General features: G+C 46.8%; 3 protein-coding genes and 1 pseudogene across 4 annotated transcripts in view; 3 read left to right on the forward strand and 1 right to left on the reverse strand.

Moving 5' to 3' along the window:
* Nucleotides 1-691, forward strand: part of LOC136542151 (endochitinase A-like) — an 8127-nt gene extending 7436 nt beyond the window's left edge. For both annotated transcript variants that reach the window (XM_066534458.1, XM_066534459.1), the window contains exons 8-9: nt 1-49; nt 388-691. The exon at nt 1-49 is cut by the window's left edge and continues 141 nt beyond it. In XM_066534458.1, coding sequence (XP_066390555.1) covers nt 1-49; nt 388-390 — 52 coding nt within the window. In that variant the 3' untranslated portion in view covers nt 391-691. The remainder of the gene's footprint in view (nt 50-387) is intronic.
* A 22047-nt stretch (nt 692-22738) lies between these two features.
* LOC136546598 (uncharacterized) lies at nt 22739-26608 on the forward strand. The gene is made up of 4 exons (XM_066538571.1): nt 22739-23047; nt 23955-24484; nt 24689-25597; nt 25962-26608. Exons 1-4 carry the CDS (start codon nt 22874-22876, stop codon nt 26218-26220), a joined length of 1872 nt encoding a protein of 623 aa, XP_066394668.1. The 5' UTR covers nt 22739-22873; the 3' UTR covers nt 26221-26608.
* Nucleotides 26609-28581: 1973 nt separating this feature from the next.
* On the forward strand, nt 28582-35849 carry LOC136542152 (ATPase family AAA domain-containing protein At1g05910-like; annotated as a pseudogene).
* A 428-nt stretch (nt 35850-36277) lies between these two features.
* On the reverse strand, nt 36278-39610 carry LOC136542153 (proteasome subunit beta type-4-like). Its single transcript, XM_066534460.1, has 6 exons — nt 39294-39610; nt 37432-37508; nt 37228-37357; nt 36935-37106; nt 36664-36849; nt 36278-36559 (listed from the first exon to the last, which is right to left on the reverse strand). Exons 1-6 carry the CDS (start codon nt 39404-39406, stop codon nt 36446-36448), a joined length of 792 nt encoding a protein of 263 aa, XP_066390557.1. The 5' UTR covers nt 39407-39610; the 3' UTR covers nt 36278-36445.
* Nucleotides 39611-72089: the final 32479 nt, after the last annotated feature.

The raw sequence follows: 72089 nt of genomic DNA on the forward strand, positions 1-72089 counted from the left end.
GGTCAAGCCTTCTACACTACCAAGACGATCAGCAAGGCTTCTTCCTAAGGTTTGTGTACATTGTCATTTACTGTAATCACCAATACTATAGTATAAGCTCATGCTATCACTCTCATTGAAAGGATGGTAGACTGATTAAAGAAATCAATGTGTGCTGGATCATGTGCTTATTTTTGCTAATCCCTCCTTCCCAAATTATAGGTTGTTTTGGCTTTTCTAGGTTCATAGGTTTTGCTATGTACTTAGATATATGCTATGTCTAAATACATAGTAAAAATCAAAACGGCATATAATTTGGAATGTTGGGTAGTATGTAGTTTTGATTCCTGTAAATAACATAACATTTTCTGGAGTTTAATCAACATACTTTGTTTTCTTGACATGCAGTAACCGCACTAAATGATACAGATGAGATCCAATGTGAGAATAGCCTCACTACCGGCTTAGTCAGATTCCATGAGGATGGAGGGATAGAAAACAGTTGTTAACAAGCTTAGATTCTAATTGTCTGTTCTTGTTAATTCTTTTTGTTCCAGCAACTGAGTAGACCTTGGTTTCTGAAGCTTAGGCTGCCAGACTTTTTTTCCCCTTGTCTCCATCAGCATCTACAGTTATAGTCGTACTGTCGAGCTTTCATACACCATTGTACAAACGACTCGTTCTTTTACAGCATCTGTGGTTCCTCTGGTCTTGTGTGTTTTATGTCAGTGCAATATAACTATTGGTGCAGGAGTAAGCTTGTTTAAAATGAAGAAAATAACTACTGTTTACAGTATGTTCTAGGCAATGATGTTGTGAGTTGCTTCTCAAGAAACAACGTTTCATAAAATGAAGAAAAGACTTGTTGGAAGATGTCTTGTGTGTTTTGTCAGTGCAATGTAACTATTGGTGCAGGAGCAAGCTTGATAAATGCTGTTTGTGGTGCAGGCAACGATATTTTGAGTTGCATCTCGAGAGACAACGTTTCATAAATATAAAAAATAAAAATAAAAATAAGGAAAAATCATGCCCCCCACTCAAGATCGAACTACGGACCTTCAGTTTACAAGTCTGACGCTCTACCACTGAGCTATAGGAATATTCGCCCTGTTCGTTTGTTGGTTTCGGCCAGTCCAAACCAGCCAGTCAACAGTGTTTTTCTCTCACAATAAACTAGCACCAGCCAGCCCAAACCAGCCCAGAAACTAACCAGCGAACAGGCCGATTGTGTACAAGAGGCTATGAACAGCTATTGATTGGTTGTACGAGTTGTCCCCTACCTCCAGCTCCTTGGTACAATGTTCAAAGAGCTGAAGCTAGATAAACCTTTGAAGTTAATTTTTATAGCTTCATCGGTTTTCAATTCATTTTGCGGACAGAAATTAAAAATCACTCCTCGTTAAAGTGTACAAGATTCCTATAAACTTTCAGAAAAGAACACCCCCCAAACGGGAACTAACTTGTTCTAACTTTGGAGGAAAAATCAAGTAATGCAATCCTACGCATGGATATGTGGCTTCACTTGCCAATGCTTGGAATACATAGTTTTTAAATTTTTACTTGATCGTGTGCCTCCATATAAATCATAGTCAAACTTTCCCTTTTTATCTTGTTTTAAAATCTCAACTCAAGTTTTCTTTCTAAGAAAATTTTAAAACTTGCTAGCAAAACCAAAAACCTTTGAATACTTTTTGGGTTTTGAGCCAACTCCTATTTGAACTAATACCTATTTTGGACTAATAAGATTTTCAAAACTATCTGAGGAATTGTTTTAACCCTATTTTGGAAAGTCATGTCTAAACATATGCTCCATAGAAGAATGAGTAAACAAATATTTTAAAACACTTAAAGTGAATTTGAGCTCCCACTCAAATTCAAACTATATATTTTTATATTATTAAAACATATTTATTTATGAAAGTATGTTTAAAAGATTCTGTAAAAATGAAATCCTTTTAGGAAATCTTTGAATTAAATGCCATTGTCAAATTCAATGTAAGTGTAAGCATATTTTATTTCCCTTAGATAATAAATGTGTTTTCTATATGTATTAGTATGCGTGTTTGAAGTGTTAGAGCGTTGTTTGGTTTTCACTAGATTTTAATTGATTGAAGTGTCAGGCAACAGAAGTTTATGGTGCACTCCAGAGAATATGAAAAAAGGTTCCAAACTTATCGGAGTCACCGGAGAAGCAATAATGGGAAAGACTCCAACGATCAGCAACGGCGGCTAGTTAACGTGGCAAGGCACTGTATTTCTCAGGTGGTGTCACTAGACCTTTCGATGATTTCTGCAAAATACAGATGGCCACCAACAGCTATATTTCAGGGCAGGCCCGTACCTACGATTTGGAAGACCCTGAACGAAACGCGTGATGTGACCCTAAAATTATATAAGAAAATAATATAACAAAAAGCATACTTTTGTTTAATTATAAAGCTTCAAATATACGTTGTTCTTACCGTACTTAGAACATATCAAATCTTAATGATAAAACAATACAAAAACTACTTAGGCAACCAACTGACCTTATGTTGTACTGAAAAGTATCATTCTCTTAGTATTCTTTGAAATGAAGTCTTCAATTATATCTTCAATTATATTTTCATGACCAGAATCAAACCTCCTATTTCTAGAGGATATGATGCAAATCTCGAAATCTCCTCTGGAATCCCTGATTATAATGCAATTTTTAGACTAATTTGCTTTTTAAGATACAAAGGTAAACAATTGGGGATGAAAGCCGTGTGCATACCGAGCTGCCGACGTGTTGACTCTCGGCGGACGACGGCTTGGCGTCTTGGCGATGGTGGCGTAGTCGCCGCGGTGCCGAACTGCCGACGTCGGCGACTCGGCGTGCTGCCGCTCTAGCAGCGGCTGGTTTGCAGCACACCGGCACAGGAAAATAAAACGTCGCCGACCAATCTGTACGTATGGGGAAGCTAAGGAGTCACCCAAGTAGGCTGGTGGGCTGGCATGGCGGATGGCTTTGGGCCTTACGTTGGGCCAGTGCTCCAATTAACAAATTATTGATTGCAGGCCTGGTCGCTAATTGCTACTTAGTACTTAATACTTAGTGTAATGTGTAAATTTATAGTCCCTATAATTTTGGAGGCTCTGAACAGTCGCACACTTTGCACCTGCTAATGTACGGGCCTGTTCAGGGGAGAGTCTATATGTACCTCCTTAGCCGGCCATTTGAGTTGTGTTTGAGCTGAAGAAAGTTGCTAGGAAGTTGAGGCTCGTCTCTATATGCTCTAGTCATCATAAGTGCTTAAAGAAATATGAGGATATTATTGCTTAGGCTAGTTAGACCACACAATTGGCGCTTTGCTATAGGCTTAGGCTTAGTGTTTAGTAAGATTTGCGTACCTTTTGTGTCATGACCCGATTGTGATATGATGGTTTACATCATCATCACAAGCATCATTTGCAGTTTAATTTAGTTTTGGAAAGCTTGCAAATGCACCAAATTGAATTTTCTAGGCTCTCTTATGTCCCCAGGACAATCAGGTGCACTCCCGGACAGCTCACGAGGACATGTCCATAGACTTAGCAATTTTCGTAGACAATGTGTCCCTGCAGGCCGTCCTGTGATCACCTGGACTGTTCGACATATCACTTCATGCACAATAGTGAGTTGTTCGACACTCCCACTCCAGGTCGCCTGTCTCCTTTGCACAGAGTGGAGGTTACCGGCAGACCAACTTCCACTCTCACTCTCTCACACTCTCATCTCCACTCTCTCTCTAGTTCATCCCTCTCACTCTCTCTAGAACCCACCAAGAACACAATGGGGAAGGATCACCCTCGTTATTCTTATCCTCCTTGTCAGGGACCTAATAATAGGGTACCCCAGGAGGTGGAACCAATAACCATCGAACGTTAAAAACTTCTGGACAGCCAAGGGCACCGCTACGTTCCTTGCCGACTAACGGGAGTTTGGTTCCTTCTCGCCCGACGCCTTTAGGCTAGCCCGCCTCGCCCGAGGGCTAAGGGCTAGTCTCCGTCTCGCCCGACGCCTTTAGGCTAGCCCCGCCTTGCTCGAAGGCTAAGGGTGGGTCACCGTTCCGCCTGATGCCATCGGGACAGCTCCACCTCGCCCGAGGGTTAAGGGATAGACTCCGCCCCGCCCGACCCCCGAGGGGTGGGCTCGGTCACGCCCAAGGGATAAGGACTGGACTCTGTCTCGCCCAACGACCGAAGATGAACCTCACCCCGTTCGATGACCAAAGACCGGTTTCATCTTACCTGATAACCTCTCCTTCGTTCCCTCATGATGATTGGTACAGAGCAAGACAAGACGTTCGGGTCAACCGCGGCTTCAAGGACCATACCCTGCGCCTCGGCAGGAAAGGTACTACCAGGGAACGACTGGATGGGTGCTTTATACCCTTTTGGGCGCCATAGAGCCCAAAAGGTATTGCAGGCGCGTGCTCTTCGCCCTGTAGAGTCATAGGCGCCGCCTTCAGCTCTGGGACACGGAACCCGACGAAGATATACGACAACCACTACACTCCAGAAAAGGATTTGTGATCTCCACGAAAGACGGACATGCCGTCACCATGTTATGGACCCAAGGGAGCGGCGCCCGCTTCCCGACCCCTCGGGTCCACCCAATCAAAGGACCTTGCCCACAGCGCTACTCCGGACCCCGACCCCGTGTCCCTCCAACAGAGACTCATAGGAGCCAGAGGGCGTGCGGAGCAAGGCTGGGCAAGGCTCATAAGTCAAAACCACTGTACTGCGGCCTATACCCTACGCAGGGCAGTATTCTGCAAACATCCTGATATTCTACAGGGACATCGATAGTATTGTAGGCGTTTATCATCCTTTCACATCCATCAGAATGGGTAACCGAGCTGGGTAGACATGAGCCACAAGTCTAGGTGGACTACGCATCCTAAGTCCTCACCCTTGTAAAGCCGTCCTCTTCATCTATAAAAGGGGACGCGCTTCCTCCAACAAAGGGGGACCGCACAACAGAACACGCACACACAGTCAAGCTGCTACAAAGCTCTTGGCCTTCTTTCGACCCTTCCATCAGAGACTTGGGACCTGTCCCTCTCTCGATTGTTTGTATCACCTACTATGAACCATTCACGGTGCTAATAACACGAGCAACAACAAACTGGACGTAGGGATATTCAGCCCGAACCAGTATAAATCTTGTGTCCTTTAGCGCACCATCCGAGTCTAACACGCATTACTATAAATTTACTTGCCGGTGCTTGTACGAAACACCGACAGTTGGCGCACCAGGTAGGGGAACTTGCACGTTCCAAATCAGGCCTCGGATGGCCACCCACGCAATCAGCTGAGCCCCGGGCGCACATGTGCGTTTCAGTGACCTAAATTTCATCGTCACATTAGGAGTAGAACTGGCGCTGACCCACACGGCCACCCAGTTTCTCCCTTCCATCAACCTCAGCCGTCTCAGGCTTGAGGGCCCACCGGGCGACTCCCTTGGACCCCAGTTATCCAAGGAGGCCTCACGCAACATCGCTCTGTTTCTGGTAGGCCCCGTATGGAGTGCCCCGTCAGCGTTTCTGTTTGGTCTCTGCAACGCTGCGGCAACCGCTGGCCACCTTCTTGCACTATGTATGGTTCAGCCGCCCACGGACAACGAGTTCGTGGGGATGATTGAGCATGATACGGAGACTCTCTATGGGCTCCTCAATGAGGAGCCAAGATCATTCTCTAGCTCGGACTCCAGTAGGGGGAGCCACCACCCTTCCCAGGAATACTTCATGGCGCAGACCCCCGAGGGGCACGTCGAAAGTGTCTCCAGGGAAGAGGTCACCCCGACAAACAACCCTGACGGTAGATCCGGGGAAGACACGACAGCCCCATCTCGCCTAAGGATGGAGCAGCTGAGGGCCCGCAAGCTGGAGATCGATGAGGCCAGACAAGGGCTCATCCGGGAATACGCGGACATCAATCGCGAGATTGAACGCCGCAAAGACGGGGGGCGCGCGCGCGCCACGGCCCGCACCGTACACCAAAGGATCCTCATCGATGACGGGACCCTTCCTCACTTCGCTTGGGCGAGCCAAAACGTCGCCGCAGCAACCGCCTTGCTGCATGGTCTACCAGAGGCCGTGACGTCCGAGGATCGCCGCGCCCGCCGAGAAATTCACACATTGCTCGAGCGTGCGGCGGCGCAGCAGGCAGAAAGTTCATTGTCTCGACGACGTGAACCCAACACCAGCTAGCGCACGCCCTCATTATGTCCCACCAAGGACGCATCTATTCACCAAACACCGCCAAGCGGCAAGCAGCTCTCCACCATCCCAGTGCATCAACGTCTCGGCCACGACCGCGATGTGCGCAGCACCATCGACGCCCGCAGGCGCGTCCACGGAGACACAGGAGAGGCGGCCCGCTGTGGCTACCATCCTCAACGCGGCGGACTGAAAGCTCTAGTTTGGTTTTGGTGAATTGATAAAACCCTAAGTGCTAACCTAGTTTATCAAGTGATCATGATATAGGTAGCACACTTCAAGTAGAGAAGCTAATGAAGATCATAGCATGACAATGGTGATGGCATGGCGATGATCAAGGGCTTAAACTTGAAATAAAGAAAGAGAAAAACAAAAAGCTCAAGGCAAAGGTATAAACCATAGAAGCTATTTTGTTTTAAGTGATCAAGACACTTAGAGAGTGTGATCACATTTAGGTTTGATAGCCGTACTATTAAGAGGGGTGAAACTCGTATCGGAATGCGGTTATCAAAGTGCCACTAGATGCTCTAACTCATTGCATATGCATTTAGGATCTAGTGGAGTGCTAACACCCTTGAAAATATTTGTGAAAATATGCTAACACATGTGCACAAGGTGTTTGCAGGGTTGAGATGGGTTTGGGAAAAATGAAATGTCTATTTTCTATTGTGCCGGATGCAAAATTCTTGGTGATTGGCACATTTGAGCAAGGGTGAAGAAGTTAGAGTTGAAATGGAGTTGGTCGAAATGATGCTGGCGTCGGTCTACTGACCGGACGCTGGGTCACTCAGCGACCGGACGCTGAAAGGCTGCGTCCGGTCGAGCTGTCAGACGGCACAGTGGGCAGGGTTGAGCACCGGACGCTGGTCTGCGTCCGGTCAAGGTGGACCGGACGCGTCCGGTCGAAAAAACATGCCTCGGGGAGCTTACTGGAAACGACCGGACGCTGGGGCTTCAGCGTCCGGTCAGTTTTGATCGGAGCGTCCGGTCAGTTTCGTAGCCGTTGGAATCTGACGAACAGCGTTTGAAGCTGGTGACGCGTGGCGTCCATCGGGCGACCGGACGCTGAGGGCCAGCGTCCGGTCAGAATGACTGGAGCGTCCGATCAGAGCGCGTTTTGCCCAGTGAAGGGGTATAACGGCTCTATTTGATGGGGGCTCTATTTATAGCCCCATGGCTGGCTCAAGGGAGCACTCTTGCACATTTTCATTGACATAGCAACCTTGTGAGCCTAGCCAAAGGACTCCCACTCATCTACATCATTGATTCATCATCATAGTGAGATTGGGAGTGATCCAAGTGCATTGCTTGAGTGATTGCATCTAGAGGCACTTAGTGATCGTGTTTCGCTGTGGATTTCGCTTGTTACTCTTGGTGGTTGCCGCCACCTAGACGGCTTGGAGCAGTAAGGATCGTCGAGCGGAGGTGGTGATTGTCTCCGGCTCCGATCGTGGTGATTGTGAGGGGTTCTTGACCTTGTCCCCGGCGGAGAGCCAAAAGGTACTTTAGTGAATTGCTCGTGGCTTGTGTGATCCTCATCTTGTGTTGGTTGTGCGGCACCCTATTGAGGGTTTGGCGTGTGAAGCCAATTAGCGCGTGAACCTCCAAGTGAGTGAATCGCCACAACGAGGACTAGCTTGCCGGCAAGCAAGTGAACCTCGGTAAAAATCATTGTGTTCATCCTTTGATTCCGAGGTGATTGGTCTCCATTGTTATTCATCTTTGTGATTGATTGGTACTTCATCTACATGGCGGTATAACTATCCTAATCACTCTCTTTACTTTACCGCAAACTAGTTGACAAGCTCTTTAGTGTAGCTAGTTGTGAGAGCTTGCTTGCTTGGTTGGTGTGGCTCTTTAGTTAGTCTTTGAGAGCACACTAACATAGGATAGTGTCTTTGCTATTGTGTGAATAGACACTATCTAAACTAGAATTGTGGTAGGTGGCTTGCATTTTAAGTAGGCTAGCGCAACACTCGCTTCGCCTCATAATTGTCTAACCACTTTGTTAAGTGTTGTTGTAGAAATTTTATTAGGCTATTCACCCCCCCTCTAGCCATTAGGACCTTTCACGGACGCTACGACAGTGGTGAGGACCAAAGCCCGAGCCCTGGCCTGCCAGGCCCTCAGGCGTTTGGCCAACACATCCTCAACGCTCCGTTCCCGCTAAGGTATCGACCACCTACCAACATCCCTAAATATTTTGGCAAAACAAATCCTGGGCTTTGGCTCGAAGACTATCGGCTTGCATGTCAGGCCGATGGTGCAAGTGATGACGATTTCATTATTCGCAATCTCCCGCTGTTCTTGGCCGATTCGGCGCAAGCATGGCTGGAGCACCTACCGTCCAACGTCATTCAAAGTTGGGCGGATCTAACGGAGATCTTCGTGGGCAACTTCCAGGGCACGTACAAACGCCCTGGAAACCCATGGGACCTCAAGAACTGCCGCTAGAAGGCTGATGAAACCCTTCGCGGGTACATCCGACGCTTCTCTCGACAGTGCAATGAGTTCCCTAACGTCGCCGACGCCGACGTGATAGGAGCCTTCCTATCCGGGACAACCTGCGAATCCCTGGTCCACAAGCTAGGACGTAGGGGCCCGCGGACTACCAAGGAACTCCTAGACATCGCCACCAGTCACGCCTCTGGAGAGGAGGCGGTCGGAGCCATCTTCGACCGCTCCGATGGAAAGACAAGGTGGGATGAGGATGCCAGCGAAGGCACCTCCAACCGTCCCGCCAAGAGAAAAAATAAGAAGCAACGGCGTGACAACTCGCTTGTGGCCGCTGTCGACCGCAAAGGTGGCCGGAAGCTCACGGAGGGCACTCTGAACCACTTCGAGAAAATGCTCGAAGGGCCATGCCCAAACCACGCCTTCCTGGCCAAGCATCTATACAAGGATTGTGGCCTCATACGTAAATACTTGTCCGGGGGCCTTAACAAAGGGGAGCAGGGGAAGGAACCTGTTCCTGCCATAGACGATGCGGAGGAGAAGGACGACGTCTTCCCGACGGCGACCAGCGCCCTCATGATCTTCGGAGGATCAACGACCTACGACTCCAAGAGCCGCCAGAAGGTCGCGCGCTGTGAGGTCTATACAGCCGGACCGGCCATGCTGGGCTTCCTGCAGTGGTCGGAATCTGCCATAACCTTCGACCAGACCGACCATCCGGATGTTGTCCCACACTTGGGAAGGTACCCGCTTGTCGTCAATCCGATCGTTGGTCCAAAACGGCTCATGAAAGTACTGATGGACGGAGGTAGCGGCCTCAACATCATGTACGCCAAGACGCTCGATGAGATGGGTGTTGACCAAACCAACCTCTGCCCCATCCGAGCGCCTTTCCATGGCGTCGTGCCTAGTAGGCGGGCCATGCCACTGGGGCAGATCGATCTGCCTGTCACTTTCGGGGATCGGTCCAATTACTGGACTGAGACCCTCACCTTCGACGTAGTGGGGTTCCTAGGGACTTTCCACGCCATCCTGGGACGACCATGCTACGCGAAGTTCATGGCTGTCCCCAATTATACGTACCTTAAGCTGAAGATGCTGGGCCCCCGCGGGGTCATCACCATCGGCACCTCCTTCCAGCACGCTTACGAGTGCGAAGTCGAATGCTGCGAACACGCATCCGTAGTCATCGCCTCTGAAGAGCTCGTCACCCTTAGGGAGGAGGTTGTTGAAGAGGCACCTGACATGAAGAGGTCATCTAGATCGTTCAAATCGATGGAAGGATCCAAGGAGGTCCTCTTGGACCCCAGCAACTTCGAGGGCAAAAAAGTCCATATCAGGACCACGCTCTCCTCCGAATAGGAAAGTGCACTCGTCGACTTCCTCCACGATAATAAAGACATCTTTGCGTGAAAACCCTCGGATATGTTGGGCATCTCAAGGGAGGTTGCTGAGCGTACCTTAAAAATTCACTCGGGCTCCAAGCCGGTGAAGCAACGCCTGTGCTGCTTCGATGAGGAGAAACACAGGGCCATCGGAGAGGAGATAGCCAAACTGTTGGCCGTAGGATTCATCAAGGAAGTATACCACCCAGAGTGGTTAGCAAATCCCATTCTTGTGCGAAAAAGAGCAGGAAATGGAGAATGTGTGTCGATTACACAGGCCTCAACAAGGCGTGTCCAAAGGATTCGTTTCCTTTGCCACGAATAGACCAAATAGTCGATTCCACCTCAGGGTGTGAAACCCTCTGCTTCCTTGACGCATACTCCGGCTACTACCAAATCGTGATGAAAGAGTCCGACCAGCTCATGACATCTTTTATCACCCCCTTCGGAACATTTTGCTACATTTTAATGCTGTTCGGTCTGAAGAATGCTGGGGCAACTTACCAGCGCTGTATGCTCAATTGCTTCGGAGACCTCATCGGGCGAACCGTTGAGGCCTATGTCAATGACATCGTAGTCAAGTCCAAGCGAGCTGACCACCTTGTCACCGACCTTGAACAAACCTTTGCGAAACTCCGGGAAAACAGCATCAAACTCAATCCCGAAAAATGTGTTTTCGGGGTCCCAAGGGGCATGCTGCTCGGCTTCATTGTCTCTGAGCGTGGCATCGAAGCCAACCCGGAGAAGATATCAGCCATCACAAGGATGGGCCCGATCCAAAACATAAAGGGGGTTCAGCGGATCACAGGGTGCCTTACCGCCCTCAGCCGATTCATTTTGCGCCTCAGCGAACAAGGACTCCCCCTTTATCGACTCCTAAAGAAATCTGACCGCTTCGAGTGGACAGCCGAGGCTCAGGAGGCACTTGACATGGTTAAACGATTTTTAACTAAACCTCTAGTCCTAGTTCCTCCATGCAACGGAGAATCCCTCCTACTGTATATATCGGCCACCACCCAAGTGGTCAGCTCCGCCTTAGTGGTAGAGCGAGAGGAAGAGGGGCACGCCTTTAGGGTGTAGCGCCCTGTATATTTCATTAGCGAGGTGTTGTCCGACTCCAAAGCCCGCTACTCTCAAATCTAGAAACTCCTCTACACCGTCCTCATCACCAAGAGGAAGCTACGCCACTACTTCGAGTCACACCCTGTAACAGTAGTGACATCGTTCCCCCTCGGTGAGGTCATCCGTAGCCATGATGCTACGGGAAGAACCGCAAAGTGGGCGCTCGAGCTGATGGATCAGGGCATTTCTTATGCTCCCCGAACAGCAATCAAATCTCAGGTACTGGCTGACTTCATCGTGGAATGAACCGAGGTCCAGATGCCACCAGCAGTCGTCGATCAAGAGTACTGGATAATGTACTTCGATGGATCACTGATGAAAAAGGGCATTGGAGTAGGGCTAGTTTTTGTATCTCCCCTTAGGGTCCACATGAGGTACATGGTTCGGCTCTATTTCCCCTCATCAAACAATATTGCGGAATACGAAGCGCTCATCAACGGCCTACGAATCGCCATCGAGTTGGGTATCCGACGCCTCGACGTCAGGGGTGACTCCCAGCTGGTCATCAACCAGGTCATGAAGGAGTCATGCTGCCATGACACCAAGATGGAGGCATATTGTCAAGAAGTCCGACGGTTGGAGGACAAATTCGACGGCCTCGAACTCAATCACATCCCAAGGTGCCTCAACGAAGTAGCCGACATGCTCGCAAAAGCAGCATCCGGCCAAGAGCTAGTCCCAGCAGGCGTCTTTGCTAGCGATCAACACAAACCCTCGGTATGCTACGCAGGGTCGGAACAAGCCGACGATGGCCCATCTAGTCCAACCCTAGGGGCCGATCCGCCAACTACTCCGCCCGACCCCGAGGTTATGGAGCTTGAAGAGGACCCAGCAGCGGAGTTCGACCCTCCCGATGACTGGAGAACGCTTTACCTCGACTACCTCCTCCACGACATACTACCAGCAGATAAGACGGAAGCCCGATGGCTCGCACGACTCACCAAGTCCTTCGTTCTTATAGAGGGCAAACTCTACAAACGGAGTCACATCGGGATTCTGCAACTCTGTATCCCTGGCGAACAGGGAAAACTCCTGCTGGGCAATATCCACGGTGGAGTCTGTGGTCATCATGCCGTACCAAGGACCTTGGTTGGGAATGCATTCCGACAAGGATTCTACTGGCCCATCGAGTAGCCGATGCCGAGCAAATTGTACGCACCTACGAAGGGTGTCAGTACTATGCTCGACAAACCCACCTCCTGGCCCAGGCACTCTAGATGATCCCCATCATGTGGCCCTTCACGGTCTGGGGGCTCGACCTAGTTGGGCCACTCAAAAAGGCGCCTAGGGGCTTCACCCACCTGCTTGTCACCATAGACAAGTTTACAAAATGGATTGAGGCTCGACTAATATCCACGATCAAATCTGAGCAAGCTATGATGTTCTTCCTCGACATCATCCATCGCTTTGGAGTACCGAACTCTATCATCACAAACAATGGCACACAGTTCATCGGTAGGAAATTCATTTGATTCTACGATGAACAACACATCCGGATTGATTGGGTAGCCGTCGCACACCCCCGGACGAACGGGCAGGTCGAGCGCACAAATGGCATGCTCCTGCAAGGCCTTAAGTCGAGAATTTTCAACCGGTTGAACAAATTCGGCACGCGCTGGCTCGCTGAGCTTCCGGCCATACTCTGGAGCCAGAGGACAACTCCTAGCCAAGCCACTGGCTACACACCCTTCTTCATGGTCTACAGTTCTGAGGCCGTTCTCCCAATAGACCTTGACTATGGAGCACTAAGAATCAGAGCATACGACGAACAGGGGGCCGAGGCATCCCACCAAGATGCCATGGACCAGCTAGATGAAGCCTACGACATTGCCCTCCTCCGTTCGGCTAAGTACCAGCAGGCGTTGCGATGGTACCACAGCTGATGGGTGCGGGGTCGAGCCTTCAACATCGGAGACCTCGTCCTCTGCCTTGTGCAGAGCAACAAGGATCGCCACAAACTCTCCCCACCCTGGGAAGGGCCCTACGTAGTCACGGAAGTACTTCGCCCGGGCGCCTACAGGTTGAAAACCATCAACGGCGAGGTCTTTACCAATGCCTGGAACATTGAGCAGCTACGTCATTTTTACCCTTAAAATAAGCGTATACTCTTCCTTATCAGTTTTTGCCATTACAAAACCTCGATCCTTAGTGACTTCCGACCCCTGCAAATCGCGAGGGGTCAGACCTCACTTAGGGGCTGACATGAGTAATACAAGTAGTACGCTTGCAAAAACCTCCTGTATTATATTTGCAAACATTCTCTAAGTTTTCCATTCTTCTCATAAACAAGTCCTAAGGGCTAAGATTTCAGGAACAAATTCTAAATACAACTGGTAGGACTATGGGAGACCCACGCCCCAGCAACTGCAACCTCTTTGCTCACCAGTGCAATCAGAATTAGTTCTCCCATGTTCCTAGTTTCTTACGACTTAGACCGTGAGAAGGGTCGGAGGGCACTAAAACCGCTTCTACAAAACAGAGAGAAAGTTAAAAAACTGCTTGCCATAGGCAAAAGATGAAAATTTGTTCATTTTTTGCACAAATTCGCCACTTACAAAGTAATTTCATTACAAAAAGGACTAATATACTTGTAAATTCATAGGACTGTTTACTTGGGGGCTTTCCCATAAAATTATTCAATTACAGTCTCTACTTAGCTTTACTACAAGTACTACTGCGGTCACCGCGCCACGCTCTCCATCGACAACGCCCGGGGCATGTTCACAGGCCAGTTCGTCTATTGCGGCCGCCGTGCCACGCTCTCCATCAGCAAAGCTCGAGGCATGTTCACGGGCCAGTTCGTCTGCTACGGCCGCCATGCCACGCTCTCCATCGGCGACACCTGGGGCATGTACACGGGCTAGCTCATCTACTGTGGCCACCGCGCCACACTCTCCATCGGTGACATCCCGCTGCTTCACGAGATCCTCGAAGGCGCCGTCATCTGCAACGCCGAGCACCACACTGCTGACGGTGGCGCCCCTCCACTAGGGACTACGCCATCGTCGCCAGCCGCAACCCCGACAGCGACGCCTCCGCCAGGGCATCTAGGGAATACGCCATCGTCGTCAGCCGCAACCCTGACAATGGTGTCAGGGCAGGAAACGCCTCCCGCCCAAGGAGGAACACAGCAAACGACGGCAAAGTCGATGACGTACGGCGCCCACCAGCGCTCCTTCTCCTTCGGCAACAGCGACTCCTTAGCAAGGGCGGCTTGCACCTTCTCATCTATGTTGGATGACCTCTGGCTCGACATCATGCTCTGGTTTCACAAGTGGATTTGTGAGTTTTCTCTCTCTCTGGCATTACCCTTCCTCACTCAGGAACCGCCACAACACATGCACGCATTCGGCGGAAAGGAAGAAGAAGGAAAGGTAGCGGCTCAGAGGCAGAATAAGAGGTGGGATGAGAAACCCCCTCCCCCTCCCTATTTAAAGAGGAGGCACTGCAGCTAAGAAAAGGCGAAAGGTTGGACAAAAAACTCTCTCCCTTCCCCTCCTTAAATGCGAAATCAATGCTGATAGACACCTGAGGGGATGCGCTGGAACTGACGGGACGTGCCTCGGTCGATGAGGCGTACTCCCAGTCAAATGGGACACTGCCAGGGCATGGCCCACCACTGACCCACTCCGAATGCAGCAATTAAGGCGCCCACATGGGCAGACGACCCTTCGCCTCCCCATGCAGGAACATGGAATGATCCGATGATAGGACCTCTGTAAAGGGGAGCCCAACGGATCTCCTAGGTCAACCATGCAGCCCAAGAGAGATGACGAACAAACATCCAAAGAAAGATAAGCATCTCTGCCTTCTTACTTTACGTGTTAAAATTCATTACCAAGCTTCCGACCTCGTCAAACGGCGAGGACATGAACATCACTCAGGGGCTGCCGAGGATGTGTACCAGTCTATTCCTCCTCACCCGACCCCTCTATACGCTTGAAACTAGGGGCACGAAATACGGGCATAAAACTTTGAGTAAAACTGGATGAACTAGCAGACCCTACGCCTCGATAGCTACGGTGTTTCTGTTCACTAGAAAAATCATACTCAACGCCCCCCGCATCTCCAGCTTCGACGTCTGCCTTCTCAAGAAGGGTTTGGAGGGGTCTGCCTACAGAATCTCACCCAAAGGAGAAGCTGTCAGGTTGCCCAAGTCAATTGAACGGCTTGGACCGCCACCGAGATATGAAAAACAAAGAATAGCGATTCTTATGCAGGTTACTCCAACCTCGTCGCAAACATCAGGGCCCGAACCCATCTGGTAGGAGTTTTTCTGTCACTCAGGCCACCAAGGTAACGTTACCGACCCTACCTTTATTTCGATTAAATTATGCATTCAAACATTACATATGCAAAATGTTGCATCCCAACGCTTCGTGTCGCATCACGAAATGGCTGTCGCCTCATTCGATATAGGTGGCAGCAGGCCAAGGTTCGAAGGCCGGCCCATGAAGGGCTCGAGGCCGCCTCATGCTAAACAGAGCCAGGGAGAAATAACTGAGACGAGCCCCAGCGGCCCTGCTCAACCCCGCTCAAAAGCGGACAGGGACGTCTCAACCTTTTCTCGTTCGATTCTAACCCCGAGCTAAACCCATAGAATCTCCATCACGGAGAGGCCGTCGGGCCGCCTGAGCCTATCAAACAGCTCGGGCATCTGTCGAGAAGTGGGTTAAGAAGTTGTGGAGTGCCACTAGAGGGCTCTACCAACCCCATTAGCAAATGATGGACTCAGATTCCACATGAACATACCCATTAGCGAGCTCATTGAGCGCGATACTTGAGCCGTCGAGGCAAGTGTTGCTTACTCAGCCCCTTCGATTGCGAAAATCGAGGATGGGGTAACACGCAAATTACGGCCGACCCCTATCAGACCCTAACAAGGCCCGGGGGCTTGAGCCGCTCAATACAGGGACACAAGTTCGAAGGCTCTCCCTTACCGAGCCCATAGAGTCTCTATTTGGGGATTTCTGTTGGAAGATAGGTCGGGGAATATTGCAACGCCATCCAAGGACTTCGTCGACCCTGTCACAAAAAGAGACCACAGAATGGGATTCCATCTGAACGTTCCGGTCTCCAGTAACACCCGACCCTAGCAAATGCAGGGGGTCAGACCTTACTCGGGGGCTGGTTAAGGTACGGCTACCTCCTTTCTTCTTTTCGAAAATAATCATTACATCAGGTTCCCTCCTCATGTCAAGACCAGCGGCAAGATTTGGGGGAACAGATTGGTAAGATCGCAAAAACCAAACGACCAGACAACTACGGGAAGAAGGTGAAATCAAACAAAATGAAATTACGAAGCAAAATCATGAAACTACGTCCAGACTTGAAAATACCGATACTTGTTCACATATTACATATAAGTTGTGCTCAAAATTATTCGACTAACTACTCCCATGAAGGGAGAACCATTTCTTTCAGATTATTCGCCAGGTTTTTTGCAAGGGGAGCCACCACCTTCTCAATTACCTCTAGCTCATCATCCTCGTAGGTAGGCGGGAAACCTTCACTCATCACCTTCAGGTTGATCTCCTTCCCGTAATGAGCATGGGCAACGGTGAAGGCCTGGGTGATCTCAGCGTGAAAAGCACTCTGCTGGCCGACCCGAGCCATGATACTAGCGGCACGGGTCGCAGGCGAGCTGGTCCCCTCCTCTTGTGCCACCTGTAGGTTATCGTAGACCGATAGAATGGCGAGGGACAAGCGATCATATTCATCACCTTCAGCTTGAAGAAGCCGCCGCGCCTCAGCAAGATCGATGCGCAAACCGGTAGAAACTTCCTCAGCATCCAACCGCCAGGTCACCTCGACTCCAAGATCCGTCTAGCGTGCCTTGGCCTCCTGACGCGCTTCATCGTGCTCTTGGGTCATCCACTCGATCACTGTGGCATCCTGGTTCACCTTTTCCTACAACATCATGGACCTCTCCTCAGCCATCAGCTTGAGGTCCTGCTCTATCTATAGCTCCGCTAGGAGCTCGCTGGCTTTCTCACCAGCCACGGCATTCTTCTGCAGCAGCTCATCTCACTCCTTTCGGATCCTGGCGATCTCCTCCTCATCCAGCTTTGTCCTCGCCGACAAGTCCTCAAACATCCTATGGGCATCCTTCGTGTCCTGACGCGCCTAGACCTCCCATTGCTGGGCGGCAGCAAGCTACGCACCCACATCTCCTCGCAGCCAGGCCTCCTTGATGAGGTGATCCCACTCCGCCTTCTGCTCATAGAGGAATCGGGATTTATTCTGACTACGAGCAACGAGAATCTAAAGAAGACCGATATCAGAAATACGAAAACACAAAAACATGCGAAGAAAGAAGAAAACCAAGCGAATACCTAGGTAGTAGGGATAACGATCTCACGCAGAGCTCCTCTGGCCTAGTCCAGGGCATCCAGCATGGTCGAGATCCTGACGTCAAGACCCTCCGCTCCATACTCTCGGCATGATCATCGAGCGAGAAAAGAGCCGACATCGGATCCTGGGTGGCCATCCACTGGAGTGGCGGCTCCCCCCGCATGGGGGAGCGGCTGCCTCCTGACAAAGGGGCCGGGGTGGCTCCCTCTTGATCCTATGTGGCACCACCACCACGCTCGATGACCCTCCAGCCATGTCCACCTCCATCTGGCCCGCCTCGTCCACCACGGCCTGGGCCACCGATGGCATCAACTGCGCCACCCCCTCGGACGCCATCACGGCAACATCCAGCCCCGCTGGGCTTGGTATGACCGTGGCCACTTCCACCAGGGTCTCCAGAGGCACGGACTGCACTGCGCCCCTAGGCACCACCTTTGTCGGCGATACCTGACCCTCGACCGGCTGTATCACACCCGCCACGGAAGATGCCGCCTGCTCAGCAACAACTGAGGGCATGGGCGCCACCACAGGCGCCATCGGATCGGCCAACATGGCTCCAACATCGGCACCACTCCTGCCCGAAATAGGGGCAACGTCGGGCAGCGCCATCCGTCCCACCTGAATGCCGAGGCTCTTCTTGGGCGCCTGCCCCAGGGAGTGGCCCGTCCGCAAGAGCCTACACAAAGGTAAAAGCCATTAGGTCAAAATAGAAAGGGAAAAAGGATGAAAACAAGGGAATCAATGGCTTACACTAACACCTTCGCCCAGCGGAAGCGTTTTGGGGATGGATCCCCAGATCCCTGCCCCGACTTGTCTGGGTGGGATTGTTTCGAGCCTGCCCCCTGCTCTAAAACAGGGGGGCTCATCTCCACCATCTCATGGGGCACGGCACCAGAGCCACTCCCTTCCACCGTCTCATGGGGTGCAGCACCAGAGCCACTCTCCTCCACCATCACCTCAGGGTCAGCGACGGCAGGCCCACCTTCCCCATCCACCGATCCTTGGCCAGCACGCCGTGCGAAGCAGCGGACTCTCCGACCTCCACCGACCTCACCAACTCACTTCCCTCCGCGTGGAACGGGAAGGGTCCCTACACGAACGGGTGGGCACTTGTCAGCGTGTCCTCATCCTCTAGGACACCCCAATCCACATCAACGGCTACCTCGTCATCATCGTCATCATCGTTGTCATCATCATCACTGCTCACGTCCTCTCCCCGATCCTGTGCCTCCTGCTTCAGTCGTTTCTTCTTCTTCATCTGCTCCCTTGCATTCTTGTCTCGCTCGGCCGCGAGTCGATTTGCCGCCGCCATGGCCTTGTCCTTTGGCAGCAGAACCGGACTGTCTTTGAAGACTAGCCCCCCTGGCTAGTCCCAATGTCGCAAAAGCAAGTATCAAAAAATGGAGATTCAGGAAAAAGAAAGAGCATAGGAGAAGAAGGCTTATGAATTCAAAGAACCCAGGTTCTAGCCGCATTGGGGGATGTCCGGGCACCGAATACACAATGTCAAGGATGCTGCCTTTGGAATCCTTCGTCGGCTCCGTCGCCTCCTTAATGCGTTGCGCCACTTCCAAAAAAGGGAGCGCCTCATCAACAAGCACCGTCCCCTTGAACGACATCCTAGGCATCATCCGATGCAGGGGAAGCGTGCGCACCATCAGCGGCGCCACCCTCCTCGCATGATAGGCACCGATAATCCCCGCCCCCTTTATGCCCCGTTACTTCAGGACTTGGAGGGCAGAAAGAAGGTCGAAAAGGTGTTTCTTGTCTTTGAATTGGACGCCCCAAGCCCACGACTCTGGAGCCTCTTCGATAAGGCGCCCGGTGTACCTTGGCAGGGTGGCACCCACATCATCCCTGACGTAAAACCACTGCGAGTGCCATCCCTTATTAGAAGTTGCCAGACGCATGAACGGGTAACCCCTCGACCGGGTATGGCGCAGATGAACACTGGCGCATCCCATCGGCACGCTCACATCCTTCCCCCCAATCTTCCTCTTCGACAAACTGACGGTAAAGAAATACTGCCACAGATCAAAATGGGGATCGATCCCTAGGAAACCCTCACACAAGGCAACAAATGCCACCATATGTTGAACCCCGTTGGGAGTAAGATGCTGCAGCTCCACCTCATAATAATCTAGCAGCCCCTGAAGGAATCTATGCGCGGGTACCACAAATCCCCGCTCATGGAAGATGGCGAAAGATACGACATACCCTTCGAGCGATGCCGGCTCACCCTCGTCACCAGGTATCAGCCACTCCTAGACGGTGGATAATGGACGGAGAAGGCCACGGCGGACGAGGCCCTCCAAACGCCGAGAGGTGATGTTAGATCTGCCCCACAACTCCATTACGATTGGGGAGAAGGTGGGCGCAAGCTCGACGGTGGCTACAGGACAGGCGTAAGCTTGACGGCAGCTGCAACATGGACACAAGCCGGTCGACGGTGGCGGTGCGAGCGCAGGAGGCAGGGGCGATTAGCGGTGGATGTCTTAGATGCAAAGGCAAGGGAGTAAAATACGGAACCTTGGGGGCGAACCCCGTGGTTTTATAGGGGCGACGGACGCGAGAAGGGCAACCGTCCGCCTCAATCTCCGGGCCTGCCACGCGCACCGCCGCGTTACGTCGCGGGACACGCGCCCACAGTCCCTATCCTCTCCCACCAAAAATCATGGTGGACGGTTCACCTTCCCCAGGCGAATCTAGACTCTCTACCCATCTGGGAAACATAGGTCATGAAGACTTTTTTCTTCTTGGCCCACCTAGGGCCCAGAAGCTCGGCGGCCGGCCCAACTGAGGACGGATCCGCGAACGATCCGAAATCAAGGGCGCAAGCATTACTAGGATCTCGATCCATGGTCAAGCCCCAGTTAGGTCAGCTCTGAATGAGATCCCCACGAACGGAATACTACGATCCCCTCGAAAAAAATATCCAGTTGGTGAAAAACTAAGCCCTTCAGCCTTACCCGCAAAGGGTCCAATACAACCCTCCGGGCGACCCTACTCGAATCACCCGGGGGCTCAGGGGCTACACCCATCGGGTGCGCTCACGCGCACCCTATGGCAAAGTAACTCCGATGAAATCGAGAACACCCTCAGGCGATTCTATCCAAATCACCCGGAGGCTCGGGGGCTACTATTAGCGACCTAATAATAGGGTACCTTAGGAGGTGGAACCAATAATCATCGAACATTAAAAACTTCTGGACGGACAAGGACGTCGCTACGTTCCTTGCCCAACTAACGGGAGTTTGGTTCCATCTTGCCCGATGCCTTTAGGCTAGCCCGCCTCGCCCGAGGGCTAAGGGCTAGTCTCCATCTCGCCCGATGCCTTTAGGCTAGCCCTGCCTCGCCCGAAGGCTAAGGGCGGGTCACCGTTCCGCCTGATGCCATCGGGACAACTCCGCCTCGCCCGAGGGTTAAGAGATAGACTCCGCCCCGCCCGACCCCCGAGGGGTGGGCTCGGTCACGCCCAAGGGATAAGGACTGGACTCTGTCTCGCCCGACGACCGAAGACGAACCTCGCCCCATTCGATGTCCAAAGACTGGTTTCATCTTACTTGATAACCTCTCCTTCGTTCCCTCATGATGATGGGTACAGAGCAAGATAAGACGTTCGGGTCAACCACGGCTTCAAGGACCATACCCTGCGCCCCGGTAGGAAAGGTACTACCAAGAAACGACTGTATGGGTGCTTTAGACCCTTTCGGGCGCCGCAGAGCCCAAAAGGTATTGCAGGCGTGTGCTCTTCGCCCTGTAGAGTTGTAGGTGTCGCCTTCAGCTCTGGGACACAGAACCCGACGAAGATATACGACAACCACTACACTCTAGAAAAGGATTTGTGATCTCCATGAAGGACGGACATGCCGTCACCACGTTATGGACCCAAGGGAGCGGCGCCCGCTTCCCGACCCCTTGGGTCCACCCAATCAAAGGACCTTGCCCACAGCGCTACTCCGGACCCCGACCCCGCGTTCCTCCGACAGAGACTCATAGGAGCCAGAGGGCGTGCGGAGCAAGACTGGGCAAGGCTCATAAGTCAAAACTACTGTACTGCGGCTCATACCCTGTGCAGGGCAGTATTCTGCAAACATCCTGACATTCTACAGAGACATCGACAGTATTGTAGGCGCTTATTATCCTTTCACATCCATCAGAATGAGTAACCGAGCTGGGTAGACGTGAGCCACAAGGCTAGGTGGAGTACGCATACTAAGTCTTCACCCTTGTAAAGTCGTCCCCTTCATCTATAAAAGGGGACGCGCTTCCTCCAACAAAGGGGGACCGCACAATAGAACACGCACACACAGTCAAGCTGCTACAAAGCTCTTGGTCTCCTTTCGACCCTTCCATCAGAGACTTGGGACCTGTCCCTCTCTCGATCGTTTGTATCACCTATTACGAACCATTCACAGTGCTAATAACACGAGCAACAACAAACTGGACATAGGGATATTCAGCCCGAACTAGTATAAATCTTGTGTCCTTTAGCGCACCATCCGAGCCTAACGTGTATTATTATAAATTTACTTGCCGGTGCTGGTACGAAACACCGACACTCCTTGTTAACTTAAATGACGTAGAGTATCTACAAGAGTTTTTTCTTAAATCCATTATCTAAATCATTATTTAAAAGATATTTGAATAAAATTCGCTCTTTATATTATTCTACTATTCCAATATTTTTTTAATATTTTGTGAATTATTCTTGTTCTTTATCTTTGGTTAGCGAGAATCCAAATAGAAGATGATAGGCCCCGTTGGGATAGCTCCGCTCGATGATTCTTCGGACTCTGATCGAGTGATTCCATTGGATTCATAGGAGGAAGCAGCGTGGGGAGCTGATGAGAATTGATTTTCTGCTAATCCCCACCGGAATATAACAGGGAACAGGGTGAAGTAGATTTTTTTAGTTCTCAGCTCGTAGTGTAAATGGAGAAGTGATTCTCTGCTGATGCCCACCTGAATCAGTTGGTATTTTGAGCATTTGGCTGGTTGAGAGTGATTCTCTTCAGAGAAGCTGAAGTTGGAGCTCTCCCAAACGCCCTTAAAAAAATTGTTTGAGGAATTTTTTCATCAAAATTTCTATTCTCATCGATAAAGAAAATATATAAAGACTTGTGAATTTGCTGTTACAAATTGCTTAAAAAAAACAAGCTCTCTTCGTTTGGGCCATCAATATCCAAATTCCGAAGTCGTCCACGCTCGCCCCCCTCCGATAAACGAGACAGTTAGCCCCCTTGGGTCCGGAAAACGCAAAACTCTCCTCGGCAATCTCCATCTCAAAATTCTCTCGCCTGACCACCCAAGCTCAAGTCCAAACCCTAACCCGCGTCCCAGCTCGCCGTCGGCATGTCCGCCAGGTTGCTCCGGCGAGTTCTCCAGGAGCGTGAGGCCGCCCCGCAGGACACTGACGTCGCCGACGACGACCAGCCGGCGGAGGAGGAGGCCTCTCCTCCACGCTCCTCCGCGCGGAACCTCTTCGATCTCCTCTACGACGGCAACGGCGACGAAGAAGATAAAGAGGTGCGTGCCTCCCGGTCCCTGATGATCATCTCGTTAAGGTTTATAGTTGTTAGGTTGTAGTAGGAGCACTTTTTGTAATCGCCCCCAATGTGCTGAGCTCGTAGCTTCCGAGAGATATCGTACGTCAATGGTAAAACTGTTAGGTGCAAACAGAGAAGGTCCTCGGTCCTCCTATGGGAATTTCACGATTTTGATTTCAGTTTTGGGGAAGGAGGAAAAGGAAACAAGTTTCAATTATGCGTATATTGTTGATTAGAGGATGTATATACTTAATATAACTCCAGAAAAGGATCAGGAAAGGCTCAAGGCTGCACAGTGATGATGACTTTTTCGGTCTCATTGGAGCTGCTACTTGTCCACCTTTTATCATCGAGTGGGTTGTTGAATGGGATCTGAGGTTTGTTTTATTTCTTAAGAGTTGGGTTAAGTGTCGTGCTGTTCTACAAATGAGGAGATGGCTAAGTATACATAAAAAATACATACCTAGTTAAGCTGGCATCCCCAGCCCTTCCTGTGAACTGTCTATGCTTTCTATAGAAGCTGGAGGTAAACATGTCTATGGAAAAGATATACGTAGAAAGAAGTTTCCTATTAAAGTATGGATTTTGTACTTCATACTTAACAAATTTTATTTGGCTTGCTCGGATTCATTCAATGTGTCAGGGCATTTGTTTTCATTTATTTATTGCAGGTTATGGTGTGTATTTTTCTTGTAATTATGATCTTAAAGGTGTAAGAAACAAAAATAACAATGGTTATGAAATCTTGGACCCAGTTTTCATGATGTAATCTTGCCTCATAGCTTCATATCATAGCTCAGCTTTCATGGTACTGTGCTCACCAGGGTTCAATAGATCTTTGTATTAATCAGACTTGATGTTAATGTTCTGTTCTTGTTCTGCTACAGGAAGATGAAACAGAAATAATTCAAGCTTTGAGCTATACAGAACAGAAACATTCTGAGCAAAAGAAGGCGAATGTTGTTCCCGAAACAAACAAAAAATCAAAGAAAAAGAAAAAAAAGAGCAAGGCAGAGCCATCATCAACAAAGTCAAAGGATGCACAGTCGTTGGATTCAATTCTGGAAGCTATTGAAAAGAATACAATACAACAAAGATCTCATCAGAGTGACAGGGCAGCTGGAAAGGAATTTGAGACAAATGAAGCTACTCATGGGGCATCCTCTGTTCTTGCAATAGACCCCAAACATCTAAAGGGTGAAAATGAGATGAGACGCATTTTTGGATCAAAGGTAGTGGATTCATTTGAAAATCAACGGAATATGCCAAGCAGTTCAAGGCAAGTACGTGGTGCTAGGCGTGTTGTCCATAATCCAAGAAAAACTCTTCTTGTGTCTCCACCTAGCTACTGGCCACCATGGGATAAGTCGATATCAATGGATCTTCTTGAGATGAAGAATGGTTTGAATTACTTCAGGTGAGGTCTTATCTTATCTGTTCTTGTGTCTAATATTTGTATGAAACCCTCTTTGCATGTGGCATATCGTCGTAGTATTGTAGAACATCTTAAGGCATAAGCAGAGTGCGATTTCGAAGATGTGTGGGAATCTGGAAGAAGTCTTAGCTTCCTAGTTCCATATATGAGTTAACCTTTTTAATAACAGCTCTTAATTGTTTGCAGGTACACATATGATCCTTCAGTCAGCCATGTGCAGGAATTATTTGAAGCTGACAAAGCAGCAAATGATCTCAATGCTATTGCAGCTATATTAGGGAAATATCCATACCATCCAGAATCATTGTTGACATTTGCTGAACTTTTCAAATATTCTGGAGAGCATCAATCATCAGCAGATGCAGTGGAGAAATGTCTATTTGCATTGGAGTGTGCTTGGCATCCTTTATTTAGCCCACTTCAGGGCAACTACCAGTTGAAATTCAGCCATGACATAAATAAGCCACTGTTTACAGCACTCTTTAGTCACATGAAAAATCTGGATAGGCGTGGCTGCCACCGGTCTGCTTTGGAGGTCTGCAAGTTTCTATTGTCACTGGACTCTGATGATCCAAAGGGTGCTCTATTTTGCATTGATTACTTTGCTCTAAGATCACAACAGTACAAATGGCTGGAGCAATTTGCAGAAGAGTACCAGTGTGATAACTCCTTGTGGTTATTTCCAAATTTCTCATTTTCTCTTGCTATTGCACGGTTTTACCTTGAGCGTGATGCAGCATCAGAGGGTTCTGATGATGCTGACAAGTCAACATCTCTTGATCTCATGAAGCAAGCTCTGATGCTTCATCCTATGGTGCTTCGCAAGATAGTTGACAAGGCTCCTCTGAAAGACTCATCATGGACCCAAATACTCAGAAATGTGTTCTTTGGATCAGCAAAACCGGGAAGCCCTTCACTTGAGCATATGATCAATATATATGTGGAACGTCATTATATCATGTGGAGATTCCCAGAACTGCAGAACTTACTGAAAGAGGCTGCTCTTTTGGTGATTGAATCACTAAAGCAAGATAACAGGGAAGCCCAGGACTGGGCATGTGTTAGAAAGGAGGCATTCTTGTCAGAGAAGAATGAGTAAGTTCCTCTGAAATCTGTGAAAAATCAGAGTTCACTTGACTGTTCTTATCAATTATGCCCTTTGCTTTCATAACTTTGCATTGCTTATGAATCTTTGGTAGCGACATGAGTTGTTGATTTTGCCTACAATTTGAAAGGTTATATGGAAAATATAGGGTTGATCTAGCATAGCTATGCTATCGCAACTTAGCTGTAGTTTTGCATGTGGAGTTTAGCAAATTATGGTACCTATAACATTTTCTAGTTTCAGTGATACTCCCTTGACTGCGTATTATGGTATAATGCAATGTTTTAGAAATTATACCAGACTAGACATTCTGAGTAGAGTTATGAGTTCCTGAGGTTGCCCCCTACCTTGCAGGTACTCTCATCTGCTTGTTTCAGACTTCTCTGACACAACGCCGTCACTCCCACCAGAAGAACTACGGCCATTCATGGTCGGTCCAGGAATGGTGCATGAGATGCCACCTGTTGAACAAGAAGCTGGACCCGAGAGACTCCGTGCTCCTCGTGAAGTCGCTGGGCGTAATCCTGCGGTAGTCTTCCTTGAATCACTGCTCCCATGGGTTGACTATGGTGACAATCATCACGATGCAAACGACGACAACGACGATGATTGATCAGTTGGAGGTACAAAGTGGCAAGGACTCACAATTGTGCCTGAACTATTGAATGTGACACATGATTAAGAAAAGTTGCTGTTGCTCATAGGGTCACCTCCGTACCATCAATAATCACAAGTCCACAAGCCAAGTGGTCTTGTGTTTTTCATGGTGTTGTCGAGGCCTGAGGTTAAATATGTAGTATAGCTCATCTGCTAAATTGGCAAAACATACATGCCAAATTTTAGGGATCGAGTACCATCCTTGTCCGAGACTCGAGTTTATGCCAATTCTGCAACTGATCTTTTATTTACCCTGTCTTTTACCGACGTTCAGGTTATCCGACTTTGTAAAAGGGTTTAATACTGTAAGGTACTGTTAGAAAATTTACCCAAATGTTGCGATTCTTGTTCCTCCCCTGGTCTCAGATTGCCCCAGTGCCCTGCACCCGGAGGCAGGCAGCACCGCAGCAGGCTGTTAGGATGTTACAGGTATATACAATGCACGCGACCACGTGCCACTTGTACGTGGTTCTTGTACCCGCATGGCGTTTGTCATCATACAGCTTGGTCGTATTTATTTTATAAGCCATGATTTATCAGCTAATGAATATTTTTTTTCTCACATTAAATCAGCCAACAATATTTTTAGTCATGGCTTATAAGCCAAACCGGTCTAAACGAACAGGGCGATGGGTGCTCTAGTTTGGCACTTTGGGTCTGCTGAGCCACGTGCCAGCCAGGAAGCTTCAGCAGGCCAAAAAGGTCTGGGCACTATTGCCGTCTTTTGAGGGAGCGAGCAAGTACAACAAACCTGTGGCCGTTTGGTGGTTGTGTCTGAGCTCAGCGGATATGTCGTACTGTCTGGTGGTGACTTGACCGCGACTATACAGTTACGTGAGATTTCTTGTCACGGGCTCTATAAGGCCGGCCTTGGAACCATATGTTTTTTACATGCTGAAATATGAATCGATGCACCCACCAATCTCTCTCCCTCATTGACTTTTACATCTACATAAGACTATGACTCTGAAAATCTGGGATTTTTTCCTCCATTACAGCGAGAGAGAAATTGTTAAGAAAAAACACATGCATGAGAGATACCCTAAAACTAATGCTGCCAGTTCCTTCTATCTTGGTTTGTCTTGGATAAAGCCTTTGTGAGTTTTTACCATCAATGTCTTAAAATATAAGTCTATCTAGGTTTGTCTTGGATAAAATCTTTTTGAGTTTTTACCATAAATATCTAAAAAATCGTGTATAGATTTGAATTGCTAGATTCATTAGAGAAATACTTTCATAATCTTTAACTCTTTTTTTATTTAAGGACCATGCTCCTAATGGACTATATTTACATGAGGAAGTATACTAACTTATACTGATGCTGGACACTATTGGCTTTTCATATATGCTTGTTCATATCATGAGGTTATATTCCATTGGTCACATACATTTTACTATCTCTAGTCAAGTGAATATGATGGAGCTACGCAACATGTTATTTTTTTTCAATGTAACTTAATTATAAGCAATACCAAACAACTACAACTTGTGCAAACACACAAAAGAATTGAGTATAAATAGGGAGTTGTCCTCCTACTATTTATAGAATGGAACACACCCACGAGATCCATATATATTATTTGAACCTTTTGGATCTAACTTACTGTTTATAGAATGGCCACTTTGGGTTTTATCTTAAGCTATTCTCATGATAAAAACAACGCACGAGCCTTTTATCGCGTATGATGCAACAAGCCCATATAATAAGCTAGGCTACTTTTTTTATTTGTTGTCTCATGGAAAGTGTGTTCTATAGAAACAATGCATTGGGATGTTTTTTTTTGCCAGCTATAATTTAGTAGAATTGGAGACCAGATAAATTCATATAAATGCATTGATCGATGAAAATTGTGTTCTATAGTCCTCATCTGCTAACATAGCTGAAGAGAAAGACCTAGACTCATGTCCATCTTGTTTTTTTTATAAAAAAATACGGGTTCTCTGACTATAATGTGTGTATGGATTGTAAATTATGCCTTTTCAACCTACTCAAGGCAAAAGTCATAGTCATATTATCGATTGGTATTCTTGTTCTTTATCTTTCTGTTTGTAACTATAACTTGTTTATTGTCTTTGTGATGTGTTTCACAAATATCCTTTGGTGGTTTAGAAAATCCTAGGGCAGAGGAAGACAAAAGAGACATGTAGACACCCCACTCCTGCTTTAAAATGTGTTCTCTCCAACGGTACACGAGTCCGTTAACACATACCTGTCCATAAACCTCTCCACCGTCCGATCTCCATCCAACGCCTTGAAAAATCCCACCCACTAATCCCCTCAACCATTTAATCCCAAGTCAGGCTTCCTGTACCCACTGCCACCGGGCCCGGAGATACCATTACGCCCACCTGTCAGAAGCCGCACCCGCTCTAGCGCCATGTGAACGCTGCGACCGAGGCGGACTCGCACTCACGTGCTTCGCGCGTGCGGCCGTGGAGAGGAAAGAAACCCGAAACCCTTTGCGTCGTCTCGGCATCTCTCTCCGCTTCGAAACCCCGGACTCGAAGGAAGATAGGAAACCCTCGCGAGTCGCGTTGCCTCGCCTCCGTCCCCTCAGCTGCCCGCCGCCGCCTCGAATCCGCCCGGGCTCGGAAGGTCCCGCGCCCCCACGGATCGGATTCGTGAGGTTAGCACCCGGCGGCGACGGACTCGGGATTTTCCCCTGATTTTTCGCTCTCATTTTGGTCTCATTTTCGCGGGGTTTTAGTTCGGACATCTGGCGTGGGGTGGGTTTTTGTTCGCTTGTATGAATTTTGGATGATTCGTGGTTGGCTGACTGGAGTTTGGTAGGGGAGGGTTCGTATTTTTGTTCATGGGTTTGATTTTTTCCTGGGTGTTTTTTTGGGGACCGGACTGTTCAGTGTGGAAAAATAAACAGCAGGTTCCATTTTGTAATGCACTAGCGGTAAATTTGGTATCGTTTGATATCTTATCTGTGTATACGCAGGTTGGTGGATTCGGGGCTAGGGTTTGGGGATTGGCTGCAATCGTGGGGCTGTTTGGCCTAATCTGAGGACCAATGGGCAGCATGGTCTGAAAGTGGACCTGAGGAGGACGGAGGGATGGTAGTAATGGAGGGTAAGGGGGATGCGTCAGTGACGCCGGTGAGGACTAGTGACCGGCTGCGGCAGCGTCCAAAGTACTATGGCCGTGTTTATATGTACTACAAGCCAGCCATGAGGAAGAAGGTTAAGTCTAAGAAGCGAACTACGGCATCACAGATTGTTAAGAAACTGCTTCGCAAGCCAGCTGCACGTCCGCCACCTGCTGATGTAAGCTAATTTGTCTGCCTATGCTTAATGAGCCTCTGTTCTCACTTGTTCTTCGTGGTGATCTTGTTGTATTGATAACTGCATGTGTGGGAGTGGCAATGTGTGCATGCAATTGACAGTATGTTAATATTTATGCATCATTTGAACTTTTGGAACTTGTGTGTGTAGCTGTGAATTCGGTAGCCTTGATGGGCGTGCTTGATGGTGTTATTTCAGGTCTATTATATGCAGGCCTAAATATCTGATAAGTTATGCTGGACTGTTGGATAATTAGTAATTTGTAGGTCCTGTGTGCCCATGGCATTTTGGTTGAATGGCTGCCATCTCTGTCTCGTTTCTGTGTAGTTTGTGCTGTGTCTGATACAATTATGCATCGCAATAAATCGTGTAACCTGTGTATATGCATTTCTTCTGTAGTGGGTTTTCAACCTCTGTAACGTCTCTGTTTTTCTGTTTCATCAATCTTCTAGAAACCAATTTTAAAGAACATTTTTTAGGGGTAGGTGTGTGTTTCTAGAAGAAAAATTGTTTCAGTGTGGATTGAAGGGTTGATGACATCACTATTTCTAAAAGGTGAAAACAGACCTTTGAAGTTGGTTCTGTATTTTGTCTCTTTCTTGATTTTTTTCCTCACTGAAAATACTACCTCTGTTCCAATATGTAAGTCATTTTAGTTGTCCTAAGTCAAACTTCTCTATCTTTAACCAAGTTTATAAAAAATGCTTGAATATTCACAGCATCAAATTAGTTTCATTAAATGATTAAATCTTCCATGAAATGTCTTGATAGTGTATTTATTTGGTATTGTTGATTTTAATATTTTTTTTTACAAACTTGATCAAAGCTAGAGAAGTTTGACTTAGGACAAAACTAAAACAACTTACATTTTTTGAAAGAATGAATTATTACTTAATTAAATCCAATTGTGGGAGTTGTCATGATTATTATATTTTAATCTGTTTTATTTAACTGATTTATCTGGTTGTTAGTTTATTTATAATTATTGAAAATCCCTATCACCCATGTAGCGTTTTTTGTTACAAGGTATATTATGCTTTTACAAAGGCTGCACGGTTGCATGTTTACAAATAGGCTTTTATTGCTAGGGTACATGCCAACGTTAACCAATTGCTCATCTGCCCTTGTTTACAAAGTCTGTTTCTAAAAGGTGAAAACAGACTTTGTAAAATTCACCAGTGGATCGCTCAAGGTCCAAATCTAGCTAGTTAATGTTGATCACCTAATCAATGCAGAAATATCACTGTGGAGCCACATGTCATTTTCCAACATCATCTTCTTCCTCTCTCTCACACACTAGCAAGCATATGCTAATTAGTGATATTTTGACCTTGTGTGGCGCAATTAACGAGTTCAAGGACCCGGATTTGCAAATTAAAAGTTTAGGGACCTAGGTGACACCACCGAACAAGTTTGAGGACCACTGTTGCATATTATGAAGGACTGCTGTCTGTTTGTAAGGACTCCATTTTTTGTGCTCAGCTGGCTAGCTTATGATAATTTTCTTTATAGTCTATTGCAGCAAATTTGCGTCGTTCAACGCGAAAGCGAAGGATTTCCGTAAATCTGGAGGGCTATGATACAGATAGTTCAAGTATGGAAGATGATGATCTTATGGTGAGTTTCTACAGTTCCTGAAAAGTTACTTGTTCAAATTAGTACCCTCTGTTCCAACTGGCAACTAAATTTACTGGTTATTATTGAATTATCTCACATTTTTCTTTACAGAGACCTAGATATCGATCTTCAAAGAGTAAAGGGGGGAAACAATGCTGCCCATGATGAAAGTGTCAGCTAGACCAAAGCGCCAGAAGTTGTCTAACTCCATACCTCGCCGCGAAGGTTTACGGCCTAGAAGATCTTTGCGAGGACAAAGACTGCATCCATACCATGAATCTGAGGATGACCAGGAAAGCTCTGAAGAACAAGGTGCAGAAGATCAAAGAGAAAATGGTAATGAGATTGAAGAGGATGTTGGTGATGAGGAGGAGGTTGATGGAGGTGATGAAGCTGAAGGAGATGGAGATGATGAAGATGGCGAGGAAGAGCAAGAAGGAAGGAGGAGATATGATTTAAGGGAACGTTCAGAGGTTCGTAGACCATCCCCTCGTAAGGAAGGAAAGCACAGGACCGCAATCTCCTCGTAGAGTACTAGTTCACGGAATTAGTCCAAAGAACAGCAAGTATTTAAAAAAAGGTGGGTCGCGCATGCATAAGCGCCCTCAGTTTCTCTTTGCCAGATGATTCAGATGATTCCCTTCTTGTGGATGAGCCGGATGAGGGTCCATCCATGCCATGGATGCGCAGTGGGAGGGGAGGTATGCCATGGTTGATGGGTGGGTTGGACATGCATAGTCCAGCAGCATGGGGTCCTGAGTGTTGGAGCATCTGGTTGGGGTCATCAGGGCGACACTTCTACTTCAGCTCATGCCTGGGGTGCAAACTGCTGGACCAAGTTCTAAGGGAGGAGCTGACATTCAGCCTCTGCAGGTTGACGAGAATGTGAGCTTTAAAGATATAGGTGGACTATCGGAGTATATTGATGCTCTAAAGGAAATGGTTTTCTTCCCATTGCTGTATCCAGATTTTTTTGCAAACTATCACATCACTCCTCCTAGAGGTGTTCTGCTTTGTGGCCCGCCGGGCACAGGAAAGACATTGATTGCCCGCGCCTTAGCTTGTGCTGTCCTCTAAAGCTGGCCAGAAGGTCAGTTTTTACATGCGCAAAGGAGCTGATGTTCTTAGTAAATGGGTGGGAGAGGCTGAAAGGCAGCTAAAGTTACTTTTTGAGGAAGCTCAAAAGAATCAGCCGTCAATTATATTCTTTGATGAAATAGATGGCCTGGCACCTGTGAGGTCTAGCAAGCAAGAGCAGATTCACAATTCAATTGTTTCAACACTGCTTGCTTTGATGGATGGCCTTGATTCACGTGGGCAAGTTGTTTTGATTGGAGCAACTAACAGAATTGATGCCATTGATGGAGCATTGCGTAGACCTGGCCGATTTGACCGTGAGTTTTATTTTCCTTTACCTGGCTATGAGGCTCGAGCAGAAATACTGGATATCCATACAAGGAAATGGAAGGATCCTCCACCGAAGGAACTAAAGATGGAACTTGCTGCTAGCTGTGTGGGCTATTGTGGAGCTGATTTGAAGGCATTATGTACAGAAGCAGCTATTAGAGCATTTAGAGAGAAGTATCCTCAGGTCTACACTAGTGACGACAAGTTTGTCATTGATGTTGATTCGGTCAGCGTCGAGAAGTACCACTTTTTGGAAGCTATGTCTACAATAACTCCTGCTGCGCACAGGGGATCTATTGTGCATTCAAGGCCACTTTCAACGGTTATCGCTCCATGTCTGAAGAGGCATCTTGAGAAAATAATGGAACAAATTTCTGATATTTTCCCTTTCCTTTCATCCATAGATTTTAGCAAGTTCTCTGCTCTTTCCTATGGATCTTCCATCCCCCTTGTTTATAGACCTCGCCTTTTGATATGTGGTGGTGAAAGTGTTGGACTGGTAGGGCTGTTCCTCTCAATAAATAGATAGTATCATATTAAGTGTTTTTCCTTTTCACTTCTGATGTGTTTTTGGCTTAGCAGGATCATGTGGGACCAGCTGTTTTACATGAGCTTGAGAAGTTCTCTGTTCACTCCTTGGGACTGCCATCTCTTCTCTCTGATCCAAGTGCAAAGACACCTGAAGAAGCTCTTGTGCATATTTTTGGGGAAGCCAAGAGAACAACCCCATCCATTCTGTACTTGCCTCAGTTCCATCTTTGGTGGGATACGGTTAGTACTTAGTAGACTCTAGACATGCTGTTTTAGTTATTCAAAGTCAGCTTTGGCATGATTCTGACAATGTTTAATAGTGATCATTTAGTCAAGTACTTCTTTCTTTATGTTACAGGCACACGAACAACTCAGGGCCGTGTTATTGACTCTGTTGAATGAGTTGCCCTCTAACCTTCCAGTTTTATTGCTTGGAACATCATCAGTGGCTTTCACTGACCTCGAAGAAGAGTGTGCTTCCATATTCTCTTCTCGCAATGTGTATGTTCCTTGCCAAATGTTTTTCTGCTTTTCCTGGGTTGTGTTGGTTTGCCCTTACGATGTAAGCTAGATATAAAGTGATCATTGCTTACCTATTACTTAGATGGATTAATTCTCCATTATGTATTATTTCTTTGTTACTGATCTTTTATTATTAGTCTCTACTCTTGACTCTTGATCTCTGTAAATGGTATTGCTCATTAATTTTTTTAAAGCAATCTGCTTTGGCCTAGCCTAGGCACTAAATATGCTGTAATGGTAGGCACATAATTGAGGAAACAGTTTGTTTCCTGTTCATTGACTTTTGGACTTTAGTTCTTTGTATGTCACCTGCTTCATGCCATGTTCACTGAATTTCTTCCTATCTTATCTTTCACCAAGGAAATAAAATCTTTGTGTGATATAGGTATCAAGTCGATCATCCAAGTTATGACGATAGATTGAGATACTTCAGTATATTGTTTGAGTCATTGCTCTCTTTCCAAACGGAGGAATCAAGAAACAAGTCAAAGAAACAGAAGTCTGCTATTGATCTTCCCAAAGCCCCAAAAGAAGTGGAGGGCCCTAAGGTTTCTGAGCTAAAGGCTAAGGCAGAAGCTGAGCAGCATGCTGTTCGTCGAATGAGGATGTGTCTCCGAGATATCTGTAACCGGTCTGCAGCTTACTCTAATTATAGAAGCAGTTAGTTGTGATATTTCAAAATCATAAAATCTACCTTCTTAACTTTGGTTTGAAACACAAGTGCTTCTGTTGGTAGCTTTTTATTTTATTTTTCCTTTATCTCTTGCAATCTCATCAGTATTGTTCAGTTGGCTTTTGAAACCTGATAGAGCTAATAGTGTGACTGCTTATCTTTTCAGCATTTTGTACAACAAAAGGTTCAATGTATTTCACTTCCCGGTATCAGAAGAGGAGGTGCCTGACTATCGATCAATAATCCACAAGCCCATGGATATGGCTACTGTCTTGCAGCGGGTGGACTCTGGACAGTACCTTACCAGGGCAGCATTTATGAAGGATATTGATCTTATTGTCTCAAATGCAAAGGTACATCTTTTGGTGAACTTAGTTTCTTGATTCATGTTTGCATATGTTCTGGCCCTACAGTTCATTACAATTCAGTGGTGAGAGTTGTGAGGATGACTGCTTAAATAATGCCAAACTTCCCCTTCTGTGACCTATACAGACTTACAATGGGGATGACTACAATGGATCTAGGATCGTCAGTAGAGCATGTGAACTCAGAGATGTGGTATCTTGTTTGTTCTCACTTTCTCCTACATTGGGTTGTCGACAATGCCTCTACAGATTATCATTGTTATGTCTAATGAGCCTCTTTTTGGCCAGGCCCAAGGTATGTTGTCACAGATGGACCCATCTTTGGTGTCCTTTTGTGATAAAATTGCTTTACAGGGTGGGCCACAGCAGGTTGTGGATGATGAAGATAGCTCTATTCTTCAAGCAGCGCCTGTTGCTCAGCTGGTTTCTGGTACTAGATTAAGTGCAAGGCTTCGCAATGTACAGCCCGAAGTAAACCTGTCACAAAGTTATGAAGTGCTAAAGCGGCAAAAGAAAAGTGCTGAAAATGAACAGAGTCAGTTTTCATGATCTTAACTATAACCATTGCATTTGCTTGTTAACTGTGATTGCAATAATTATGGAAAATGTTGATCTGTTGTTTCAGGCATGACCAAAGATGTGGCAGCTAGAGATGAAAAGTCTCCTGAAGATGTAGATTTGTCAAAGCCAACTGACCCAGAAGATGCTGCAAAAGAACTAGAGTCAAATGGCACAACGAAAGAAGCCAACAATTCACCAGCAGAAGAACCAGAAGTACCTTCTCCTGAACCCATGGAGTCTGACAATGGTCAAGTCGCCACTACCGTGGCTACTGGTGACGACTTGCTAGGACAGCTAGAAGCCCTAAAGCAACGCTTCATGGAACTCACTGCAAGCTACGGCGTGCCGCAGCTGGAGAGGCTGTATTCCCGGATAATGAAAGGAGCAATAGAGTTGACAAGTAAAGAAAGGAACGAGGATCATAGACGGTTAGTAGTTAGGTATTTGTTGACATTCGTTGAGAACAGCAACAATTTTTAACTCTGGCGCGCAATAAGATTCTTGTTTTTCCTTGTACATCCTCTTCGGAACGAAAGAATAGTAGTGGTTCATCTGGGGAGCTATCCCCCTTGTAACAAATCTGCCAAATGCTCAAGTGTTAGTGACACAGTTTTGCCATGAATGATGTAGCAAGTTCACCCTTTGTAGATTTGTCATGTACATTCCTCAGCGTTTGTTGTACCTCAGCTTGATGAATTTATGAGGTGGAATTCTCTATTCATACATAACATGTGGTTACTATACTAGCTATCGTAGTTTTCTCATTGCGCTTTCTCATCGTAGTGGTAGTTTTGGTATCTGATGCAAGGTATTGCTTTCTGTAAGAAATTGGAAACTTCAACTGACGTAGAAGCTCACTCTTAGATCCGTACGTGGAAAGCTTTGCCTACACGGTTTGCGCCTCTACTACAGTCGATGCTCATCACTCGCAGCGCAGAGACACCTTAGAAATCAGAGTTTGCACCGACACCAACACAAAGGGAACCTACCTGCAACAGCATCTCAGAACGCAACCGCACAATCCATTTTTTCACATTCGCAACAAGTGACCAAACGTTGGAATTAAACTCGCTGAACCATAAGCATGTCATACAAGCAAATGCAGAGTTCCAGTGATGTTCAGAACAAACGTTCACAAGGGCTTTGATTTCAGCAGCACAGATTGTTTTCCCCTAAGTTCATGGCATCATACGCGGTGTGCGCGGAGCATAAATCTACCATGATCCCACAGCACCCCGGGCTGGGTTTTCAAAGTGAGTGAAGCCCCAGTAGGTCTTCAAGGAGTATGGCGGGTAGATGGTTGATCCTTCAGTTGTGATCTTGGCAATCTGTAATTCAACTACAGGTTAGATCAATCTGTAACCATAAAATGAACTTTTGTTGAATGTTTACAGGTTAGAGCAATCTGTAACCAAGATCAATAGGTTCATACCTGGAATTTGTTGATAGATGACCTGTCACGGTACAGCAAGACCAGCAAGCACTTCTCAACCAGCTTAACAGCTTCTTCAAAAGTCATATCCTCGTGCCATTCAGCACGAAGTATTGGGATCGCCAGATGATTTCCAAATCCAGTAGCGACATGGTTTTCCTCAAAGTGGGTACCAATCATGTTAACCTGCACAGGCCAAGAATTAGGCATAGGATGTTGACAAAACAACACCAACGAATAAGTGGTACTATCATTTGAAAGAAGACCCTACCATGCCAAGATACTTCTCATCACCCTTTGGACCCTTTTTCACTCCACCAATTACAAGTGAGTTCCAGAGAGGATCAAACTTGTTGCGTCTGTTGTACATCACTCTTGTCAAATAATTGTGGATCTCTTTGGGGCCCAGAGAGTTTCCATCATCCCACATATGATCAGACAGACTGAAAAGAAAGAGAAAAATGAAGAGTTTAAAATTTCCATAGCATTAGAAAGAGAAACATGAGTTCACCATATAATAATCATTATGAAGTTCCATATTCACTTGTTAGTGATGGAACTTACGTTAGTTCATCCAGATAGCGCAGGATCTCCTGGAAATCGCTGTACTCTCCGCTTGCTCCAATGATGCTATGCTTGCCAACTGCCTTAATGCGTTCCACACTCTTGTATCTCAAAGTTGATCCATAGGAGGCTGCAAAGAGAATATAAGATTAAGTTCCCCATCGAGATAATGGTATTTCTCAGTGCAGAGGAACTGGGACCAACCTCCAGTGTCACATGCCATGATCACACCATCCTTGTATTTCAAGGCAATGACTGAAGTACCAGTCACATATGGATACCTGTTGTTGTGAGACAATGGCAGGAGTAAATCATGTGAATCGATAAACTTATCAAAACTGAAAGCATCATAATATAATAATAGAACTATAGATGAGCTGAACAGAAGTGCCACACTACAAGAAGCTTGGAAACTACAGCCATTCTGAAAAAAATCAAGCAAACAATTCCATATTGCCTTAACAGAGAGGGCAATGGAAACATAGACAAAGACTACACTCCGAACATAGCATACTGTAAAAATCCAGTCGTACACTTTCCACAAAAGCATACAGACCATGAGATGACACTCCGAACATAGCATACAGTTCAATTCTAATATAAATGATGCCATTGTATCATAACAATAGCTCTTATTTGCCAATTCATATGTTGGATCAATAACTGGAGACAGGAAAAGGGGGGAAAACTAATGTTCACACACTTAAAACCCCTCGGGTCTTCCAATTCTATTCTATTCCGACCTATTTCGTAAGACTGTCTCCAACAATGGAAACCTAAACACAACACCCATTCTCTGATTTGGATCGTATACAGGGAAAAGGATCCGCACCTAAAATTTAGGTTCTCCAACGGCCGACGCAAATCAATCGTCTTCTTCCTCGGTCTCTCCGCCGCCCACCCATCTCCATCCCGGCTGCCCCTATCTTTCCTCGGTTATGCACAGCACGTCGGCACTCTCACGCTCCTCCCCCGTTTTCTATTCAGATCCAGATCCCAGCCTCGAACAGGACCTCCAGGCCCGCCTGTTTACCCCGCGCCGCTGCGCACGAAGGCTCGGGCGAGCAAGCCTGCTCGTCGGCGCGCGGGCCAAGCACGGGCGAGTGCGTCTCCTCTCCAGCACGTGGGGGCACGCCAACCCACGCGCGGCCTCTACGCCAGCCGCCGGTGTAGAAGAGGAGAAAGGGCGGCGGATCTCGTCGGAGGAGAAGAGGAGGTCGGTCCGCCACCGCGACGGCCATGCCGGCCGTCTCTGCCTTCGTGCCACCAGCTCCGCCTCGATGCTGCCCCGTAAGCGCCGCCGAGGCCAAGCGCTGGAACACCGCGCCCCTGCCTCCGCCGCGCCGACGCCCCTGCCGTTGAGGTCGCGCTGCTCTGCTCCCTCCATCCCTCCCCTTCTTCTTCTCTGCTTCATCTGCTTTCTCCTCCCTTCTCTCTCTCGTCTTGTTCCGCGTTGGGGCAGAGCATCGCCGGAGATTTGGGTTGAGGAGAGAGAAGAGGGACGGAGGACGCACATTTGGCTTCCCTCTCTCCTTCTACGCAAAATGCGCCCTCGGAATGCCTACTCCATTGGACGCCGGCTTTTTCACATGCGCGATGCATTTTGAGGTTGGAGACAGTCTAAGTAATGTTAAATGTCACTACTCAACCATATGCACAATAACGAGTAATCCCCACAAGCAAATCAACATCGAAGCATCCTCGCGGACAACTATGAACATCTCAATGCCGAGTTCCGAACAGCGCTATGAATCATTAACCCTAACCCGCAACAGCCCATAGCGGTCCCAATGAACAAAAGCCTATTTTTCCCAACAAGATGTCATCTGGGGGAAACCAAACCGATGGAAGATGAAAATTTCGCCTTCCGTGTTAAATCACCCTAATCGACAAATAGTCCACCGCATTTTTTTCTCAAATCTTCGCCCAAAGAAGGGGGCAAAGAAACGCAGAGTTCCGATCTGAACCGCGACCGAAATCTTCACCCCGAAGGAGGGGGGCAAAGTAACGCGAAGTCGCGATCTGAACTACGAACGCGAGCACCGAACATAGGCCGACAGACTTACTGCGTCCGCTGCGTCGCGCCTCCTCCTGCCGCCGCCTGGCTCCCGCCCGCGGGGTGGGATCCCGCCGGAACGTTAGGGCCGCCGCCGCCGATGCTCTTGGCGAAGCCGTCCATGACGCTGAGCACCGGAGGTATTCGAGATGGGAGACGGTGGCGTGCGTCGGTCGGTGCGTGGGCTAACCGCGCTCGGGTTGCGAGAGGCGCCGAGCTGAGAACAAAGGGAGCAGCAACGGCGGCGGCGTGGTGTTAAGAGAGGTGACCCTTTTTCTTTCTTGCAACCGAAGCCGAAGAGGAGAGCGCCCCGAAAACGGGGATTATTAACTTTCTATCGTTATTATACCGATCGGCACCTCTCCTCAGGCTAACGGTTGTCACTGTATTTTCACCGGTAGATAGAGAAAACTAATATAAATTTATCATAGTTGTTCGCGTGGCATGCTAACCACGCAAGCCAGCGTGGGTCCAAGTCCGTGAGTCACGTAAAATGTCCCTCTTACCCTCATCCTACTCAGGTTGTCTCTCGCCTGCAAGGAAAAGGGATACGGAGGGAGCAGGGTCACTACAGCTAGGTGCTCGACAAAGAGCCTGCTTAGGCGCGCCGAGTGTGGGGCCTGGCTAAGCACGTCGGACTACGGTAGGAGGAGGCCACGATGACAAGGTAGGCCTAGGGTCGGTGCATGTGAACTCGTCGGCGACCGAAACGCGCTGCACGCGCCTGGCATTCGGTGGACGCCGGTTCACGGCGAGGCACGAAGGGACGGTGTTCCGGCCGGTGCGGCACCCTCACGTGTGCTGCTGATGTGTTGGCGAGCGGTGGGGGTGTGGCGGTGTTTGGGCGGTGCAGGACAGGGGCCAAGCCGCGGCCGTGCTGTGCGTGTGCGCACTCGCGTGCAGGAGCGTCGTCACTACGGCGGACGTCGATAGTGAGCGCGGACTCGGCCTGCGCCGGTCGGTGTGGAGGTGTGCCGGTGCTCGGTGTTACGCTGTAAATTATTTATTAAAACATGTCATGAACATTATGATTATATATTAATGTATGTAATAAAGTGTGTAGATTAATTTTTTAACTCAAAACGATCAACTAGAATACGAAACGAAAGTTAATTCAATAGTCATGTTATGTCACTTAAGGTTGAAAACTAATTTTTATTAAGCAAAAATGCTATGAAACATGTATGTGACACTCAAAGAAAGTTGAAAGTACTTTGTAGATGGCAATAAAATATTTGTTGTTGAAAAATATTATTGTTAGATAGTATTTCTAATAGCTTAGAAATGGACCTTGGACTAAAATTCAGCCCAAGACTTAGCAAATTTTCAAAGTTGAAAGCGGTGTGACAATGCTATATTAGTGAATTAATTCTAAAAAATTTAGCTAAAGGCTTATGCTATATTTTTGTTTGGTGGGTTGCATCCAAGTAAGTACTTGTCAATGGTATAGGGGTTGGTTTAGTTAGTATGTGCTTTGATCATCGATTAATTGCTACAAAAGCTAAAAAATGCTGTTTGGGCGTCGGTTGACAGCATCCATTTGGCATGCTCATATTTTCTTTTCTAGTCTACCTTGGTCCAAGTATATTGCTCCATTCAGTAGCCCTAGGTACCATCTTTAGCTCGGTTGAGTTGGTTGGGTCATAACCGAGCTAGATGGGTCGTGATGACGCTTTAAAAAGCGTGCACAACGTGTTTTGGGCCGGTTAGCCGAGTGTGCGTGGTCACCGTGCGCCTGGGGCGCCGCTGGCCACCCTAACCGCGCGTCTGTCACACTGCACGCTGCTGGTGGTGCCACTACCAGTGCCACTGTGGCTGCACACGCCGCCCTGTTGCGCTGCCCTGCTCCGCTGGCCACTGGTGCCGCTGCCGTCACGTCATCGCTGCAGCGCACACCGCCCTTCACTGGCCCCGCTGTCCTGTCGTGACTTCGTCGTCGTGTCTCCGCACGGCTGCACGGTTTTCTGTTGTCGCTACCGATGCTAGGACGCATTGCTGCTGCCGCTTGCCACCGCGTGCACATGGGGTGCCACAGTCGTGCTCGCGCCGTCGCCTCGCCTTAATGGCGCTACGTCCGCATAGGCTACTCCCACCTGCCCTCCTCGCCCGCACACGTGGTCCAGTCATGTGTCGCGTAGTTTGGTCGTAGGCGCAGACGCATGTTCGGCCGGCCGCTTGCCACCAAGGCCAACCGAGCAGTGCCCTGTCGCATCTATCTCTCCCTCTTCCTCTATTCTCGCCGCCGGGTCGCACCCACGAGTGTGCCAGTGGTGCGGTCACCTCATCGATCACTGGCGCCTGTAGCTTTGCCCTTTCGTCTTCTCGCCGCCCAACCCTGCACAGCCTTAACGGCGGCCTAGCCAAGCGCCAATTTTGGCGTCTCCCACCAGCGAGCCGTTAAAGCCGCGCCTCGGCCATGACCGAGGGTAGACTTCGATTCCCCGCCCTAAGCCCAATTGCTTGTGCCATTGCACTCGGATGACCCTCCTTCTCACCGTGCGCATCTAAGCCTTACCTTTACTACCACCCTCACGGTACTGACGCGACCGCACCACCACAGTCCGTCGCCAGGCTTGCCTTGCGCACGTGGCCAGACGCGCCGGTCCGTCCCCGGCCAAGCCACCACCACGGGTAGCTGTGGGGTGAGTTGCTAATGCTCACCCATTGTCTCTATCACCTTTGTTGTGCCGAGGCTCACCGAAACGCGGCTACCGCCGCCGTAGGGTGTCTGTCGCATAGAGGGAGCACCAGGACACGTCACCGCCCATTCTACCTCAGCCCAACGACTCGCTTCAACGCCTAGCTGAGCGTCGATCTCTTATTTTGGGTAAGGAAGGTCCCGGGTGGCCGGCGGGTGCGCCAATTCCACCGCCGCCGTGTTGGTGCTCACGAGGATGACCGGGGGACCTGGCCGATGCAAAGAGGGAAGAGTGAAAGGGCCTTGTTGCAAAGTTTCTCTCTCTAGGAATAGTCATGTGGAGTGCGGATTGATTTGCCGGTAGCTCAAGGGTGTTTTTGCAAAAGTACCAGCGCGCGCAGGCTTTCCCACCGCGGGCCGCCTCGTGCGTGGGCCTGTTTCGCGTTTGCCACGCCTACGGGTCGCACATGTGCACGCTGCGCACGTGTGGGCTGCACGGATGGGCCGCGTGAGAAGTAGTTTTTCTTTTTCCTACAAATTAGTAAATGTTTTTCTAATTTAGTTTTGAACTGATATTTGGAAAATTATAGCAAATTCGGTAGATGTCTAAAAATTATGAAACCAATTTTGTTAGGTTTCTAAAATTGTGCTCTATCTGTTAGTGTATTTAGTTCATATATATATTTGTTGATACCAGCGGCTATTAAATCATTTACGAGTGTTTAGTATTATTTAGATTAGTATTTGTAGGAAGTTTTATGGCAAATTGGTAATAGCTTTGACCATAAAATTTTTACAGTAGATTCATTGCATTATTATGTGTTCACTGTAATTTTTGTAGCCTTAGAATAGGTTGAGAAATATGGTAGCTAAGTACTCTAGGTTGTAGTATATAGGAAATCGTTAATAAGAGTAAGAATATATTTTAGTTGCTAAGTAGCACTTGTAGGTGAAACCCTGCTAGTTTGATGGGAATGATGATTAGCTCGGTATCTTAGTTAGTAGAGCTAGCTTAGTTGCTAAGTTGTGGCAAACCCGCCTGAAATAACGCACTTATGAAGACGCTTGTCTTCCACTAGACATCAAACACCCCGAGAGCGAGCTACATCGGGCGGATTCCGTCGAGCACACCCCAAGGAAAGAGCCCGAATAATCCATATTTTCCCAAGGATCCAATAATAACAACGAGTTACAATACTTAGTCCATTTCATACATCCAGAGTTTTTAGAAATATTATTACAGAACCAAATTCAAAGTGCGGAATATTAAACAGCGAAATGAAAATAAATATCTATCGCTAATAAACAAGGATCCGTCTGTGCCCACCAGAAGAATCCTTCACATAACGGCTACTCCTCGGGCTGCACCTACAACAGGGGTAAATAAACCTTGGATACACAATGTACTCGCATGACTTATCCGACTAGTGGGAATAATTTCTTGACTCCAAGGAATATGATAAGCTTTATAATTTGCTGGTTTCTTTTTTTGCAGAAAGTAATACTAATAGTGAATCCTTATTTATATTATTATTAGCAGCCATGATTAATTTATTATCTAGCCATTCTATGTAAGCACCTGTTCTACTTTCAAGCAAGAGTTGAGCAAGCAGTTCTAGTTCATTACCTTTCATCTTTCAGTTCTTACTATAGAGCTAGACTGTAGACAAGCCGTACTGGATTGCTTGATGATTCATGAATCAATGTGCCCAGCTGGGTACCCTAAAACACACGCCCCACTTGTACCCTAGGTATAAGCAGGACCAACCCACCACTCTCCCATCATGGGGTCTAGGTCCCCATCCAAACTTAGACTCTAAGCCCCCGCTCCTGAGTCCCAAACTTAGTGCGATGCTTAGACCTCCACCATCTCCGCCTCCAATCAATCAGTCTAGAAAGAGCCAGAACCCACGACAAGAGAGTGACAAGCCTTCCATGTGCCCATACCCAAGTATGTGCTCGGGATAATAAGCCCGTGACTTGCCTAGAACCCAATGCAATGACCGGTCCTTAATCGATACAGAGAGAGAAAAAGTGTAACCAAGCTATGTCCTATTGGCCGTAGGACATAACCTCTTATACCCACCAATAACCAAACCATATCTCTGCCCGGTCTCTATTTTCCTTTCCACCATTTTATCATGAGTGATCATAATTATCACCTATTGTAAGTAACGGCAGGTTACTCACGCTACCGATATCCTGAGCATAGCAGCTACTCGACCTATACTAGTAGGACTCTTAGGTAAGTATATCTATGCATGTAGTTTCCATAAAATGCCTATAACGTAAATGCACATCATATATATATATATATTCAATGATCATTCAAAAATAAGGGTTATGCACCGGGGCTTGCTTTGGACAGGCGGGGTGTCAACAAAGTCAGTAATAGATGGCTTCTGGGCTCCCTCCTATACAAGAATCTCCACCTCGTACTCCTCAATGATCTCCTCGAACTCCTGTTCACCCATAGGAACGAACTCTACCAATTTGTTATCTACATGCATGAAATAATGATGCAACACTTAGTAATACGGCAACAACAACTCTTAAAATACGAATACACCTATCAAGCTACTAAGCTAGTTCTACTGACTAAGGTGCTAAGTTACCTATTGTTACCACTAATAGGTATGAAACATGGCATGTATTATCTTAGAAACTAAAGGCATTCTTACTCTTAATACCGATTTACTCTATATATACTAAAACAAAGAGTACTAGCTACTCTATTTATCTACCTACTCAAGGGCTACAAAATTATAGTGAGCACATAATAATATAATGAACCCATTGTAAAAATTTTATGGCTAAAGCTATCACCAATTTACCATAAAATTCCTACAAATATTAAGCTAAATAATACTAAACTTTCCAAATTGAATTTATGAATCTATCATTATCATAGATAACTATAAACTAACTACACCAATAGATAGATAGCATTTTTGTGAACCTAACAAATTTTGTTTCACTATTTTTGGACACCTATAGAATTTACTACAATTTTACAAAGATCAGCTCAAAACTAAATTGAATAAACATTCCCTAATTCCCTGGAAAAATGAAAACCTAAATCCATCCGCGCGGCCCATGAGCGAGCAGCGTGGCCCACTCCCGCGCTGAAAGGTCCTTGTGTGGTTTTGGTAATTGAGTGACAACCTAGGTGGACTAATTGTGTTTATGTGAGATACACAAGTGATTAGTCCACAGGTACATATGTGTGAGCAACATATGCCATAAAGGTGAAAATGGCTTGGAGATGTTGCAAAGCTCACACATGTGATGATGAAGGAGCTCATTGCACATGAGACATGACATTGAGTCATGTGATCAAGGTGGAGAAGATCAAGACAAGACTTGGCTTGATGGACCGGTTGCAAGCGTGAAGGGCAAGTTGGAGGCTTTGGAGCGATGGACTATGTGGTGGTGAAGCTTGAGCAAGACTTGGTGCCGATGGACGAAGGCAACAGTGAAAAGCAAGTGATGTCAAGATCGATGAACCAATATGATCACATGATGATATGAAGTGGATCATATCATTATTGATCATATTGGTGCATGTGTTGCATCAACATTGGAGGAGATAGAATGGAATGCGCAAGGCAAAGGTATAACCTAGGGCACTTCATTTCACCGGTCATAGGTGTGTAGAGAAGTTGATGACCGAGTTTAGGATATATGACCATACTATTGGCAAACTTGTTTGCATATCGGTCATCTAGCGCCACTCGAGTGATCTAACTTTACATCATCACTAGGATCGAGTGGCGTGGCAAGTTGAGTGGCTAATCCTTTGGAAAACGATTGTGAAAATGCTAACACACATACACATGATGGTGTACACTTGGTGGTGTTGGCACATTTACAAAGGAGATAGAGTTGGAGTTGATGTGGATCAACTTGGCGATGAAACGGTGGCGAGAAGGGTTAGGAACTCCACCGGCGCCCTATATAGAAAAGATAGGGTCTCATAGAGTGCACCGGATACTGGTCATGGGGTGACCGGACGCTGGGGTCCTATGTTCGGTTAGTGGTGGCAGACAGCGTGCAGGCATCGGTCATCGACCAGACTCTAGGGCTGCAAATGACCGGACACTGGATGTGTGTGTCCGGTCAAGGTGACGTGTGGTGACGTAGGCAGAGAAGAGTTGCTGGAAGTGACTGGATGCTGGTGCTGCGTCCGATCGCGACCGACTAGACGCGTCCGGTCATGTCTGGTACCTTACTGGAAATGACCGGACGCTGCGGTTGCTGTGTCCGGTCGGTTCAAGCTGTTGCGTCCGGTCGATAGATGATCGTTGGTATTAGGCGATCAACGTTTAAAGAAGGGGACATGTGGCGTGTATCGCATGACCGGACGCTAGGGTCCAGCATCTGATTGATCGGACTAGAGCGTCCGGTCGTCCCGACTTTTGCCCAGTGAAGGGGTAACGACTCTATTTGTACATGGGATTATAAATAGAAGCCATGGTCGTCCTTGAGCCGGCAGCTGAGCACACTAGAGCCTTGGTGGCTTGTGTAGTAGTGCTTGGGTGCCCTCCATCTCACATATACTTAATAGTGATCATTCGATTGTGTGAGAGAGCGATTCTAGTGCGATTGCATCATGAGGTTGCATCGAGTGGCACTAGGTGATCGAGTTACAAGCCGGTGGTGCTTGTTACTCTTGGAGGTTGCCACCTCCTAGATGGCTTGGTGGTGGTCTCCGTTGAAGCCCGCAAAAAGCTTGTGCGGTGCTCCGGAGAAGAGCTTTGTGAGGGGCATTGTGCTCGCCCCATGTGAGCCACAAAGAGCAACTCTAGTTGAGCATGTCATTGAGCTACCCTTACTTTTAGGGTAGGTTCTTGCGGCGCCCGATGTGCGAGCTTGGTGGGTGATGCCAATTAGCCACCGAACCACCAAGTGAGCGGTCGACACAACAGGGACGTAGCGTGTTGGCAAGCACGTGAACCTTGGGAGAAAAGTCATCGTGTCAACCTTGTTCTTCCCGTTGGTTTGCATCCTCGTGACACAAGCTTGTAATTACTTTCATATACATTGTGCTTGTGTAGTTGCTCTTGTAACTAGTTAGCTTGTGTAGCTTACAAGTTACCTTCTTGCTTGTGTAGCATAGAAGTAGCTCCCTTGCGTGGCTAATTAGTTTGTGTAACCTTGTTAGTCACTTTGCTTAGTTTGTATAGCTAAGTTTTTGCGCTCTCTAATTTGGCATTAGTTGCCTTGTTATTGAGCATTGCTAGTAAGCTTAGTTGGCTTTATGCTTTTGCTTACTAGCATGTGTAGGAGCTCCCTTGTTGCATAAAGTACTAGTGGCATAGGTTTGTGTGACCTTGCTCCTAGAATTGGTTAGGTGAGCTCTAGCTAGCCTGGCACCTTTATTGCTTAATTAGTATCTTTGGAAGGTGCTAGAGAACATAGATAGAGGGGTATAGTCTTAGCTAGACCGATAGTTCTAATTCCGCACTTGTTTCGGTTTGCCGACACGATTAATTTTAGAAAGGACTATTCACCCCCCTCTAGTCCACCATCTTGACTCTACATGCGCATCGCGCGCATACGTGACCCACCAGCATGGCCTAGACGTGCAACGACGGCCCACGACGGGGAGGCCCACGCGCGTTGATACATTTGCTAAAACGTCCTCGCGCTAATACCGAATCTAACTGAGGTCCATAGCACTATTCCTTCAATCTTCTATCTTACAAATACGCCCCTCTCCCTTTCCTTCTTTACCACGGCTAGGTCCTCGAGCACTGATGCGTGCACCAGCACAGCGGTGCTGGCATAGGGCAGTCACGCTAGCCAGCCTAGCCCCTCCTCGCCCCTGATAGCGAGCCGATGCTCACCTTGATGCAAACACGAGGCGATGGGCGGTGAAGCGGTGAACAGAGACGGGGTCCTGAGCTCCCTCCATGGCGGTGGGCCTCCTACAGTGGCGGTGACCACATTCCCATGAGCTCAGGCACAGTCGAGACTAAAGGACTAGAGGATGGGCATTAGCAACTCACCCAGAACCTACCAGACATGATGGCTTGACCGGGGACGGGCCGAGTGAGTCCAGCCACGCGCACACGGCAAACACAGTGGTGCTGGTCAGGTAGTAGCAATGCAAAATGGGGTGCACATAGGATGGATAGGAATAGGGCAAAGACACAGTGCCAATGAATTGAACGGAGGTGGACGGTGCTAGGTGAATTGGACGGGTGCTGCCGTTCGGTCTTAAGGTGGTCGACGGTGGGGAATTGTCAAATTAAAGCACGTCATGGTATGGCTGTAGCAGTGGGTGAGCCTAGCATGTAGCTTGGTTCCCAATTGTGCTTCTGGCATGCGCAATTGCTTGGCTTTGACTGGCACTACGAGCTAGCCTTGGCGCGGCTTGGTGACACTGGCATGACGCCATTAAAGGCAGAGGTGACTAGGAAGCGTAGCGTGGCGCATGCCACTCTAGAGAAGCAGACAAGGACACACAGAGAAGACTACATGTGCACATAAGGGTTGGCATGGCTCGTGTGGCTGTAGCGCCTTAATTGGCAAGTTGACGGCGACATGGCCATGTGCCGATGTAGTGGCGTGCACAGAAACGACATCGGCGACGCGACGCAAGCAACGCAGGTGCATACGATATGACGACATGATGTAGAGGAATGTGTGTGTGCTGGCGATGATGGCTATGACAACTCGATGCCACTGCACCCGCATGAAACAATGATGGGGCCTGGTGGAGCAGAGCCGGCAACGACGCGACGTGGGCGGCCCTAAGGGCACCAGCAGCGACGTTGATAGCAGCGCACGTCGTGGCAGTGGGAAGGAGCAGCTACACGCCTTGTGTAGCTGGCCACCATGACCAACCGGCATGGCTAGACATGCACGCGCATGGCCTGCGCACCAACGATGGCAAATGAGCACGATGATCGTGTCCACGCGTGGAATTCGGCCCAAAACGTGACATGCACGCATTTTAAAAGCATCCCATAAATCCAATTCGGTGATTCAATTGCTAAACCACCTATTCTATACTCAAGAGGGCATGTTAGGCTATCAAAACTAGCCATGAAACCACACCACTAATTAATCCAATTCGCCTACAAAAATTGCCAAACTTGGCCTTGTCAAACCGTTTTCCGACAGGAAATTTGACTAAGTCTCGATCGGGTTCGCATCGAATTCGATTTCCAATCTATTCGTTATGCTAGCTAGTGAATTCCTCTCATGACCACAAGTATTTCATCATCAACTACATGGTTTGTACTTCTAACTTTACTAAAATTTTGTATATACGTTCTATAGCATTTTCGCTTAATAAAAATTGATTTAAAACCCTAAGTAATATAACTTGACTATGAAATGTAACTTCGTTTCGCGTTTCTGATGAACGTTTCGAGTCACAAAAATTGATCTACATACTATATCACATGCATTAATACATAACCATGATGCTCATGACATGTTTTAACAAAAGATTATACAGTTTAACACCGAGGGTGTTACAAATCTACCCCCCCCCCCCTAAAACAAAATCTTGTCCCGAGATTCATGTGCCTAGTGTAGGAAAAGAGATATGAATTATATTTTAATGCAAACAACTAGCTCAATGAACCAAAAAGAAGATGGGGGTAATGCCTCAAGATATAGCTCTCTTGTTCCCAGGTGGCTTCATCCTCTGAGTGGTTCTGCCACTACACTTTGTAGAACTTCACTACATTGTTCCTTGTCACTCTTTCCTTTTCGTCCATGATCTTGACGAGATGCTCAATATACATCAAGTCAGGCTAGAGGGGAAGTCCTTTAATTTCCATAGCTTCATCAAGGACCTGCAAACATTTCTTCAACTAGGATATGTGAAACATATTTGAAAGGTCCTAATGGCTAGAGGGGGGTGAATAGCCTAATAAAAATTTCTACAACAACACTTAACAAACCGGTTAGACAATTATGAAGCAAAGCAAGTGTTGCGCTAGCCTACTAAAAATGCAAGCCACCTACCACAATTCTAGTTTATATAGTTTCTATCCACATAATAGCTATGTCACTACACTAAGTTAGTGTGCTCTCAAAAGCTAACTAAAGAGCCACACTAACCAAACTAACAAGCTCTCACAACTAGCTACACTAAAGAGCTTGACAACTAGTTTGCGGTAATATAAAGAGAGTGAGCAATAAGGTTATACCGCTGTGTCGAGGAAGGAGCCAATCAATCACAAGAATGAATAATAATGAAGACCAATCACCTTTGAATCAAATGATAAACACAATGATTTTTTACCGAGGTTCACTTGCTTGCCGGCAAGCTACTCCTCATTGTGGCAATTCATTCACTTGGAGGTTCACGCGCTAATTGGCATCACACACCAAACCCTCAATAGGGTGCCACACAACCAACACAAGATGAGGATCACACAAGCCATGAGCAATCCACTAGAGTACCTTTTGGCTCTCCACCGGGGAAAGGTCAAGAACCCCTCACAATCACCACGATCGGAGTCGAAGACAATCACCAACCTCCGCTTGACGATCCTTGCTGCTCCAAGCTATCTAGGTGGTGGCAACCACCAAGAGTAACAAGCAAAACCCACAAAGAAACACAAATACCAAGTGTCTCTAGATGCAAACACTCAAGCAATGCACTTGGATTCACTCCTAATCTCACAAAGAAGATGAATCTATGATGGAGATGAGTGGGAGGGCTTTGGCTAAGCTCACAAGGTTGCTATGTCAATGAAAATGGCCAAAAGAGTGAGCTTGAGCTGGCCATAGGGCTTAAATAGAAGCCCCCATGAAATAGAGCCATTGCACCCCCTTCACTGGGCACAACACGGGGTGACCGGACGCCCCGGTCATATTGAACGGACACTGGACCTCAGCGTCTGGTCACACGATGTGTGCCACGTGTCCCCTCTCTTCAAATGTTGATCGCCCAATCTCAACAGTCAAGTGATGACCGGACACAACAGCTCAAAGTGACCGGACGCTGAACCCCAGCATTTGGTCATTTCCAGTAAGCATCCAGAGATGACTTTTCATGACCGAACGCGTCTGGTCATGCTTGACCGGACACACCCAGCGTCCGATCACATGGTGACTCCCCTGTGCACTGCCACATTAGTAGGACCGGACGCACCCCTCCAGCATCCAATCACTAAGTGACTCAGTGTCCGGTCAGAGACCAACGCTAGCGTCTTCATGCTCCACCTGACCGGACGCATCGGTCCAACTGAGGCCAGCGTCCGGTCACTTCCAGTGACCTCTGTCTTTTTTGTCTAGGGTATCGGTGGCACCATCGGACTGTCCGCACTCTATGGGTGGACACTCCACCGTGAAGTTCCTACCCTTACTCAAATGTGCCAACCATCAAGTGTATCACCTTATGCACATGTGTTAGCATATTTTCACAAACATTTTCAAGGGTATTAGCACTCCACTAGATCCTAAATGCATATGCAATAAATTAGAGCATCTAGTGGCACTTTGATAACCGCATTTCGATATGAGTTTCACCCCTCTTAATAGTACAACTATCAATCCTAAATGTGATCACACTCACTAAGTGTCTTGATCACTAAAACAAAATAGCTCCTACCATTTATACCTTTGCCTTGAGTCTTTTGTTTTTCTCTTTCTTCTTTTCAAGTCCAAACACTTGATCATCACCTATGGGATCACCATCATCATGTCATGATCTTCATTTGCTTCACCACTTGGAGTGTGCTACCCATCTCATGATCACTTCATAAACTAAGTTAGCACTTAGGGTTTTATCAATTCACCAAAACCAAACTAGAGCTTTCAACATTATGTACCGCTGATAAAATATCTGGGAGCTGGAGACGATAAGCAACTGGGCCACACTGCTCCAAAACCTTATAAGGACCCATATATCAAGGGGCTAGCTTGCAATGGACACCAAACCGATGCACCCCTCTCATAGGAGACACCTTGAGGTACACATAATCCCCAACTACAAGCTGCAAAGGCCTTCTTTGCTTGTCTGCATAAACTTTCTGCCAGCTCTGAGCTACCTTCAAATGACTCTAAATAATGCTGACTTGCTCTCGAGCTTCTCTGATGAAATTGGGCCCAAAATATCCATGGTCTCCCACTTCAACCTAGTTAAGTGGTGTCCTACATTTCTTTCCATACAGAGCTTCAAATGGTGGCATACGAATGCTTTCTGGATAGCTATTGTTGTAAGAAAACTAAGCTAACTTCAGGCATTCGTCCCACTTCTCAGGAAAAGAAATGGCATAAGCTCTCAATATATCCTTGAGTACCTGGTTCATCCTTTTAGTTTGGCCATCAGTTTGTGGATGATAAGCTGAGCTTCTGAGGAGATGAGTATTAAGACATTGCCGAAGTTGCTCCCAGAAACGAGAGACAAAAACTGACCCTCTATCAGAGATGATAGTAAGGGGAACTCTGTGTAGGGTCACTGAAAGGATCAAGATGCCCAAGAGGGGGAGTGAATTGGGCTAATTCTAAATTCTCTTGCAATAATCAAATCCTACGGATAGCCCAATTAACCCCTTGTGCCTAGAAAAGTGTTTATATCAAACAAATGCACAACAACCTCGCAACCTATGTTCCAAACTTACTCTAGCAAGCAATTCTATGAATGTAAAACAAGTATTGAATTGCTCAAATTAAATACTCAAAGTAAGTGCTCAAAGTAAATAGAGAGAGAAAGGAACGCGGCGATGTTTTGCCGAGGTATCGGAGAGTCGCCACTCCCCACTAGTCCTTGTTGGAGCACCCGCACAAGGGTGTAGCTCCCCCTTGATCTGCGCAAGGATCAAGTGCTCTCTATGGGTTGATTCTTCGACACTCCGTCGCGGCGAATCACCCAAAGCCGCTCATAACTTGAGTTGGGTCACCCACAAGCTCCGCCGGGTGAACACCAAACTCCCAATCACCACCAAGTCGTCTAGGTGATGGCGATCACCAAGAGTAATAAGCATGAACTCTCACTTGACCACGCGAAGCCTAATGAGAAGATGGATGCACACTTTGCTACTCTTGATTTGCTAGTGAGGCTACTCTCTTGGATTCTCAAATCACAAACACCTCACTAGGACCTTGCTCTTCTTGGCACTCACAAACGTCTTTCTCAGCTGTTGGAATGAGCAAAAGTTGCTCCACTCACGAGTGGAGCTTCTATTTATAAGGCAGCCTAAAAAACGAACCGTTATGAGCTTCTGCGGGATGACCGGACGCTCCGATCGTTTTGACCGGACGCTCCGGTCAGTTCAACCCGCGTACAGTTTTCAAGTGATGACCGGACGCTGTCAGAGTCCGGTCAGTACCAACCGGACGCGTTCGGTCGCTCTTGGATGCTTACTGTAAATGACTAGACGCTGGATACTCAGGGTCTGGTCACCACTGACCGGACGCGTCCGGTCACTCTTTCCCAAGTCTGGACCCTTACTGGAGTCGACCGGACGCTGGCCCTCAGCGTCCGGTCACACGACCTTCCAGCGTCCGAACACACCAGACTTGATTACCTCAGTCAAATGAACTGACCGGACCCTTCGGCCAGCGTCCGGTCGCACCGGAGCCAGCGTCCGGTCAGTGTTTGACACTCCATTCACTTCCAACTTTCGAACATATGTGAATGAAGTTTGCTCCAAAGGATCTTAGGCATTCATAGGAGCTACCTAGAGCTAGTTTTAATAAGTGTGCACCACACCTAACTCACTAGACTCAACTAGGTTAAGCTACCCGTTCATACCCCCCTTCATAGTACGGCCAAAGGAAAAACAAAGTCCTAAACTACTCTAAGTGTCTCTCCAACTCCAATTAACACTTAGAACTAGTCATCATTAACCTTGTCGTCCATCCTTTGAGAACCGAAATGATTTCCATCGTAGGGGCATGACAACCTCGATTGCCCAATCGATCTCCATTACCATGACCTAACTTAATTGCCTCTGCAAAACACACGTTAGTCATAGTAATCTTGTATTGACATTAATCACCGAAATCCAATTAGGGGCCTAGATGCTTTCAATCTCCCCCTTTTTGGTGATTGATGACAATACCACCTCGAGTATGTTATGGAGTGAGGTTTTTGATGGGCTTGGTTCATATAAGCTTTTGTCAATAAGAACAAAAGAGTTAGTCAAGCTTATATGACCCAAGCCAACACAATGTACTCAAAGGATATGAATTAGGCATGAGTACAAATAACAAAGCTCATTTGCTTCGAAGTATAAACGCGGAAGCAAAAGCAAATGAGCATTACACAAGTGATATGACATATAGATAAAGCAAAGTAGAAGTCACACATGTCAAATATCACAACCACGTAGATAGCACTATCACATATATATAATAATATGCATGAAAGTAAACACACGGATGCATAAGTAATAGTGTATCACACAAATAAAACTCCAAATGTATATAATAAGCAAATACTAGATGACTAGCTCCCCCTAAAACTCGCTCCCCCTAAGTCTACATACTCAAACCCTCTCCCCCTTTGGCGTCAAACACCAAAACCTAAGGGTCGGTCGGTGGGGCTGCAGCGGACGAGTCGGGCGCTGAAGTACGTGGAGCAAGATGGAACTAGGCGCCATCATCATCTGACCCTGAGCTCTAAACTGACTGACCCTCTGAAGCAGGAAGTGTCGCTAAAGCGGTCTGGGTCTGAGCTGGGGTTGGTGCTGCCTGTGAAGCTGCAAGTATGTCTGTCGTAGGATCTGATGAGGCGATAGATGAGGGGAGCCTCTGAGTAGTCATGATAGCTGGAGCTGCTGTAGACAGACCGGCAGTATGCATGTGAGGCAGAGTAGGCATGCCGGTCAACTCGCTGAATGATGCTTCAAGACTCCTGGAGACTAACGTGTCAAGCACGAATAGCGAGGAAGACTGCTCTGGTGAGAAACCCGTGTGATAAGGAGTGAACTGCGAGGCAACACTAGGTGAGGCTAACCACTAGGACACCTGTACGAGAGGTGATGTGAACTAAGCTAGAGGCTGTCCCTGACTCTGAAGCCTAATGGGCTGTACTACTGGAGTCATCGAAGTGGTAGGAGGCTATGCAAGCTGGGGCGAAGTCTGTGGCAGTGGGATCCCAATGGCTGTCACTACATGCTGCATGAATCCCATGAGCTGCTGCTGCATAAGTAACTGCTGGTGCTGAAGGAGCTGCTACTGCTGCTGAAACTCATCCTGACAAGCCTGAAACTGTGCGAAGTTGGTAGCTGTCTCCTATGCCTATCGTGTCTGATCCTGCTGCATCCGCTCAAGAATAGCTATGAGAGCGGGGTCTATCTGCGGAGCAGGTGGTGCAGAACTAGAGCTACCTGCCTCTGCATCATGTCTACGAGGAGGCATCTAAGGTATAGGCTAGTAGTCGTTGTCAAAACTGTCACTATACTCGCTCACCTCCTACTGTGCCTCTAGCTCCTCCTCAATGGCTGCAATCCCTTTGATGATCTCATCCTGCTGAGCTACGGACTCTGGCACGTTGGGACGATGGCTAGGCTGTCTGGGTGCCTAAGGAGTGGCGTGTCTGATCCTCTGTGACAGGTTGTAAGCTAGGAACTCTGTGGTGGCACCTGTATACTCATCCATCATACTAGGGGGCTTATCAAGCACTTTTCTGTGGATGAGGAACGTGATTCAGTGAGCATAGGGAAGCTGCCTGCGACCCTTGAATCCCTCAGCTATAGTATCCTACATCTCTGAAAGAAGGAGGTCCCAGATGTCAAATACTATCATCTGCATGATGGCATTGAGAAGCTAGAGCTGTAAGCGAGTTAGGCCCTCCCTGTATCCCAACCTGGGAAGCAGTGTCCTCCTGATGATGGCCTCTAGTATCCTCACTGTAGGAGTCAAGTCACTGGGGTTCCTTCTCGACCTCTCACCAAAAGGCTCCTTGAAGCAATGCCGCACTAAATCTGTAGGGGGCACCTGCCCTCCATGAGGACGCCTGGGAGGCTCCTGCTGTCCATAGCAAACCTTATGCATCTTAACAGGCTGCTCCTGTAGCCTTAGTATCTCTCTGGCCCTGCCACTCGTCACTCTGTAGTCTTTGCCTTTGAAAGCAAAGTGAATGAATCTGTGATGAGGATCGATGTAGAGTGAGGCATAAAACTGATGGACCCAAGATGGTACATATATGCCCATCCATCCTATCAAATCTATCAGTCCTGGCAAATATGATAAGTATGGCCGAATGCTCTCTCCGGCTACTGCCACAATAGACTCTATCTGACAGACCCTCTAAGATCTGAACACTGCCCCACTGTTAAGATATGCATTGTAGAAATCCTCCTGCAGTGGCATGTAGAACCCCTCAGCTGCTCTCTCATCCCTCCTCGGAGGAAACCAGACCTCAAACTCAATAAACCGCAGCTGCTGAACCTGCCTGGCTGTAGCGGCCCTCAAGTCGAGGTGAACCACTAGAGGCGGACCCTGTGGTCTGGGCGGAGGGCGTGAACCCCTGTGCTGTGTAACTGGCCTTGGTGGAACTGCAGCACTAGTACGACTCGAGCGGCGTAGCTGAGGTGCCGGCTCGGTCTCCTGACTCTCCTGAGTCTCCTGGGCTGGCTGAGGCTCTGCTGGTGGGGACTGCTGCTGTGCTGACGGACCCTCCTCAATGGCGACCCATCATCCTGCAAACATGGCAGTCCTAGCTGGACTACCGTGACGACGCTCAACCTCCTCAATCGCAGCTCTGACTGTGGGTGAAACTGACTGATCTACAATGACAACTCCGCTACAGGTACCACCTCTCTCGGCACGCTCTGTGGCCTCTGCAACAGCTGCTGCTCTCGCTGTCTCCGCGTCGGGGTACTTCTGCTTCTTGGATGTTACCTGCTTGGTTGACTTGCCCTGAGATTCGGCTGGCTAGCGAGGCAGGGGCCTCCGATCATCATCACCTGGGCCACCACCAATGTTCTTGGTGCGAGCCATCTGAACTGACAAGATGGTGAACTGTCGCTGATGAAGATCAACTGTCAAACTGCCGCTTTCGAGGCTTGGCCTCGATCCTTACTCGCGAGCTTGGCTCCGAGTTGACTACCAACTGCCAGATGAAACACAACGGAACTAACTTGCTGCACGATAGAATAGATGGATATACAAATAAATACCATATTGCTAATAGATGCGAAATCCTAATAGAGAAAGCAATATAGATGCGAACTTGAATCGAGTGGCTTTCTACCTGACGATCAGCGATCTGAGAAGAGATAAGATGTCATGTGGGGGATCTCGGAACCGGCTAGGGTTAGGTCAAAAGCCCTGAACGCAATGGGGAATCAGTGCATTGAAAATTTGATCTAGGTCACAAAAGTGGAGATCAAGATTGAAACACAAAACTTGCCTTACCAATCAAGGGATGGTAGGGCTAGTGCACTCGGCGTGAAGACGGGCAGCTTTGGCAACGGCGGAGCGGCGAGCTAGGGCGTGAGGGGGTTAGCGTGGTGCTGAGCAGGCGCGATGGCGCGTGGGACGGTGGCGCATGGCTGCGATGGGTCTGTGTTGACGCGGTGGCACGCGAGGACGGGGCACATAGCTCAGCTGTGGGCTCGGCTGGAGCGTGGCGGCTATGGGCGCGGTACGGCGGCGCGTGGCTGGCAAGGGGGCCGGGAGCGGTGGCGTGGTGAGGTTGGGCGTGAGGAGGTGGCAGCGCGACTATGCGGCTGCTCGGGCTAGGGCACGACGAGAGACAGAGGACGCGGGTACGGTTAAGTAATCCCCCAAAACATGACAGAAAAGGAAACAGGAAAAAGAGTCCTTAAGACGCACGAGATCCACTGACCGGACGCTCCGGTGGTAGCGACCGGACGCTACCACCTAGCGTCCGGTCGATTCCAGAGAGGTCCAAAACCTCTGGAATCGGGACCGGACGCGTCCGGTGGTCCATGACCGGATGCAGGCAGGGTCCGGTCAGTACTGCTTGTCCTTCCTTGATCGACCGGACACTGAACCCTTCCTGACCGGACGCACAGTCGCAGCGTCCGGTCACTCCTTCATCAGCAGTTCACCTCCTGTGAACTGACCGGACGCTGGACAGCAGCGTCCGGTGCACCTTTTCCAGCAAATCTTCAACCTTCCTTCGCGCTGCCTATTCCTAATCAAGTCCCAACTTGAATAAGATCCAAATAAACACCAATTGGGACTGATGTGAGTGACCTCTCTCAAACCCTCATATTTTTCAAAATATTTTGCCTTAGGCTATAATTCTTTTCAAGAAAATAGGCAACAAGAGGAGCAAATGGAACAAAACGACAAAACAACATTCATGCATATGTAATACTTGTAAGTAAATCTAGTTGCTTGTCAAGTTTGATCCAAGGTTAAGCTTCTTCACATGCTTTTCGGCGGTTATCTTAACCATGTTAGATAAGCCCTATGTGCATTGCCACAAATTAAACATGTTGTATATTACAATGAATGCAAGGGATAACACAAGCTCAATTTTTAGTGAAGTTACTAAAATCAAGTACATTGAGCTCATTCCGCAATCTACAAAATGTAGCCTCATCTAGCGGTTTAGTGAAGATATCCGCTAATTGATCTTCGGATCTTACACCTTCTAGTGATATATCATTTTTAGCTACATGATCTCTTAGACAGTGATGGCGGATATCTATATGCTTGGTGCGAGAGTGTTGAACCGGATTATTTGCAAGTTTTACCGCACTTTCATTGTCGCACAAAAGAGGTACTTTCTCTAGAACTACTCCATAGTCTAGTAAAGTTTGTTTCATGTACAATATTTGTGCACAACAAGCACCCACGGCAATGTATTCCGCTTCAGCGGTGGACAAAGCCACACTATTTTGTTTCTTGGAGGACCAAGACACAAGTGATCTACCAAGCAAATAGCACCCTCCGGATGTGCTCTTTCTATCAACTTTGCATCCGGCGTAGTCCGAATCGGAATAGCCAATTAATTCAAATAAAGCTCCTTTAGGATACCAAAGGCCAATGCTTGGCGTGTGCTTAAGATATCTAAAGATTCTTTTTACGGCAATTAAATGTGTTTCCTTAGGACTAGCTTGAAATCTAGCACACATACACACACTAAACATGATGTCGGCCTAGATGCGGTTAAATATAACAAACTACCAATCATAGAACGGTAGAGAGTTTGATCAACCGAGTTACCTCTCTCATCTAGGTCGAGATGTCCATTGGTAGGCATTGGGGTCTTGATTGGCTTACATTCATCCATCTTGAATCTCTTGAGAAGATCTTTTGTGTATTTCTCTTGAGAGATGAAGATGCCTTCTTTCATTTACTTGACTTGAAAACCAAGAAAGAATGTAAGCTCACCAATCATTGACATCTCGAACTCCTTAGACATCAATTCACCAAATTCTTTGCATGAGTCTTCATTTGATGATCCAAAGATGATATCATCAACATATACTTGACAAGTGAAGATATGCCCATCAAGCTTCTTGGTGAATAGTGTGGTGTCGACCTTTCCAATGGTGAAGCCCTTCTTAATAAGGAAATCCCAAAGGCGCTCATACCAAGCTCTTGGGGCTTGCTTAAGCCCATATAGTGCCTTGGACAACCTATAAACATAATTAGGGTATCTAGGGTCTTTAAACCCGGGAGGTTGATCAACATAGACTAGTTCATTAATAAAGCCATTTAAGAATGCACTTTTCACATCCATTTGATATAGTTTCATTTCATGATGTGATGCATATGCAAGAAGGATACGGATGGCTTCTAATCTTGCAACCGGTGCAAAGGTTTCTCCAAAATCTAAACCTTCAACTTGAGAGAACCCCTTTGCAACTAGTCTTGCCTTGTTCCTCACAACAACACCTTGATCATCTTGCTTGTTTCGGAACACCCACTTCGTTCCAATGACTCTTGCACCTTTTGGTCGCTCTTCAAGATTCCAAACTTCATTGCGAGTGAAGTTGTTCAACTCTTCATGCATGGCATTGATCCAATCTGGATCTTTAAGAGCTTCTTCTACCTTGGTAGGCTCATAGCAAGAGACAAAAGAGTGATGAACAATAAATGAAGTAAGTTTTTGAGATCGATTCATCACCCCCTTTGTTGGACTCCCTATGATAAGATCTTGTGGATGATCTTGTAGGAGAGGTGTATTTCTTCTATTGACCACTTGAGGAGGAGGTTGTGGAGCATCAACATCTTGTGCTTGTACCACCATTTGCTCATGGGAGATATGAGTATCTTCATTTTCTATTCTCCCATCTTTTTCACCATCTTGTGGTACACTTGATGAAGAAGGTTGGTTAATGATTTGTACATCATCTTCATCATCTTTTGGCTTGATGTCTCCCACCAGAATATTCTTCATAGCCTCCCTCAATGGTTCATCACCTATATCATCAAGATTCTCATGTGCTCCTTGGGAGCCATTAGATTCATCAAATTCCACATCATATGTTTCTTCAACCAAGCCGGTGGCATGATTAAATACTCTATATGCTTTGGACTTCAATGAGTAACCAACAAGAAAACCTATATCACAACGTCTTTGAAACTTCCCTAGGTGTTGCCGCTTCTTGTAGATGTAGCACTTGCAACCAAACACCCTAAAGAAGGAGACGTCCGGCTTCTTCCCATTGAGCAACTCATATGGAGTCTTGACAAGGAACTTTTGAAGAAATAGGCGGTTGGATGTATAACATGCGGTGTTGATTGCTTCCGCCCATAGAGCTTCGAGGGTATTGTACTCATCTAGCATTGTCCTTGCAAGAGTGATCAAAGTCCGGTTCTTCCTCTCAACCACACCATTTTGTTGAGTATAGGTTGCGGAGACTTCATGTTTGATTCCAACTTCATCACAATAAGCTTCTATGTTTGTGTTGTCAAACTCTTTGCCATTGTCACTTCTTATCTTCTTGAGCTTTACTTCAAATTCATTTTGAGCTCTCTTGGCAAACTTCTTGAAATAAGATGCAACTTCGGATTTGTCATGAAGGAAGAACACCCATGTATATCTTGAATAGTCATCCACAATCACAAGACAATAGAGATTTCCTCCCAAACTCTTGTATGTTGTTGGTCTAAATAAATCCATGTGTAGGAGTTCTAGCACTCTTGTGGTTGACATGAAAGCTTTGGTTGGATGAGTGTTTGCAACTTGCTTGCCGGCTTGACTGCACTACAAAGCTTGTCCTTCTCAAACTTCACATTCTTCAACCCTCTTACCAAATCATTCTTCATAAGCTTCTTGAGTGAGCTCATCCCAACATGAGCAAGTCTTCTATGCCATAGCCACCCAAGTGTTGTTTTGGTGAATAGGCAAGTCTTCAAGTTTGCATCTTCGGAGGTAAAGTCAACTAGATATAAGTTGTTGTATCTAAATCCATTGAATATCACTTGATTGTCATCTACCTTAGATACAACCACCTCCTTCTCGGTGAACAAGCATTGGAAGCCAAGATCACACAATTGTCCAACGGATAGCAAGTTGAAACTCAATGAAGCAACATAGAGCACATTGGAGATGGAATGATCATTTGATATTGCCACTTTGCCCAATCCTTTAACCTTGCCCTTTGAATTATCTCCAAATGTTATTTTCTCTTGTCCATCTACCTCTTCATCTAGTGAGGTGAACATACGAGGATCACCGGTCATATGTTGAGTGCAACCACTATCAATAACCCAATGACTTCCACTGGTCTTGTAGTTCACCTACACACAAGAGATTCAAGCTTTAGGGATCCAAGCTTGTTGAGGGCCCTTCACCTTCTCAATAAGTGACTTAGCCACCCAAATTTTCTTAGGCCTACTCTTGTTGAGGGGACCTAAGAACATGACTTTCATCTTTCCACTCGAATCTTTTCTAAGCATGTAGTGAGCATTGAAAGCAAAGGGTCTAGCATGCTTGGGCAAGGGTTATGGTGGTGGAGTTTGACACTCATGAGCAAAGTGGCCTTCTTGTCCACACTCAAAACATCTCTTTGGCTTTGGCTTTGGCTTTGATTGTTGGTGTTGAGCTTGAGCCTTCTTCTTCTCTACACTTGCCATATATCCAATGCCACTTCTATCCATCTTCATGACGGTATTCATGAGTAGCTCACTTTGGAGATGCTTGCCTCTAGCAAACTTGCTCAATCCCACCTTGAGATGCTCTTTCTCCATCTTGAGCTTCTTGTTCTCTTCCTTGAGAATATCATTGTTCTTCTCCTCCTTGAGTTTCTTGATTTCTTCTTTTAGCTTCTCATTCTCAAGGATCACCTCTTTGTTATGATCAAGAGTTTCTAGCACAATGGTGTTGTGACTTTTCATCTCTTCAAGATCTTTCATGAGCTTCTCATTGTCACTCTTGAGCTTGACATACTCATCATAGTCATTGCACTCAACCACTTGCTTGCCCTTGCTACTAGATCCATGCTCAATGCTTTCATCAATTAAATCATCACATGAGGTAGCTATATCAATCTTAACAACATGGTTAGTAGCATCATGTGGCTCATTTGGTAAGAATTCTTGTGCAATAATAAGGGTATCATAATTGATCTTTAGAGTTGTATATTCATCTTTTAGCTTATTGTGACTAGTGATAAGCTCATTGTGCACCCACTCAAGTTTATCATTTTTATCTTTAAGCTCTTTCTTAGAAGATTTGAGCTCCTTGAGTTTGGATGATATAGAATCATTTGTTTCTTTGAGCTCATCATTAGCCTTTTTTAATGTATCACACTTAGCTAAGAGTGAATCATTTTTAGCATCAAGTTTTTCATTTGTAGCTCTACTCTTTCTAATGATCTTAGTATATTTTCTTAGTATTTTGACAAGATCATCATATGTAGGTGAGTCATCATCATCACTATCGTTATCATCATCACTAGCATGTTCATCATCACTACTATCATCACTCTTTGTTACCTTGCGTTCACCTTTGGCCATAAGGCATAGGTGTGTAGAGGATGATGGCGATGGTGGCGGTGAAGATGCAAGATCAATAGCAATGGCGGCCACCTTTTCATCATCACTATCATCATCGAATGATCCACTTGATGAATCAATGTCCGTGAGCCAATCACCGACAATGTAGGCCTTGCCACTCTTCTTCTTCTTGTAGAAGTCCCTCTTTTTGCCATCTCTCTTCTTGTATGGCTTGTTCTTTTTCTTTTCATCTTCATTGCTTGAATCATCTTTCTTGCCCTTGTTCTTGAACTTGTCTTTCTTGGGCTTTGTGCATTGATGAGCTAGGTGGCCAAGTTCACCACAATTGTAGCAATCCATCTCGGAGATTGGCTTTCTTCTTGAGCTAGTGAAGAACTTCTTCTTCTTGCCATCAAACTTGATGCCACTCTTGTTTAGCCTTTTTAGCATCTTGGTGGTCTTCTTCACCATGAGGGCAAGGCTTTCTTCATCATCTTCATCACTTGAGCTCTCATACTCAAGTCTTGCTTTGCCCTTGTCTTGGCTAGCTTTGAATGCTAAGTCATTCTCTTTCTTCTTTGTAGAGGATGAGCCATCTTGTGGTGTGATGTGCATGTACATCTCATGAGCATTGATCTTTCCCAAGATTTGTGTCGGTGTAGCGGCAGAAAGATCACCTTGATGTAGCACGGTCACAATGTGCCCATATTTATCAATGGGGAGGACACTCAAGATTTTTCTCACAACGTCGGATGGTGACATTTGAGTAAGTCCAAGCCCATTGACTTCCTCTACAAGAACATTTAATCGAGAATACATCTCATTAGCACTTTCTTTGGGAAACATCTCAAAAGAATTTAGCTTTTTAATCACAAGATGGTAGCGTTCCTCATGCTCACTCTTGGTTCCCTCATGGAGCGCACAAACGTCCGACCATAGTGCATGGGCGTCTTTGTGGTTCCTTACACGATTGAACACATCTTTGCAAAGGCCTCTAAAGATGGTGTTGCGAGCCTTTGCATTCCATTTTTCATAATTCACTTCATCGCCTTGAAGTTGTGCAGCATTCCTAGGTGTTGGGAACCCTTGAGAGGCGGCTCTAAGTATTCCAATGTCTAGAGCTTCTAAGTACGCTTCCATGCGGATTTTCCAATATGGAAAATCATCTCCCTCAAAGATAGGAGGAGGTCCATCCCCATGAGACATCTTGCTCTAAGCGATTAAGCTTAAAAACATGAGCACGAGGCTCTGATACCAATTGAAAGGATCAAGATGCCCAAGAGGGGGGGGGTGAATTGGGCTAATTCTAAATTCTCTTGCAATAATCAAATCCTATGGATAGCCCAATTAACCCCTTGTGCCTAGAAAAGTGTTTATATCAAACAAATGCACAACAACCTCGCAACCTATGTTCCAAACTTACTCTAGCAAGCAATTCTATGAATGTAAAACAAGTATTGAATTACTCAAATTAAATACTCAAAGTAAGTGCTCAAAGTAAATAGAGAGAGAAAGGAACGCGGCGATGTTTTGCCGAGGTATCGGAGAGTCGCCACTCTCCACTAGTCCTCGTTGGAGCACCTGCGCAAGGGTGTAGCTCCCCCTTGATCTGCGCAAGGATCAAGTGCTCTCTATGGGTTGATTCTTCGACACTCTGTCGTGGCGAATCACCCAAAGCCGCTCACAACTTGAGTTGGGTCACCCACAAGCTCCGCCGGGTGAACACCAAACTCCCAATCACCACCAAGCCGTCTAGGTGATGGCGATCACCAAGAGTAACAAACACGAACTCTCACTTGACCACGCAAAGCCTAATGAGAAGATGGATGCACACTTTGCTACTCTTGATTTGCTAGTGAGGCTACTCTCTTGGATTCTCAAATCACAAACACCTCACTAGGACCTTGCTCTTCTTGGCACTCACAAACGTCTTTCTCAGCTGTTGGAATGAGCAAAAGTTGCTCCACTCACGAGTGGAGCTTCTATTTATAAGGCAGCCTGAAAAACGAACCATTATAAGCTTCTGTGGGATGACCGGACCCTCCGATCGTTTTGACCAGACGCTTCGGTCAGTTCAACCCACGTACAGTTTTTAAGTGATGACCGGACGCTGTCAGAGTCCAGTCAGTACCGACCGGACGTGTCCGGTCGCTCTTGGATGCTTACTGTAAATGATCGGACGCTGGATACTCAGGGTCCGGTCACCACTGACCGGACGTGTCCAGTCACTCTTTCCCAAGTCTGGACCCTTACTGGAGTCGACCGGACGCTGGCCCTCAGCGTTCGGTCACACGACCTTTCAGCGTCCAGACACACCAGACTTGATTACCTCAGTCAAATGAACTGACCGGACCCTGCGGCCAGCGTCCGGTCGCACCGGAGCCAGCATCCGGTCAGTGTTTGACACTCCATTCACTTCCAACTTTTGAACATATGTGAATGAAGTTTGCTCCAAAGGATCTTAGGCATTCATAGGAGCTACCTTGAGCTAGTTTTAATAAGTGTGCACCACACCTAACTCACTAGACTCAACTAGGTCAAGCTACCCGTTCATACCCCCCTTCATAGTACGGCCAAAGGAAAAACAAAGTCCTAAACTACTCTAAGTGTCTCTCCAACTCCAATTGACACTTAGAACTAGTCATCCTTAACCTTGTCATCCATCCTTTGAGAACCGAAACGATTTCCATCATAGGGGCATGACAACCTCGATTGCCCAATCGATCTCCATTACCATGACCTAACTTAATTGCCTCTACAAAACACACGTTAGTCATAGTAATCTTGTATTGACATTAATCACCGAAATCCAACTAGGGGCCTAGATGCTTTCAGTCACAACCTAATCAAAATATATTTGGGCATACTTCTTAGCTGTATATCTAGTGTCCACTGGAAGAAAACGAGTAAACTTAGTGAGGTGGTCCATAATGACCCAAATAGACTCATAGCCCTTGGATGTGCGGGGTAAACCCACAATAAATCCATGAAAATATCTTCCCATTTCCAAACAGGAATGGGCAAGGGCTGCAAATATCATAGGGTACACATGTGGTCGGCCTTAACTCTCCCACAAGTGTCGCACTCCACGACGTACTTGGTGATGTCCTGCTTCATATTGGACCACCAATACAAGTGGCGTAATTCATGGTACATCTTGTTACTGCTAGGATGAATAGACAATTTGAAATGGTGAGCTTCATTCAAAATCTTCCTTCTCAGCTCCTCATTTGATGGAACCACCAATCTATCCTTGTACCTCACTACACCTTGCTCATCAATACTAAACTGAGGACCACGCCCTTCGGCTATTAATCTCTTGATGTGAGGAATTTCTAAAGTGTCTTGCCTTTGTTCTATAACAATCTGCTCAAGTAAGTCTGAGACTAAGGCAAGGTGAGCTAACACCTTAGCATGGTTGAGATATAGAGGTGTTTCTTCAACCTGATATGACTTTCAGCTCAAGGCATCAACTACCACATTGGCCTTTCTAGGGTGGTAATGTACCTCCAAGTTATAAACCTTGATCAATTCCAACCATCTCCTTTGCCTCATATTTAACTCAGACTGAGTGAAGATATACTTGAGACTCTTGTGATCTATAAAAATGTGTACTTGGTTGCCCAACAAATAATACCTTTAAATTTTTAGAGCATGGACCACAGCAGCTAGCTCTAAATCATGGGTGGGGTAATTCACTTTGTGCTTTTTCAGTTGGCGCAAAGCATAAGCTATCACACGCCCGTCCTGCATAAGCATACATCCCAACCCCATCTTCGAGGCATCACAATATACATCAAAAGGTTTGTCAATGTCTGGTTGGGCCAAGATAGGAGCAGTGGTAAGAAAATTCTTCAAAGCTTGGAATGCTTCTTCACAAGCCAAACTCCAAACAAACTTGGCTTCTTTTTGGAGTAGCTTGGTCATCGATTGAGCTATCTTGGAGAAGTCTAGAATGAAACGCCAATAGTATCCAGCTAAATCAAGGAACTAACGAATCTGGTGTACTGACTTGGGAGACTTCCAATTTAGCACATATTGCACCTTGCTGGGGTCTATGGAGATACCATCAGGTGTCAAAACATGTCCCTAAAACTACACTCGATCCAACCAAAACCCACACTTGCTAAATTTAGCATACAACTTATGTTCCCTTAATCGAGTCAATACTATCCGAAGGTGTTGGGCATGCTCTTCCTTGATCTTGGAATATATTAGGATATCATCAATGAATACCACTACAAACTTGTCTAGCTCCGGCATAAAAACTAAATTCATCAAGTACATGAAGAATGCAGGAGCGTTGGTGAGACCAAAAGACATGACTAGGTATTCATACAACCAATACCTAGTAGAAAAAGCTGTCTTTGGTATATCTTGTGGTCTAACCTTGAATTGATGATAGCCTGAATGAAGATCAATCTTAGAGAATACCTTGGCACCATCTAGTTGATCGAACAAAGTATCAATACGAGGTAAAGGATACTTATTCTTAATGGTTACTGCATTGAGAGGGCGGTAATCCACACACATCCGAAGAGTGTCATCCTTCTTCTTCACAAAAATGGCTGGACAACCCCATGGTGAACAGTTAGGACAGATGAATCCCTTTTTCAACAACTCTTCTAACTGCTTCTTCATTTTAGCCAATTCCTTCAGGGCCATATGGTACGGGCGTCGGGAGATAGGAGCAGTGCTAGGCTCTAACTCAATGGAGAACTCCACATCTCTGTCTGGTGGCAACCTAGGTAGATCTTTAGGAAAAACATCCCAGAACTCACACACCACAGGAATAGAGGCAAGATCAGGAGATGCTTTAGCATGAGCAGCAACAGGTAAGGTTGGATCTAAGGGCATAAGAAGAGACATCCTGTCCTCAGAAGAAGGAAGCCGTAACTCAATAACTCTCTGCTTCAGATCCAAAACTACCCCATATACACGCAACCAGTTCATTCCCAAAATTACATCAATGCCTTGCCCAGGCAGCACCATGAACTAGAGACGGTAAGTGTGAGTGGCTAATACTAAGCCCACTGTGTCTGTCCGAGTATTAATGCACAACTACGCACCTAGAGTACTGATTCTATTAGCAAAATATATAGCCATAAGAGGTATATAGTGCTGGTGTGCAAATCCCATGCTCATGAATGAATGTGATGCACCAGAATCAAACAACACATAAGCTGGATGGGAATCAATGGTGACCATATCAACCATCACCGGTTCATTTTACAATATTTCCTCAGCCTCCGTAAAATTAACCTATCCAGAATGGCTCACTAGCACTTTCTTCTTGATAATAGTCTGCTTGATCTGCCGAGAGTTAGCTGAGGGCTGAGAAGACTGGGCCGGCTGATTTTGCGGACACTCTTGGGCATAGTGGCCTTGCTTGCCACACTTAAAACAAGCACTAGGCTTGTTCCCCTATCCTTGACGAGGTGGGACCTACTATCCCTAGGGCTGCTGAGGTTGCACCTGCTAAGTCGGTGCACGGTACTAGGTGGAAGGTGCCTGATAAGTCTGCTGAGGCTGTCGAAACGAATGCCCACCCGAAGACTGATAGGGCACCCGCCTGACAACCTATACTTTCTGAGCATGGGGGTGATTAGAAGACCCAGTAGCCACCTGCTTGCGCTTCCATTCTACCTAAGAGTCACACTGCAATCCCTCCATGGCAATAGCAGCGTTCATCATCACCCCAAAGATCTGGTAATTCCTAGTATATAGCTCCTTCTGCAATCTACAAGAGAGGCCACGATAGAAGCGATCCCTCTTCTTCTCATCTGTATCAACATGAGTCCCAGTATACTATGACAAGTGGTTGAACTTGTTGACATAGTCCATTATGGACATACTCCCTTGCCGTAGGTCTAGGAACTTCGTCAGCTTCCTATTTAGAACACCAGTAGGAATATAATACCCTCTGATATCCATAGTGAACTCCTGCTAGGTCACCCGGTGATCCGCTGGCTGCATGGAATTGAATGTATCCCACCATGCATTAGAAGACCCCAACAACTATTGCGCCACAAAGCGCACCTTCTACTCATTAGTTACGGTGAGCAATAGAAACTTTTGCTCTAGAATGTGAAGCCAATGCTTTGCATCTAGAGGCTCAGCCATCGACGTGAATGTGGGTGGGTGCGTCTTTAAGAAATCTTGATAAGAGCAGGGTCCCTTAGGACCGTGGGCACCACCCCTATTCCCACCATTGCCCCCGTGGCCTCCATGGGCGAAGCCACCAATAGCCTGTGCCAGCAGCTCCATGGCACATGCTAACTCATGACAAGCAACCAACATCTCCACCATGATCTCCGCATGAGTCATCAGAGGTGGTGATGGCACAGGAGGAGGAGCTAGAAGTGGGGCCTCATGGCTCTCCCCATTGCCGTGCTCATTGCCCCAGCCACTTTCACCTTGGCCTTCGCCAAGACCGTGGCCTGCTTCGGTACTAGTGCTCCCGCGACCAGACCTTAGGTTCATCGGTAACAGATAGGAACCAATCATTTAGGACAACCCTCCAGATCAGAAACAAGGGACTAGAGAAATGATAAGACATTTATTAAAGCATTCTTTTAGTTATCCTATCAATTCACTAATTCAATTTACACGTGTAGGGGGAGTTTAGTTTAAACAAAATTCTCTTTTCATGATGCATGTATCGGCCTATCTGTTCACCAGAGCTGGAATATAGTAGTATTAGCAAAATTTTTGGCACATCGCACACTCACTTCCATACGCTAAATGATTCTTACGTAGTGTAAGTTAGTGTACCTGCAAAAAACTGATTAGATAAAACCTGTGCCGCTATCCTAGATAGACCATATTGCTACGGCTTATACTTATTTACATAATTTTATCGCATCCTACTTTTCGCAAACTTTTGTTGGTCAAATTTTAGGTTTTGGAAAAGAGTGATGAGACTCGTAGACTCATTATTGGCTCTGGTACCAACTGTGGCAGAATCGCCCAAAATAACACACTTACGAGACACTAAGCACCCCGAGAGCAAGCTACATCGGTCGAATTCTGTCGAGCACACCCCAAGGGAAGAGCCCAAATAATACATATTTTTCCTAAGGATCCAATAATGAGAATGAGTTATAATACTTAGTCCATTTCATACATCTAGAGTTTTTAGAAATATTATTATAGAACCAAATTTAGAGTGCGGAATATGAAACAACGGAATGAAAATAAACATCTATCGCTAATAAACAAGGATCCGTCTATGCCCACCAGAAGAATCCTTCACACAACGGCTACACCTCAAGCTGCACCTACAATAGGGGTAAATAAACCCTGAGTACACAATATACTCGCAAGACTTATCCAACTAGTAGGAATAATTTCCTGACTCCAAGGAATATAATAAGCTTTATGGTTTGCTGGTTTCTTTTTTTTGTAGAAAACAATACTAATAGTGAATCCTTATTTATGTTATTATTACCAGCCATGATTAATTTATTATCTAGCCATTCTATGTAAGCACCTGTTCTACTTTCAAGCAAGAGTTCAGCAAGCAGTTCTAGTTCATCACCTTTCATCTTTTAGTTTTACTATGGTGCTAGATTGTAGACAAGCCGTACTGGATTTCCTGACAATTCATGAATCAATGTGCCCAGCTAGGTACCTCAAAACACATGCCCCGCTTGTACCCCAGACACAAGCAGGACCAACCCACCACTCTCCAATCATGGGGTCCAGGTCCTCATCCAAACTTGGACTCCAAGCCCTTGCTCCTGAGTCCCAGACTCAGTGCGGTGCTTAGACCTCCACCATCCCCACCTCCAATCAGTCAGTCCAGAAAGAGCCAGAACCCACAACAAGAGAGCGACAAGCCTTCCTTGTGCCCATACCCAAGTATATGCTCAAGATAATAAGTTTGTGACTCGCCTAGAACCCAATGCAACGACCGGTCCTTAATCAACACAGACAGGGAAAAAGTGTAACCAAGCTATGCCCCATTGGCCGCAGAACACAACCTCTTACACCCACCAATACCCAAACCATATCCATGCCTGATCTCTATTTTCCTTTCCACCATTTTATCGTGAGTGATCATAATTATCACCTATTGTGAGTAACGACAGGTTACTCATGCTACCGATATCCTGAGCATAGCAGCTACTCGACCTATACTAGTAGGACTCTTAGGTAAGTATATCTGTGCATGTAGTTTCTATAAAATGCCTATAATGCAAATGCACATCATATATATATATATATATTCAATGATCATTAAAAAAATAAGGGTTATGTACCGGGGCTTGCCTTAGGTAGGCGGGGTGTCAACAAAGTTAGTAACAGATGGCTCTAGGGCTCCCTCCTAAATGAGAATCTTCTCCTCGTACTCCTCAATGATCTCAAACTCCTATTTGCGCACAGGAAGGAACTCTACCAATTCATTATCTACATGCATGAAATGATGATGCAACACTTAGTAATACGGCAACGACAACTCTTAAAATACGAATACACCTATCAAGCTACTAGGCTAGTTCTACCGACTAAGGTGCTAAGTTACCTATTATTACCACTAACAGGTATGAAACATGGCATGTATTATCTTAGCAACTAAAGGCATTCTTACTCTTAATACCGATTTACTCTATATATACTAAAACAAGGAGTACTATCTACTCTATTTATCAACCTACTCAAGGGCTACAAAAATTATAGTGAGCACATAATAATCTAATGAACCCATTGTAAAAATTTCAAGGCTAAAGCTATCACCAATTTGCCACAAAAGTTCCTACAAATATTAAGCAAAATAATACTAAGCTTTCCAAATTGAATTTATGAATCTATCATTATCATAGATAACTTTAAACTAACTACACCAATAGATAGATAGCATTTTTGTGAACCTAACAAATTTTGTTTCACTATTTTTGGACACCTATAGAATTTACTATAATTTTACAAAGATCAGCTCAAAACTAAATTGAATAAACATTCCCTAATTCCCTAGAAAAATGAAAACCTAAATCCATCCGTGTGGCTCACGAGCGAGCAGCGTGGCCCACTCCCGCGCATCGTGCATGTGCACACGACCCAATGGTGTGGCCCACGCGGGCGCAACCCAGACGCGCGACGACGGCCCACGACGGGGAGGCCCGCGCGCGTCGGTGCATTTGCTAAAACATCCTCGCGCTAATACCAAATCCAACAGAGGTCTATAGCACTATTCCTTTAGTTATCTATCTTACAAATACACCCCTCCCCCTTTCCTTCTTTACCATGGCTGGGTCTTCAGGCACCAGCGCGTGCACCGACGTAGCAACGCTGGCACAGGGCGGTCACGCTGGCCAGCCTAGC

Source organism: Miscanthus floridulus, chromosome 3 (assembly GCF_019320115.1).
Source record: "Miscanthus floridulus cultivar M001 chromosome 3, ASM1932011v1, whole genome shotgun sequence".
Lineage (NCBI taxonomy): Eukaryota > Viridiplantae > Streptophyta > Magnoliopsida > Poales > Poaceae > Miscanthus > Miscanthus floridulus.

Bases quoted from the DNA above. Each gene is read 5' to 3' on its own strand.
- LOC136542153 (XM_066534460.1), bottom strand. From the start codon at position 39,406: ATGGACGGCTTCGCCAAGAGCATCGGCGGCGGCGGCCCTAACGTTCCG. The intron at 37,358-37,431 runs GTTGGTCCCAGT...TTCTCTTTGCAG, and splicing joins CATGGCATGTGACACTGGAG to CCTCCTATGGATCAACTTTG. The intron at 36,560-36,663 runs GTATGAACCTAT...GTTGAATTACAG, and splicing joins CATCTATCAACAAATTCCAG to ATTGCCAAGATCACAACTGA.
- LOC136546598 (XM_066538571.1), top strand. From the start codon at position 22,874: ATGTCCGCCAGGTTGCTCCGGCGAGTTCTCCAGGAGCGTGAGGCCGCC. The intron at 24,485-24,688 runs GTGAGGTCTTAT...AATTGTTTGCAG, and splicing joins AATGGTTTGAATTACTTCAG to GTACACATATGATCCTTCAG. The intron at 25,598-25,961 runs GTAAGTTCCTCT...CCTACCTTGCAG, and splicing joins TTCTTGTCAGAGAAGAATGA to GTACTCTCATCTGCTTGTTT.